The sequence below is a fragment of a genome, unplaced genomic scaffold, assembly GCF_019419815.1.
Source record: "Pyrus x bretschneideri cultivar Hongxiangsu unplaced genomic scaffold, Pyrus_bretschneideri_v1 Contig39, whole genome shotgun sequence".
NCBI lineage: Eukaryota > Viridiplantae > Streptophyta > Magnoliopsida > Rosales > Rosaceae > Pyrus > Pyrus x bretschneideri.
In genome coordinates, this window is record NW_025999712.1 from 2,021,675 (window position 1) to 2,087,860 (window position 66,186).

Below are 66,186 nucleotides of genomic sequence, written 5' to 3' on the forward strand. Positions count from 1 at the left end.
GCAACTCTCAGGAGGAATCGATTGAGCACCTGTTTCTCCTCTACCTGTGGGTGGAAACTATATGGTTTGGTGGAGTTTTAAACTACAAGGTAAACCAGAATGAGATTACAACATGGTTGAATTGGCTTCTTGCAATTATCAGGTCCAACGAAAACTTAAAGGCCGACCTGGAGAGGATACTGACTTTTTTTTGCTTTCTCTTGTTGGCATATTTGGAAGGCTAGATGCTACTTCCTCTTCCAACAGAAACAAATAATCCTGTCCTAGGTGCTGGCTAACAATACGATACTCTACGTTTTTAACCATTAGATATTAATTTTTGTATTTTTAACTAAATATCTAACAATTTAAAAACTCTGCGAATTTGATACTTTGTATCACCTTAATAAACTCTGATCTCATTACCCTTTGCACCTTTAAATTTGGTGGTGGACAGACCTATTTTTACATATCATACACCTTCTTCAAATTTCGACTATCAAAACGAATCTATATAAATCCAACACTAAAGGTGAATAGTATTTTTTTGGTGTTACAAGATTCAACAAAAGTATTTGGACAAAAATGCCCCCAAACAAAATCTTCAAAAGCAACCCAAAATAAGGCATCAAATGTGGCAGGGGTATTTTTGTCATTTAAACAGTGTTTTTTTCTTTTAATAATTACTATTTTTGTACTTTTATTTTAATTAGTATCTCAAAATAGGTTAGTAATAATGTGATTCAATCAGCTGTTCATTCAATATTATTTTCTCTACTTTTAAACATGTTCAAAACATCTTAAGAGACGTGTAATGTCGGTTATAAAAAAGTTATTTCGCACACGGATAATAATGTAATTAATTTAGTTGTCAAATAAATTTTTTTTAAACAAAGGATATTAATAACACTAAAGGGGAGGGGGTCGGCTTAGCCTCACAATGAGCTAGTAATAATGTGATTCAACCAGTTGTTTATTAAATATTATTTTCTCTATTCGTAATGTAAATTTGATACAGATCGATTTTATTATATGAATTCAGCTGCTTTAAATGGTTTATGAGGGTTTTTTTTAGCATGATCTAACATTATTCATTTACTTCAAATATTTAACTTTTCTTTAATTAAATTACGCATATAAATATATTTAAAACGTATAAGTTACGCGTAACATATTATGATTCAAAAAATATTTTCTTTGCGCGTGAGAGCATGACTAGTGAATTTAAAAAGATGAATAAGTAAAACTTAAATTTACCCCTGCAGAATCGGTTTTGTTCAATTACGCGGAAGCACTTTGGTTCCCTGCCCGTAGTTCGGACATTTGTGGGGTTTTCAACGTTCTTCTTCGTTGTTCCAGTCTTCCAGAGAGATGAGAGAAGAGAGTTTGGCTCCGAAATTGGAGGATGCAAAGAAGTATCTCGAGGTGACGCAGGACGAGTCAGAGGCCGTGTCGCGACTCGTTTTTCCAAGCGACAGGAGTATATACGATCATTTCGTTGAGTCAGGCATCCGAGTCGACCGAGTCCAACCCGGATTCGTCGTCTGCACTTTCAAAGTCCCTCCCCGCCTCACCGTGAGTCTTCCCACCGCTCACCCACTTTTCCTCGTATAATTTCTGGAATTAGCTTCCGTTTTTATTTATTAAAATCCTAATATCTAATCTATGCTAGGTTAGGATTTGAATCCATCAGTAATTTGGATTAATTAAGAGCACAAAAAGTAAAATTAGGTTTTGTAGCGAAAAAATATACAAAATTAGGGTCAATAACTTCCAATTGAACTTGTAGCTTTACAACAATGACAGGGCCTTAATCCCACTATGTCAGGTTGGCGGTATTAATCTTAGAACTGCGCTCTGTTTTGCCCCAAGTCTACCTTTAGCTCAAGTACGCCATATATTTTCTTATAGTCTCTTTCTAAGTCTTCGTAGGATAGAGGAAGTTTTGGAATGTGAGGCATTACCAATTGGCAATAGGAGGGAGTGTCCCATTGATTTTAAACTATTAGCCAAGGTTCCCTTGCACGATGTGGGATTCAGACTCTCGAGTGGAGGATCTTGAGTATTTAAGAATCAAGCTTTTATCTTGAATTGTCAAATTCACAGGTGGATTTGATTGATATAGAAACCTTTGATTCTTTTCCTAACAGCTCAAATTTTTTTAGTGGGAGATTTGATGCAATTAGTATTGGTGATATTTATTGAAAACGCGAGTTGCTTGTGAGTAATTTTGGAAATGTGTTTCTATTGTTTGCAGGATAGAGCTGGAAATCTGGCTAATGGTGCAATTGCAACCCTTGTTGATATGGTTGGTGCCTCTACTGTTTTTGTTCCACATATCCCTATGAACGTTTCAGTGGATATGTCCATCTCGTACATGGCAAATGCAAAGCTTAATGTAAGCAAAGCTTTCACTAAGTCTTAAATCCCCTTTTTTTTGTTTCAGATTTATGTTCTCCATGGCAACCTCTGAATTGGCCATACATGTCCACATTCAATCTAGCATCTTGCAAATGTATGAACTTGTGTGCTGGAAAACCCATTATAGGTCTGGTTTCGATGGATTGGAATTATTTCCCTTCGTATTTTGATTTTCGGAATTTGGTTACTGTAATGGATAGTTGTGTCTCTCTATTTTTCTCAAGGTCATAGGTTTAACTCTCATGAATATGAGTTTGATCTACCGTGAGTTTTTTTTGTCAAAAGGAAAGAATGATTATCATTTCTAAACAATCTTTTAGGATCATTTCCATGCACATTTGGCTATGTTCTTATGTTTCTAATATTGGGATTTTTCCTACTCGTCGTGTGCTGGTGTTATATGATTCTCGTTTGGATAATTCTTGCTTGAACATCTTTTCTCTGTATCGTTTGATTTTATCAGATTGTTCGAAGAGAGCTATAGCATCTGATCCCTTTCGATCTCTCAAATTGCAGGATGAGTTAGAGATCACCTCAAAACGGTTAGGACAAAGAGGACGTTATTCTGGAACCTATGTACTTCTAAGAAACAAAGCATCTGGGGAGATTATTGCTGAAGGTCGACATTCGTTGTTTCGTTCATCTTCCAGCAAACTCTGAGTCCTTTCCACATATACAAGTATAAACGGTATGCGTGAAGAGCACTATCCATTTATGGTTGGTTTCTTCTTGTAACTATTTTTTAAAATAATCAGAATGTTAGAAGGACGTAACCAAATTGATTATTGGCCCATATTCTTCCCTCTTGTAATACACACAAGATATGATTTATATGTAAGAAATTAAGGCCGATTAAGATCGATTAGTAGTTAGCGCGGCTGTTATTCTTCTATCTGCTTCGTTCATTTCGAAAAGTTATAGGAATTCTTATGTAGAATTCAATTATGCAGGCGAGGAAGTGTTAAATTTCACTACATGGTGCATGGAAGTAAAAGGCTGCTTCTATGAATGAAATTTTCATATCACACACTACTGTGAGTTTTCTACTTGAAGAATGTTTATGCATGCGTCCAACAGATAAAATTATGACAACGGGGAACTCCGATGAAGATTGTAGTTTGGGAAATGAGCGGTGAAAGATTAACTATAAGTAATTGAACAGTTGACTTAAATCGAAACAAAGAAAGTTTGTTAAAAAGTCGACTCGGGTCACTTAGTACTACAGTTTAATGGTATTCATCTTCATTTGTAAGTGAAAGATTTTAAGTTTGATTCTCGCCAAATTTGAACCATGTTATTGTAACTTATTATGAGGCTAAGCCTACTCACTGCTTTATAGTGTAGATAATATTGTTTGTTCAAAAAATAAAGAAAAGAAATCGGACTCTAGTAGGCTAGACTACTGAAGATAGACTTGTATTCATTTATTAATACTATACAACTCATCCTTTAGAACATCTATAAAGGAGATGTCAAAAGTCCACATCAGTAGTAATAGTAAAAAAAAAAAAATATTAGTGTTTTTCAACTGAAATGTCGGTTCGTATGGGGCATGACGTGAATTAACAACAAAGGTGGTTGCTGTCAAACTTGACAGCAACTTCAAATCCATTTTTAATTGATTAATAGAAGCTTTTTATTTCTTTCTTTTGTTCTAAAAATATTTATTACCATTGTAAAAAGTAAAAAACATGATAAATAATAATTTAATTTGACATATCGAGTGAAAATCAAAACTAAAAAAATAACATCAAAGTGCCACATAGGCTTCAATTTAAATTTTATGTTTAAAATTTGACATCTCATTAAAAATGCTCTTAACTGTCAATCATTTCATTATGCTTTATCTATATTATAATGGAAAAATTAATAACATCACATGTTTGTGTAACCGTCAATCACCAAAGAAGCCCAAAGAGCCAATACAAATAGTTTCGCAACCTTATAAAAAGCCCAATAATACAATAAAGCTAGTTGGTTAGGTATTGCGGTACTTTGAAAGAAAAAAAATTCTTCTGCTGTGATATGAGAAAAAAATATTCCTTTATATTTTTAGCATTTTTTTCACCTAAAATTGTGAAAAAAAAAAAAGTTGAAGCTGAATGTATACCAAATAAAAAAAAGCTTTTATAGTCATATTTTTCAGAATCATCTCAGTATCAAACCAAGACTAAATTAGGTCGTTGCTCTTGACATTTTAACGGTTAAGTCGTGCTGAGTTGTTTATTCTTTATTGATCAATCGGATGAAGGTTATAGGTTCAGGGAAGTTCTGATGGAGAAGGCGAAGAGGTCTCTGGGGCTGAACTCGGACGCGTCAGAGACCGTGTCGTGAGTCGCCATCCCTGCTCTCCAAATCGGAAAGTCCAGCTTCTACAATTTCTTCGCTGTAAGAGGTATCCGAGTCGACCGAGTCGACCCCGGTCTCGTCGTTTGCACTTTCAAGGTCCCTCCCCGCCTTATCGTCATTCAACTAATCTATATGTTTCGCTTTTGTTATTTAAATATTTGTTGAATTTAATTATTAATTAACTTGGATTTTTTTAATTTTATTTATCGATTAAATTAGTAGATTGTTTAAGGTTTTTATAGTACTTCAGGAAATTTCAGATGTAGACTCTAAGCCTAACTAGTTTTACTTTCATGAAAAGCATTATCCTATGGCTACTCATATGACTGAACCACCACGGGGTGTCCAAAGTGATTAAAGCAAATTTCAGGTCTATATTTCATACGGTTGGTCCTGAGTTTGATTCTTGGATATGGTGAATCAGTGATGGTGGCTAGAAGAGGCTAAAATACATATGTAAGTTTTCCCGACCCTCAAAAGAGTAGAATATCATGACATCGTCATCAGCTGGTCCTTTTTTCAAAAAAATAAAAAAATAAAAATAAAGGGCCTACTCGTAAGATTGAAGTCTCTTCGCATAATATTTTAACATTTTGTTTTTTAATTTTTAGCTAGAAATCAAAAGTTCTTTTAATATGATTGAAAGTACTTTTGATGAAAATGTTTTTGAAACCAATTCTTACTAAAATTCTAAGTAGATCATGAGAAAACACTTAGGGGGCGTTTGTTGCGCTGGACTATCTCGGACTGGATTAGCTTCAAGGACTAAGCTGGACTGGTTTAGACTAGACTAAACTGGACTAACTTAGTGAAGCGTTTGGTGCAGTATTGGACTAAGATGCTGGATAATAACAAATTATAATGTTATATTATTTAATATATAAATTATTAATATTTTATTATGATCTTATCTTTTTCTTCATTTTTTCCTACCATTTCCTCGTTAAATTGGATGAAGTTAGCACCGCCAGAAAATTCATCACCATCCCTGGACTGAGATCTTAGCTTTGAATGCTCGAATCTGTCATGGATTTGAAGAAGCCCAAACAGGCCGAGACTTCCAGGCCATTTTCCAGCCACATTCGATCATATTTTGGCCTCGATTCAGGTAAAATCGTAATCTTGTCACTCCCAGCTTCAATTTGGTATATTTTGTATGAAAGTTGGTTGTGAAATGGATCTGAAAGAGAGTCGGAAAGTTAATGATTGATTTAGGTGACCGGAGATGACGAGGAGTCTGTCGAGAGTGGTCGTTGAGCATGACGAGGACAAGAAAGAGAAGATAGTCTTAGCTAGTTCCATGGTTATTGGGGGGTCTCGCTAAGACCTCTTAGTGAAGGGTTTTGTCCAGGCTAGTCCCCTTTAGTCTCATTAATGTTAGTCCCAGCATGGAACAAACATAGTATTGGACTAATAGCTAATCCAGTCCAGTCCAATCCAACTTAGTGAGGGCAAACAAACGCGCCCTTAAAGGGCTACATATGTAGTGATTGTTCCAAAAGCACTTAAATTGCTTTCGGAATTCAAAATCAATTTCATCAAAAGTGCTTTCAATCTTTTTAAAAGCACTTCCAAACGAATCTTAAAAAGATTTAGTTTCATGTGAGAGATTTTGAATGTTCTTCTTAATAATTTGTTTCCAGGATAGAGATGGAAATTTGGCAAATGGTACAAATGCAAACCTCGTTGACATAGTTGGTGGTTCCTTAGCTTATGGTGCAATTCCAAGTCTCCCTATGGGCTATGAATGTTTCTGTCGACATTTCCATCTTTTATGTGTCAACTGCCAAGCTTCATGTAAGCCAAATCTTTCCACTCCGATCCTCTTCTTCTTGATGAATATGTGCTACGATTTCGCTTGGTATTTTCCAATCTCTTTAGTCAACTAGGAGGAAATTTGAACTTTGAACATCTTCTGACGGTAGAAAAAGAGATCGAAGTAGCATGAGATTAAGAGCTGATTGGTTAACACACAGATGATCATTGTATCGTTCCAATCTTAATCATTGGATGTCCCGAAGAGACCTCTAAGGCCATCTCCAACCGAACCGGCCAAAGGGCCATAGGCTAGAAAATAGCCGGTTTTGACACGAAAACCTTCTCCAATCGAGGACTAAGCCAAAAGGCTTGTGGGCTCCACCCGGCCAAAAATTGGAGAACCAGCCAGCCAGCTAGCCCTATAGCCTAGCCCAAACACTTGCTACCTAACATCATGCTGACGACATGTTACTGTTGGATTTGACTTTTTTTTTTTAGACGAAATTTAAAAAAAAAAAATCTAATTTTTTTTCCTATAAATACCTAAGTCATTTCTCACATTATTTTCATTATTCCATACTATATTACCTCATTTTATTTCAATTCTTCACCAATTTTTCACATCATTTTCATTATATAAAAATAAGAAATCCGGAAGCTTATTAATTTAGTGACAAGTGGCACTCAAAATATGTCTGAAAATCTTATTTTAATATGGTAGTTTAATTCAATTAACCGTATTAATTCAATTAAAATAATAAATTACTGAGGGGGCTAAAAAATAGCCCCCTTGGGTTGGATATGGGTTTTTTGTCAAACGCTATGTTTTGGCCTATGATCTTTTGGTCTCCTCGGTTGGAGATGGTATAAACTATGGTATCTCACTGTTCATTAAAAAATAATTTATTGCTAAGCTATAGGGCTAAACATGGCTCCTTGGCTCTCTTTCGGTTGGAGATTACCTAACATTTTGATGTCAAATTACAGCATGAGCCAGAGATAACAAGGATTTTAGGAAGAAAAGAAAGTTACTGTGGAACAATAGTAATTTTCAAAAATAAATCAACGAGAAAGATAATAGTTGAAGGGCGACATTCATTGTTTCGTTTAAATGCTGGTCTCGTTCCCAAACTCTAATCAGTCATTCCCACATTCATTTATATGAAAGGATCCCTAGAGGTCACATCTCTATTAAAAAAATTATATAAATATGGTATGAAAAATATGATAAAAGTATCATTTTTGTATTTAGTTCAAAAAGTTCACTCTTTTGTCCGTTCAAAGATTTCATAGTTATTCTTGTCATAAAAAAAAAAAAAAAGGTCATAAACAAGATGGAAATGATTTCATTTACGCGCGTCATGCACTTACGTACATGTTCTAACATTTGTTTTGCCATGGAATAGAACATATTGTTGATATGCATTTGATATTGAACAAAATGTACAAACATGTAACTTACATTTTCGACAATATTAACGTGCATCTATAATTTTTTAAAGAACAAACATACTGCTTAGAGAATGTTTATCTGGTTAGTATTCAAGCACTGCTGTTGCTGTCGCCAAACATAAGAATTTCTCACGAGACCTCAAAAGCAAAACAATGATGGGCTATGGCACATGGACGAGTTCACAATTATCCCAATCTAATGGTCATTTGCATCATTTCTTTAATAATGGCACTTAATATTTATTTTCAGAATATAATTTAAATTAGTTAAATAAAGAACACAGAATATACCCTGCTGGAACTTGAATCCTCCGCCCATCTCCACCCACTCCTCCTTTTCCCACCCATTCCTGCATCGAGAAAGATTGTCTGTCCTCCTGTTTGGGTGTCATTCTCATCCCCTTCTATTTTGTTTGATCACGATTAAGCCACGTCAACATTTTATATTGATTTTTTTATAAAGATAATAAGACAAAAAATAATAGGAATATAAATTATTGACGTGTTTTAACTATGACCGCACAAATAGGAGGGATGAGAAACACACCCAAACAGGAGGGTAGACAATTTGCCTCCTTCCTGCCTTTCCCATCATCTCTTCAATGTTTATTCTTGGTGTACTTGGCCACCATCCCCATCACCGGAATTGGCATCAACCCAGCTAGGAGTCTTGGGGCTGCCATCATTTCCTATACGCGTCCTCTTCGACATCGTAGAAGTTCTCAAGATCGGTGTAATTGTCGTCATCGTCGTTGTAGTGGTCTGGAACTGAATGGTGTGGCGCGGCGGTGTTGTGATTTGTGGGTTCCTCGAGGAAGTTGAGGCCCTCGTGGTCGTCGTAGATAGGAAGCGAGTCGCCATTCAAGGTGGGGATCGGGGGCCGAGGAGGGGGACATTCCGCATTCCTCAAGTTTTTTGTTTTTGTTTTTATTTAACTAATTTTTGTTAAACAAAAGATTTTTTAGGCAAAAATGGTTATTGATATTTGCATAATTCATCATTTTGATTTTTAAGATTTGAAATCAATATAAGTGGTTATTGAGATTGTCTATCATCAATCATTTTGATCATTCCGTGAATAACTATATTAAATAAAGATTAAAATGACAAAATTACCCTCAATTTAATAAACAATATGTCAAAATGATTTGACAAAAATTGATGGTATTTTTATAATTTTATCCTTATTTAATGGAGATTTTTCAAAGAATGATCGAAATAATTGATGATGAACAAACTCATGACCAATTATATCAATTTTAAATCTCAAAAATCAAAATAAATAATTATGCAAATCTAAAGAATTATTTTGAATAAAAAACTAAACAATGTTTAGCGGGAGATGTGATATCATGTGATTGCAGGGAACACCAGCTCACTGTTCGCGATATGTGATATCATTGGATTGCAGGGGAACACCAGCTCACCAACAGTATAGAAAAAATAAATTCTCGCACTCTTTCAAGCCAGCCTTTGGTCTTTACATTCCAAGTTTTCAACGCCGGAGCGAGTCGTGACTCGTGAGAAAAGGATCCGAATGAACAAGGTAATACTAATATGGGGAGGGCGAAGAGGTTTCTGGGGCTGACTCGGGACAAGCCAGAGGCCGTGTAGGGACTCGCGGTTCCAGAACAGGCAGCCGGCGCGGGAAAGAGCTTCTATGACGCTTTCGCTGTTGCGGGAATCCGAGTCGACCGAGTCGAACCCGGACTCGTCGTCTGTTATTTCAAGGTCCCTCCCCGCCTCACCGTAAGTCATCTAATTAATTCACTTCCCTCCTTGTTTGGTTACAATTGCATGTAAGTTTTGTATTGCATTTCTTGAAATTTGGATTAGTAAAACCATCATCAAACGCCGAATTAGCTTGAATTGTTGGTAATTTAAGCTGTATTTTATTTCTTTTCAGTTGTTATGTGAATCAAATCCCGGAAATGTCAAATTCGCAACCAATTTAATCTCCACTTGCTTAGTGTAAATATATGGTTTATATATATATATATAAAGTCTAAGAATCTATAAGAAACCTATTAGTATTTGACAATTTGTTGTGAGGAATCACAACAATGGGTCCCACACACACAAGTCACTATTGCCGATATTCCCCCCATTTTAGCTATTGAAAGAAACAATTATGAGGTGCTACCAAAAGACCTCGGCAATATGTGTGTGGTACCATTGTTTATAAAGCACATACTCATCTCACGAGTTGATGTGGGACTCTCAATCTCAAATCTAAGCCACCAAAACCAACAATCTCTACCTTGGCTTGATTCGAGCCATCTCTAAATTCACGTCTCATGATCCAAATGCAAATAGAGCTCCACCTTGACTACATGCAACAAATTCCAAATGAGATATCCAACTTCAAATATTGTGACAGTCACCAATTCAAGCATTGCCTGGGGCTTGATACCAATTGTTGTGCGAAAGCACACCAACGGGTCTTAGACACATGAGTTGATATTGCGATATTTCTTCCACTTCAGCCACCCGGAGAAATGGTGTATAGGGTTTTACCAAAAAACCTCGACAATATGTGTGGTACCATTGTTTATGAAGCACTAGATGCTCATCTCACTAGCCGATCTGGGATTCTCAATTTGGCTCAAACCTAAGTCACCAAACCCAACAGTGTTCTCACAATGGAGTTGAATTTTGTGCTTTCAACATCTTAGGACTATCACACTTAATGGTCACAAATTAGAAAGCGCTACGTTTGAGGGGACGTGTTGAGGGTATTTCACAATGAGGATGGAAGTTTCATATACCACTTTTGTATTGCCTATTTGAAACATAATATGTATAAGCGTATCTCCACCCGAAATAGGATTGAGCATGCCATAGAGTCCCATTACTTGAACCAGGTTCCTAGTATAACCATATTGAACTTCTTAGCCCTCTCAACCAAACGGTTTTAAGTTTTATGTTGGACACTTGAGTACAATTGGTGTGTTTTATTATGTCAAAAAATTTTAGTTTTAGTTCTTGTTTGTGTTTGCAGGATAGAAGTGGAAACTTGGCAAATGGTGCAATTGCAAACCTTGTCGATCTTGTTGGAAGTTCTCTGGAATTTGGCGAGGGACTCCTTAGTGTTTCAATCGACATGTCTATCTCGTATTTCTCTACAGCGAAGATTAATGTAAGCATAGCCTTCCCCTCAAATCCCTGTTTCCGTATGAAATTCCATTCAGTCCAGCATCCTTAACGGACTTTCTGGGCGAATTTCCGTCCCCTAGTACGACGTATATGCATCGCCAGTATTAATCAAAGCTGTACTGGTAGAAAGTTTGTTTGTTGCAAATGATCTCTCTTCAATTTTCTGTTTCTAGTGTTGGGATTTACCTTGTCATGCTCGCTTCACCTCTCGTTCGAATTTTCTCGGATGTTCCCGAAATGACTCTTATCAGGCGATACTTTTCCTTTCATGTCAAATTGCAGGACGAGCTAGAGATCACCTCAAAAAGAATAGGAAGAAGAGGAGGTTATAAGGGAACGGTGGTAGTTTTGAGAAACAAAACAACGGGGGAGATTATTGCCGAAGGTCGACATTCGTTGCTCCGTTCACGTCGTTCTGGCAAACTCTGAGTTTCAACCTCCCTCCCCTTGAAAATTCGATGGCGATGGTCTTGAGGTACGACAACAAACAACTAGGCACAAGTTCTGGTGGATTCCACGTACGCTCTTTACATTTATGTAACATTCGCCGTTCTGAACCATAATTTAAAGAACGAATGAAATTAGAATTGTTTTAAAAGCTGTATTTTGGTATCATATTATGTAGCTTATGCATGAACACGTCTTACTTCCAAGATAAGATCTTTGAGATTAGTTTATCTCTGAAGAGCCTCCGCTAGCAATTCCGAGTAATAGCGATCACAAAGAAGTGAAGAACCAACTTCAATTGCTTGAGAGTATTAAAAGACGGTAGAGGACCAGCCTTCATAAGAGATACAAGTATTACAACGACGACAACAACAAAGCTTAATCCCATTAAGTGAAGTATGTTGCATGAATTCTAGAACACTACTGCACCTGGTTTTGCATCAAGTCTTCCATCGACTGGTGATAATTTCACATGTGACACCCCCATTAATTCTCTAGCTTCTACCCTTCACTTTCACTTCTTTCATTCTGACCTTATCAAGGGGCTTGAGTATGATCGATGACAAATCCAACTTTCAAATCTACTGTCGCTGACTTCCGATCAAAGCTCACGTCTACTCGATGGCAATTTATAGTGTCCTTCTCCGACGTAAGGGAGGATTAGAACAAAAACTAGGGAGGGAGAAAGAGGTAGAAAGACATAGGATTGAGGGGAAGGCAGAAGAGATGGGTGGGAGTGGGTGCGGAGGTCGGAGACTCCGGCAGAAAATCGGAGTTCAATTTTTTCAATTAAATTTTTTTGTTTTTATTTAATTTATTTTCTTTACGGGATATGTTCGATTCTTGCAAAAAGCGAATCTGAACCACATTACTGATAACTTATTGTAAAACTAAGCCTGGCATCTTCCGGCTAGCGTAAATAATGGCATAAGATAGTATATAGTGTTGTGTTTGGCTCATATAATTATGAGTTGGCAACAATTTTGTAATTGTAACTTTATGAATGCTTGGCTTTCGGTTGTGGAAGTCTTGTTTCAAGAGAAGACATGGTGACTGACACAAGCAAAGTTGGAAGCAAGCAAATCTTGACTTTGTCTTTGCTTGCATTCAATTGTGCATATTTTATTTTCTATGCATTAAATGGCAATGAAGAAAAGGTTGTACTGTATAGGCTAGGTATAAAAAAGGGTGTTGCTGTGTGAACTTAAGATTTTCTTGGTCTTGGTTGTTGGCATAATTGTCGTGCATGACTATAAGTGAAGGAAATAGTTATGCATTGAGGGGGCATCCGGAGGAGAACACGAAGGAGAGAAAATAGATAGTGAGAGTGAGAAACTCTTTGGGGGTAGAGTGAGGTTCTTGAGAAAATTCTGTGAGTGTACAAGGGATTGGGGTTTGAGTTATGTTGATTTAACTCAAGTGTATCTTATACTAGTTATTCTTATAGTGAAGAGCAATATCTCTCTGAGAACGTATGTAGGATTTTACTGAACCTCGTAATTCTTTCGATGTCTTTATTTCTTGTATTTTAAACTGTTCAACTATGGATTTGTACTTTGGTGAGATAATCTGAATTTGGTTTTGCCCTGACCGGCCAAAGCACAACATACAGGCCATGTCACTGTATCAGTTATCCATTCCCTGAAAAAAATTTCCCCATACGTACGTACATACTTTTTCCAGTGAGCAAGGTCCTTGCTGTTTAAATTCGAACCAGGCCTGAGCGAGTCGTGACTCGTTGTTATGTTCCTTGTAATTGTGATTGTTGTGATCACAAGTGTCAGGATAAAATTGTACGGAATTTTTGGCGTTTTATTACAATAGTACTAAGCATAAGGAGTCAATTGAATAGACTTTGTTCTTTAGTGCTGAGCTAGCATAGAGGTTGTTAAATTCCACACGTTTGTGGTGGCAAAAGGCATAGAGAATATTAATCAGAAATTACTTTCCTGTTTGATTCCTTCTTCCTCTTCCTCCCTTCTCGCCATTCTTCCATTAACGCAGGTCAAGGTCGAACCACATTGTTGGGGTATTAACACTCGTGAGAGATGGATCCGAATCAACAAGGTAATAGTAATATGGAGGGGGCGAAGAGGTTTCTGGGGCTGACTCCGGTCGAGTCAGACGCCGTGTCGCGACTCGTGGTTCCAGAACGGGCAGCCGGCGCGAGAAAGTGCTTCTACGACGCTTTCGCTGTCGCGGGAATCCGAGTCGACCGAGTCGAACCCGGACTCGTCGTCTGTTCTTTCAAGGTCCCTCCTCGCCTCACCGTAAGTCATCTAATTAGTTCACTTCCCTCCTCGTTTTGTTATATTTGCATGTAAGTTTTGTATTGCATTTCTTGAAATTTAAAATCATCATCAAAAAAAGAAAAAAAATTCATCATCAAAAGCCAAATTAACTTGAAATGTTGGTAATTTAAGCTGTATTTTAATTCTTTTTAGTTGTTACGTGAGTCGGATCTCGGGAATGTTAAGTTCGCAACCAAACATTTTTGAGTTTATGTACAATTGGTGTGTTTTGATATGTCAAAGGGAATCCTATCCGGATCCATTTTGTAAGGATCATAAGTATTCTCACGTCTTAGTTATTCATCGTGTATTGTACAGTCAGAAATTATTTAATTTTTTTTGTTTAAAATTAAATATAAATAGTATTTGACGAAAACTGACCGCACGATATATGATAAATGGTCCACAAAATAGATCCGGAGAGGATTCCTTTCCATGTCGAAGTTTTAGTTTTAGTTCCTAATTTGGAACAAGGGTCCTCTCCAGATCCTCTTTGTGGGATCCAAGGATCAATCAATTTTGTCTGTTCATCGTATATTGCGCGGTCAGTTTCGTTAGGCACTATTTATATTCAATTTAAAATTTAAAATGATTTTTAACCTCACGATGTACGATAAACGAACAAAATTAATTGATCATCTAGATCTCTACAAAAAGGATCAAGAGAGGATCCTTGTTCCCTAATTTGAGTGGGGTTGTCCTTTGGCCTTTTCACGTGGATGATGCCTAGTAGAAAAAATGGAAGACTAACAAACGGAAAATTAACAACGGAAGAATTAAAAATGGTCAGGGGTAAAATTGAAAATTCATTAGGTACTTCTGGTTGGTCCATGTTTATTGGACTGATTTAGGTTAGGTTTTGTCCTAATCATTGAATAACATTATTACATAATTTTTTGTTAAAATTTAAAATTTTGAAATCCTTAGACCATCTCTAAAAGAGATGTCAAATTTTAAACATACAATTTAAATTAAAAACAACTTATGTGGTACTTTGATATCTTTTAAAGTTTTGTTCTGCCATTGATATGTTAAATTAAAGGGTAAAGTACAAAAAACTACTTCAACTATTGATGTTACGACACTTTCATACCTCATCTTTTAAAGTTGATAATGTCATACCTCATCTTTAGAATTAGTGTCAATGTTATACATTCCGTTAGCTTGGCCGTTTATTTCTCAGTTAAATATTTATTTCTCAGTTAAATATTGACGTGGCTTGATCCGGACCCATTTTTTATTAAAAAATTATTAAAATATTATTCAAAACTACAAAAAAAATCATTAAATAATTTTTAAATATTAAAATAATAAAGAAAAGTAAAAAATTAAAATTAAAAATTAAAAAAAAAAAAAAAAAAAAACCCTCACGTCCCCTTTCCCCACCCCCCCCCCCCGGTCTCTCTCTTCTCCCCCATCTTCATCTTCTTCCCCTTCCTGCAATCTAGAAAAAAAAAAGGGAAAAAAAAAAAAAAACCAATTTATCTTCCTTCCCCCCTCGCGATTTTCCCCGACCCCCCTTCCTTTCTTCCCCCATCCCATCTTCCCTAAACCCGCACCCACCCACCCTCTTCCCTCCACACCTATTCCCCCCATTTTGTCCGCGGCCAAGTTCTCGACCTTCGAAATCGGCCTGGCGAGGGTTTCCCGATTCCACCTCAACAAGATCTGGGTTTTTTTTTTTTTTTTGGGTTGCAGGTAGTGGGTGCGAGGTTGGGGGCAGAGGGTGGGTGCAGGAAGAAGGGGTGGGGAATGGGGAAGACAAATTGGTTTTTTTTTTTTTTGTTCCTCTTCTTTTTTCTAGGTTGCAGTTGTAGGAAGGGAGAAGAAGAGAGAGAGAAGGGGGGAAGGGGATGAACTAAGTGTTGGTTTTTTTTATTTATTTTATTTAGCTTTTCTTTATTATTTTAATATTTAAAAAATATTAAATGATTTTTTTAGTTTTTAATAATTTTTTAATAGAAAATGGGCCCCGGATCAAGCCACGTCGGTATTTAACTGAGAAATTCACGCCAAGCTAACGGAAGGTATAACATTGGCACAAATTCGTAAGATGAGGTATGACATTGTCAATTTTAAAAGATGAGGTATGAAAGTGTCGTGACACCAATAGTTAGGTAGTTTTTTGTACTTTATCCTAAATTAAATTATTATTTTATTATTTTACAAAATAAATTATTAAACTAATTAAATTTTAATAAATGACATTTAAAGTTTAGTCAGTAATCCGTTCACCTTCCTTAATTGAAGAAAAAAAAAAGTAGGCGATAATTGCATTGGTCAACTCAACATTGATTATAATAAATGATTAAACTAATTAAAAATTAATAAAATACATTTAATAATTAATAAAAAAAATTAAAGTTGATAGCAACCTCTTTTGCTACCAATCCATGTCATTGCCACATAATATTTGACATTTCCTTTGGATAGTTTTCCTTTTAGTAGTTAAATAAAGAACACAGAACTTACCAACTTGAGTCCTCCGCCCATCCCCACCCTTTCCCATCATCTCTTCATGTTTTTTTCTTGGTGCACTTGACCACCATCCCCATAACCGGAATTGGCATCAAACCAGCTAGGAATCTTGGGGCTGCCATCATCTCCTAACCGTAAGTCATCTAATTGTGTTTGCAGGATAGAAGTGGAAAGTTGGCAAATGGTGCAATTGCAAACCTTGTCGATCTTGTTGGAATTTCTCTAGAATTTGGCGAGGGACTCGGTAGTGTTTCAACCGACATATCTATCTCGTATCTCTCTGCGGCGAAGATTGGTGTAAGCATGGCCTCCCCCTCAAATCCCTGTTTTCGTATGAAATTTCATTCAGTTCAGTATCCTTAACGGACTTTGTGACATATGTGTATCGCCAGTATCGGTCAAAGTTGTACTAGTAGAAAGTTTGTTGGAAATGTCATGCGCGCTTTGTATTCGATCTGCATTTGAGCATTTCTAGCCACATATAACACACGTCTCGTTCGAATTTTCTCGGATGTCTCGAAAGGACTCTTATCATGCGATACTTTTTTCTTTCATGTCAAATTGCAGGACGAGCTAGAGATCACCTGAAAAAGATTAGGAAGAAGAGGAGGTTATACGAGAATAGTGATAGTTTTGAGAAACAAAACAACAGGGGAGATTACTGCCGAAGGTCGACATTCGTTGCTCCGTTCAAGTCGTGCTAGCAAACTCTGAGTTTCAACCTCCGCCCCCTTGAATACTCCTATGGCGACGGTCTTGACGTGTGACAACAAACAACTAGGCACAAGTTCTGGTGAATTCCACGGAGGCTCTGTACATTTATGGTCTCATTCGCCGTGCTGAACCATAAGTTAAAGAACGAATGAAATGAGTATTGTCGTAAAAACTTTATATTGGTATCATATTATGTAATTTATGTATGAACAAAACTTACTTCTAAGAAAAGATCTTTGAGATTAGCTGATCTCTGAAGAACCTCCGCTAGCAATTCCGAATAATAGCGATCACAAAGAAGTGAAGAACCAACTTCAATTGCTTGAGCGTATTAAAAGACGGCAGAGGACCAGCCATCATAAGAGATACAAGTATTACGACGATGATGATGACAATAACAAAGCTTAATCCCATTAAGTGGGGTATGCTATATGAATTATAGAACACCACTGGCTTGGTTTTGCACCAAGTCTTCTGTTAACTCCAAGTATTTCATGTTTTTTCTTAAAGTCTTTTTCCACCCCTTATGTCATAATCCTCTGTCTCACAATCGTATTCTAACCGAAACATCTATAGGTCTTCGTTTCTGATGTCAACTTACTTAGGCGAGGGAGGACCTTTAGATTCCAAAACTTCTTGTCAAAGGTTAAGCTTCACATTTACTCCTCATACATTTCCTCTATCAATATATCATTTACGAAAAACATACACCAAGGGATATTATCTTGAATGTGTCATGTTAACTCATCCATTACCAATACAAAAAGATAAGGACTTAAAGCTGAACATTGGTATAACCCTATGATTATGGGCCCTCATGAGTTCTTACTGCAGTCCTTAGTTCATCATGCATATCATTTATTGCTCGAATATATGCGTTTGGTATTCTTTTCTTTAGAATCCTCTAAAAAATTTCTCTTAAAATCCTATTATACGCTTTTTCTAAGTATTTATTTAACATAAATCCATACAGAAATTAAACTTTTCTTTGCGCACGTGAGACTATTTCAACTCAAAAATTGCAGAAATGAACAAGGGTACTTACCTCAAAACAATGGGCCAAAAGAGACAGATATGTCACATTGCGAACTTGTGGCAGGAGCGCCACCGTTCTTCTTCAATGCAGGGGTCTAGAAAGTTCTCTCTTTAACTCGTTCGAAGAGTTCATAGTTATTAATGTACAAACGGAAATGATTTCATTTACGCATTTCGTACGCTTACGTACATGGTTTAGCATTTGTTCAACCATGGAACATAACATATTATTGATGTGCCTTTGATATTAAACAGAACGTACAAACATGTAACGTACATTTTCGACAATATCAAAGCGCGTCTATTCTTTATTAAAAAATATACATAATGCTCAGAAAATATTTATTTGGTTAGTATTCGAGCGCTGCTACTACCGTCTCCGCCGGACTTGAGAATTTCTTAGGATACTTCAAAAGCAAAACAATGATGGGCTGTGGCCCATGTACGAGTTCACAATTATCCAAATCCAATGGAAACCCACAGGCCCGTTGTTGCTCTTACGTAATACGTACCTACTTCTTCGAGCCATAATGGTCTTTTGCTCTTTACATTCCAACCATGCCCGGAGCGAGTCGCGACCTGTGAGAGATGGATCCGAATGAACGAGGTAGTACTAATATGGAGAGGGCGAAGATGTTCCTGGGGCTGACGCCGGACGAGTCAGAGGCCGTGTCGCGACTCGCTGTTCCTGAACGGCAAGCCGGCGAGGGAAAGAGCTTCTTCGACGCTTTCGCCCTTGCGGGAATCCGAGTCGTCCGAGTCGAACCCGGACTCGTCGTCTGTTCTTTCAAGGTCCCTCCCCGCCTCACTGTAAGTCATCTAATTTACTCGCTTCCGTCCTCGTTTGGTTACGATTGCAAGTAAATTTTGGTTTACATTTCTTGAAATTTGGATTAGCAAAATCATCATCAAAAGCCAAATTAGCTTGAAATGTAGGTAATTTAAGCTGTATTTTAACTGTTTTTAGTTGTTAATTTTATATGAATTTTCTTGATTCTTTCAACATTTGCACTGGTACGATCATTTCTCCTTACAATTTAGGGGCAAATTTACAATTTAACCTATGCTTACTTTTATTTATTTAATCAATTTAATTTAAGAATCCATAAGTCACTTATTACTATGCATTATTGGCATTCGTGTTCACTTGTAGGTGAGAATTCTTAGGTTCGAATACCTCTCAGAAATGTCCAGTTCACAACCAATTTATTCCCCTCTCTTCTTAATGTAAATATATCGTTTTTATAAAAAATAAAATAAAAAATCTAAAAATTTATAAGAAGCCTATTAGTGTTCTCACAATGGAGTTGAATTTCAATTAATTTTGGATTGGATGATTTAATTTAATCATATGATATCAGAGCTAGGTTATTCTTGTGTCACACTTAACGGCCATAAATTAGAAGGCGCTACGTGTCAAGGGTATTTCACCATGAGGATGGAAGTTTCATATGCTACTTTTGCGTTGCCTATGTGATATGATTACGTGTTAATCATTCTAGTTGGGAACTAAGATACGTTTAAGAGCCTCTAATTGCTTGTTGAAAGGTAATTTGTGTAAGCGTATCTCCACCCGAAATAGGATTGAGCATGCCATAGAGTCACATTACTTGAACCAAGTTCCTAGTATAACCATATTGAACTTCTTAGACCCTCTCAACCAAACAGTTTTGAGTTTTGATATGTCAAATTTTTAGTTTTTGTTCTCAATTGTGTTTGCAGGATAGAAGTGGAAACTTGGCAAATGGTGCAATTGCAAACCTTGTCGATGTCGTTGGAATTTCTTTAGAATATGGCGAGGGACTCCCTATGATTGTTACAATCGACATGTCTATCTCGTATCTTTCTACAGCGAAGATTGATGTAAGCAAAGCCTTCCCCTCAAATCCTTTTTTCCGTATGAAATTTCAGTCAGTTCAGCACCCTTAATCGACTTTCTTGGCGAATTTCCGCCCCTATTGTGTAGAAGTGTCACCGGTATTGTTGCAAATGATCTCTTTTGGCATAAAACTTTGTTTTGCAATTTCTGTTTCTATAACAATTGATCTCTCTGTCTCGTCCTAATTTTATCGGATGTTCCTGAAATGACTTATAGCATGCGATATTTCTTTCTTTCATGTCAAATTGCAGGACGAGCTCGAGATCACCTCAAAAAGATTAGGAAAAAGAGGAGGTTATACCGGAACGGTTGTAGTTTTGAGAAACAAAACAACAGGGGAGATTATTGCCGAAGGTCGACTTTCGATGTTCCGTGCACTTGGTTCTAGCAAACTCTGAGTTTTAATCTCAATAGGGTTCCTTTCCTTTGAAACATATTGTATTTACCATTCATGTTTGGCCATCTAATGACTTGTATTGATTCCAAATCTTCTAATGCTATCGTTCTTAAGCAAATACTCTGCAAGTTCCATCTCAACCTCCCGCTCCTTGAATTCTTGGACGGCGATAGTCTTGAGGTGCGACAGCAAACAACTTTTCTTTGTGCACGCGATACATTTCGACTCAAAAGGAAATGAATAAGAGTATGCTTGTACTTGCCTCAAAACAATGTGCCAAATGAGAGATGAAACATTTCAAACTTGTGCCAGAAGCGCCATTACGCGGGAAAGGGCAGGTCGTTGCATCAATGCAGCGGGCTATTTGACACAACGTCCAGCTTAATATCAAGGTTTTCAAGCTTAGGGCATCAATAATAGATGGACGAGTTCCTAAACTAAGTAAAGTTTCTTGCTTGTTGGGTTCCAAACCTCCCACGTATATGGGTCAGTCTCCTATCCTTGCCGATATTGTGATTTACTATATCCATGTGAATTATGTCCTCTATCTCTATGAAGGAATTGTTCAATTATTATTCACTAATAAATAATAGGTGAATCACTGGTGCAGAGTCAAAAAGTTATTCTGACCCAACACCATTGATAAAACAATCCAATAAATCCAATTATAACAAGTTCTTATACGATTTCTAGTATAATTAGAAAATATTATTATTTAGTGTTCGTAGACCTACTTAAGCAGTTATGGTAGTTACAGTTCTTCGCTCTACCTTTGAAATGCATTCTCCACAACGTTTTAGATTCGTCGTGTGTGCTAAAATCGCTTGATTCGCTGAAATCGTTGCCATCTCTAAGATCCAGATCGAAGAATGACAATGACGACTGTTCTTCCCGGTTGTTCCTTGTGACGAAAGGAGTACAAGGCTCGAAAGCACTTTTTCACTCTTTCATATACTAGGGGATTTCACTTGGAAAATAAAATGTTCTATGCTAATGGATTCGGGTCCATAACCATGGGCTCTATCAACAGACAAACTTATGCGCAACGATTTCAATTTAGGTGCGGAAATTATGAAGTTTAAACCTTCGTGAGCGCTGATATCTCCGTCAATACTCAAGCCTTCAAGTACAGAGCAGCATGAAAAAAGCGTGGAGTAAGAGAAAAGCACACAATCAACAGATGTCGTAAAAGGATAAGAGCCATAGCGACCTTTCTCTGTAGTTAAAATCTTCAAGTTCGCTCAAGTCTAAACAGGTAACAAAAGTCCATAGGTTCTTCCATCTTTTAGACAAAACGGCGGTCCTCGCAACATATTTTGTTCGAAGGATTGAAAGGATGGGACAAGGGACTACATGCGGTAAGAGCATCTCCATTGAGAGTTTTCAAAGCTGTCCTTATAGATGTATGCCCTTATATATAAGGACTGTGGGACTTCCAATGGGAAGGAGCAGCTGTCCCTATAGTATAGAAACTCGCTCAAAAATCTCCACATATAAGGACTCCATAGGAACTCTTGAGTGGAGCCCAATGTTGATTTTGAGTGGGACAGAAGCCCTCGCCCAATCCAGGCTTTTTCTTTTTTTTTTTCTTATATAATTATGTTCTTATTGTTTGGATCAATGATTTTTTAATCTTTTAATCCCTGCTAAACTATAAGAACCATCCATTGAGGATAATATTTATTTAGAGACCTGAAAGTTCATTTGACGTAGTCTTTAAAAATGTTGGTGGGAGTTTTTATTTAAAGAATATAATCAAAGATGCTCTAAGCCTTAACCTAACCTAACCACTGATTGATGCTTTGACGTGGAACCATGGGCGGATTCATATAGGGACCCGGGAGGTCTCGGACCCTCTCGAAGCCCTGAAGAAACATTTGTGATCGACCTTCGGGATCCTCCAACAATTTGGGCAGGTGCAGCGAAGCCTCCATGGATGTGCATGCAGCAATGCTTACAACAAAGAAGAAGAGGTTTCTAATTTTTGTTTTAATCCTCCAAATCGTCACAACCTCTCAACTTTAAACTCAAGTTACCCCAGTCCCTAGCACCATTTACCGTTCCACCACCTCTAGCTGCCTAAATTTATTTCTTCCAAATTCATTTAAGTTTTTTCAATCCTAGACTCTAGTCTCAACTCCCATTGTAATATATATGTTACATTAACAAATTTCATCTTTGTAAAGTCATTAATTGATGCGTTATGTTGCTGAGGAGAATTTGTTGGTTTTGTTACCTTTGAGATTAATCTTGATTATTATTATTTTATTTTTTTTAAAAGCGGGACAACTAGTGGCAAACCACGGTTATCCACCCTTTCTGGGGGCCTAGAAGACTCACAATGGCATTTCAGCTTTCTCCTAACCACAGTCAAGCGGACTTACCAGCTTGGAGCCTCAAACCCGAAACCTCGTTGTTTTTTCTATTTTGAGAGTCAAAATCCGCGTCCTTACCATTGAGCCACTTGATGTGGTTAATTAATTTTGATTATTCAATGAACCAAATTCAATAAAAAAAATAGTGCTATGGAACTAAACTAGTCTAATATTTTTTTTTTGAACTTTTATTTTGGGACTCCCGATCTTGAAATTCTAGATCCATCACTGCATGGAACCCTTTTGTACCCTCATCCTTTATTAACATAAAAATCTAATCATGTGATCCACAACTAGTTGACGCATCTAGCATCGCCCAAACCCAAAATGTAGACAATGAAATGGAATCCGGATCCATTCATCGTACTGTGCAATAAGAAATCATTTGATTTTTTTATTTAAAATTAAACACAAATAATATCTAATAAAAACTGATTGCACAATGTACGATAAACAGTTAAACATTGAAGATTCTTATAATCCTCCTAAGGTGGATTTAGAGAGGATTCTCTTCCAATAAAAGGTAGTGAAAAATCATTTCAGTACCTAACTCCCGCAATAATTACCGGTTTACAAAAATTAATGATTTGATAATATAGATTTCCACTTCAGCCCTCAAACTTTCTCCGAATTTACAGACCCGCTCTAAACATTTTTTGCAGAACAGGAGGGCAGTCCACGTAATTTTGGCACTATCAAAATACGCGATTTCCGTCGTCACTCTCACTGGCGACTGGGACTTTCTCCGCCACTGCGCACTTGACCATGGCCTCCGCAATCCGAACTTCTTATCTTGATCTCTCCCCAGACCGAAACGTTACGAAACCCGAATCGAAGTTCACGATCCCTCCGCGTTTCGTCGACTCGCGGAACCGAAACAACCGATTCCAAGACGTTTCGTCGGTGAGCTCGCTCCAGAGAATTCGACTGCGGCATGACTCGGCCGTGCTCCGCTCCGTTGTCCCTCACCGAGTTAGGGTTCCTTCTAACGACGCTCAGTTCGGTTCGTTTTCGGAGGAGAACGAAGTTCAGGCGCCGAGTTTCGCCGAGTTTATCACTTCGGAGCGGGTCAAAGTTGTGGCGATGCTCGCTTTGGCGCTGGCTCTCTGTAATGCGGACCGTGTCGTGATGTCGGTGGCAATTGTGCCGTTATCGCTCTCTAATGGCTGGAGCCGCTCGTTTGCTGGTATTGTTCAGGTAGTTATCTCCTCATTTCTCCTTTTTAAATTTAATTTAATTTAATTTTTTATTGAAATGATTTTATTTGAATTTATGAAGTATATGAGCATAAAAAGTTTTGAATTTAATGCCTTCAGCTGAGGGACTGGTCCAAATCACCGAAGAATTGAACTTGAATCAAATAATTGGTGATTTGAATATTGAGAAGCTGTTTAAATATGTAGATGTTGAATCAATGGACTCGATTTATTCTCATGATCTTATTATGACTACGGAAAGTAATTTCCACACTTATTTTCTCCCCTTGCACACCCATGTTTATTTATGCATGCGGACTGAATAAATCAAAACGAGAATCAAGAGACATAATAAACAGGGTGTGCAAAAGGAGAAAATGGGCATGCTGAAAATGATTTCTTTATTATTTTTAAACTAAAACTGTTGAAATCATGGGTTTTCAACAAAATCGATCTAGAAATTGTTTTTGGTGATAGTAGGGAAGCTGAAATACTCATTTGAAAAAATGCTTGGCAGTCATCTTTCCTTTGGGGATACATGGTATCTCCCATAGCTGGAGGGACACTTGTGGACTATTATGGTGGTAAGGTAGTCATGGCATGGGGGGTTGCTTTGTGGTCTTTAGCTACCTTTCTTACACCGTGGGCTGCAGAAACTTCTCTATGGGCTCTCCTTGCTATGCGAGCTCTCCTTGGAATTGCAGAAGGAGTGGCTCTTCCGTGCATGAACAACATGGTAGCAAGGTGACGGTGCTCTCTAAACTTCGTTTTTTGATTTATCAATCGCATTAAAGTCAATTTAATGATGTGCTTCTAGACGCACGGGTTCTTTTTCAGTTAAATTGTTGGTTGAGCTTTGATCAAGGTGTGAACTTTGTGTTTCAGGTGGTTTCCTCCAACAGAACGAGCCAGAGCTGTTGGACTTGCAATGGCTGGGTTTCAGCTTGGAAGTGCAGTAGGACTCATGCTTTCTCCAATCCTTATGTCACAAGGTGGTGTTTTTGGACCATTTGTGATTTTTGGTTTATCTGGATTTCTTTGGGTTTTGGTGTGGTTATCTGCAACATCAAGTACTCCTAACCGAAATCCTCAAATATCAAAATATGAATTGGATTACATATCGAACAAGGGGCAGAAGTCCTTTTTGGTGGAGAATAAACCTAAGACAGCCAAAGTGATCCCTCCTTTCAGGCGCTTGCTCTCTAAAATGCCAACCTGGTCCATAATAGTTGCGAATGCCATGCACAGCTGGGTAATGCATATACATCTCATGTCAGGTTATTTTACTCTGAGAATCATGTTGTTAGTGACCTTAAAATGTGTTGAATATAACATCATCTAATTGGGGACAAAATTCCAATAGATAGTTCTTGTGAATTCATATTTGCTTTGTATCCTTGTATGGAAATTATATAAGCTTGCACGGACTCATTATTTTTGTTTCCTTTTTCAAATTTTGCAGGGTTTTTTCATTATTCTTTCCTGGATGCCCATTTACTTCAACTCTGTAAGGCCTAATATTTAACTGTATTTTCTTTTTTCGCTTTCTATTGTGAGGGTTGTGTAGCTTATGCTTGACTCTCTACTCCAGGTGTACCACGTTGACCTCAGACAAGCAGCTTGGTTTAGTGCTGTTCCATGGAGTGTCATGGCGGTCATGGGATATGTTGGTGGTTTGTGGTCAGACATATTGATACGAAATGGTACAAGTGTCACTTTGACTCGAAAGATCATGCAGGTATGTCAAGGAAATGCGGTCTATGTACTAGTTTTTGACTGTAACGAGTCATTAAACTTAAAGATGGATAATCCGTTCTCACTTCAAATATGGATAGAATGATCAATAAAATAGATGGGAAGGAAACTTCTATATTTTGAGCTTATTTGCAGAAGGTTATACTTGTAATCTTGAAGTTTAGTATTATCACATGTTTCTCATCACCGGGGACTGTTAAATTTCTAGTCAAAGTAGATCTTTGTTCAAGAAAAATTTTATATCCTATAATTTCATATATGAATTGAATTTCTAGTCATCTTATTGAATGTGAATATTGTTCCTTCTCTGCAGTCAATCGGTTTCGTTGGCCCTGGGATAGCTCTTGTGGGTTTAGTTACAGCAAAAAGTCCAGCAGTCGCATCTGCTTGGCTTACTTTAGCAGTTGGGCTGAAATCTTTTAGTCACTCTGGTTTTCTTGTAAATCTCCAGGTTGGCACAGTGAATGTTGTTAAAGTCAACTCTTTGTTAGTAGTTAGTACCCAGAATTGATACTTTATTTGTTTGGTGTGACTTAATTATTATGTTTCTTTAACCAGGAGATCGCTCCACAGTACTCTGGTGTTTTACATGGTATGTAAAAGTAGAATTCAGTTTATTAATTTTCCAAAGCTTAGTGAAATATACAAACTTGTTTATTTGGTAAAATTTGATATTATCCCGTTATTTGTTGTGTTAGGAATTTCAAATACCGCGGGAACATTTGCTGCTATTTTGGGAACAGTTGGAGCTGGTTTCTTTGTTGAACTCGTGGGTTCTTTCCAAGGATTTCTATTGCTCACATCAATCTTATATATTCTTTCTGCCCTTTTCTACAACGTCTTTTCTACTGGAGAGAGAGTAAATTTTGATGAACCTAGTAAGTATCACTTGTTATTGCTTCTTCAAACTTGATTTTCCGTCCAAGCCCCCTCTCCGCTTTTAAACTTCCATTAGGAATTACGGAGATTTGACTTAATGACCAATTCGTTGCTTTGTTATACCGTTTAAACATTACATGGTTTTATACTCCTAATGGGTTGACAGTTTTATATCCCTAATGGCATGTGGATTGACTTTTGCTTGACAGTTCATGAATGATATTTTAAGGCTGCTGGTGAAGCATCAATTGATGATGATGAGACGATGCGTTTTCAACTGTAACTAATGGAGCTGTCTTATGGAATTGGACAGTTTGTTGGAAAGCGACTTGACGAATGGTACAGATCGTTTGAAGTCATCCGTTGTATCGATAAATAACCTTTTTGTTCATTGTATGAATCCAAAGTGTGTACAGTGGATTTTCTAGTAGTGTTCCTCCTCCTCATGCATCAGTAGTTTGTTTCAGGTGCATATGGGGATTCTGGTTACCAAATTTTGTAAAAGATATGTATAAATATGTTCCGGAGGTATGATGCCGGATTCTTTCCTCTTACTTCCTCATTGATTGGTTTCGGTTAATATCTACACATGCATGAACGACTGATGATAGCATTTTTTTTCGAGTGATAGCCAAATGCAAATCAATATCGTTATTTTAGATATATCAAGTAAAAAGTTGAAGTCACAAGCGCATGTTGAAAATGAACACTAAAAATGAAGATTTGAGCAAAAGAAAATGATTTACACAATCCCACCTTTTGCATTCATCCATCTGTGTATGTTTCTTAATTATTTCTTATTTTATTCAATCAAATGGTTAGAAAAAGAAATGGGCGTACAGAAGAAAAAGGGAGTGCGGAAATGATGATGCAACCTATTAATGTATTGTTCCATTGGAGAGATTTTTTAGTGTGATCGGTATACGGGATGGTACATCATGTGTCATTAAACAAATGGTGGGATATGTGTGCTAAAAAATTAATAACTTAAAAAAAAAAAATTCCACCATGCCTTAGTGTACCATTTGTATTCTCATTCTAACTAAAAATTTCTCGCCAACCAAATAACATTAAAAATTAAAACCATTCTTCCCTTTTTTTTTTTTTTTTTCTGTTTTGGCAACCACTATTAACATATTATTGAATTCTTCTATTGACCAAATCATAACGTTGATAATTCAAATTACTGTAGCTAAGTTGTCCTTAATCAAAACACGGAATCACGATTAAATTACTAATCACTTGAATCAGTCTTACAAAGCAAAATTTTGGACTTAAAATTATATAGGTAAGAATCATAAATACATGTAAGCAACAAATGCCATGTTTGTTTCGTTTCATCAAAAGAGATGATCAAAATCCGCATCGGACGGCCAAAAACTCCATAACTTGTGGCCATGAAGAGAACGCCAGGTCCTCACAACCTGCAAACAAATCAGAGGAAGCAAATCTCCAGTTTCCAGCATGAAGATGCCAACAAGAACAAAATTAAGCAGCAGCATCGAACAAGTCTTATAAGGGCAGCGGTGAAGAAGGTTGCCGGGATTTTCAAAGTTCTCTTCGGGCAGCGAAAGGCTGCTGCTGTGATTGAAACAAGAAGAAACAGTTCTCGAATCCAAGGGATTTCGTGTAAGTTTTCAACTTTCGTGTTGCTTCTGCACAAATCTAAAATTAGACATGTTTGGAAGTGCTTTTAGAATAGCTAAAAGCACTTTCTTCCAGACATGCTTTGGATTTTTATTGATAAATTTGGATGTAGTTTGAATGAAAGTGCTTTTGAGTAGATGTTCTTTCTGTAGAAGCATTTCCAAATGGACTAAGATCATGTGTTTTGCAGCTTGGTAGATACTGTACGTAGATGTAGGCCTAGTTTGGTACCGAAGTGATTCTGAAAAAAAATGGCTATGAAAAAAGGCTTGGAGCTTTTTTATGTTTGGTAAACATTTAGCTTCAGCTTTTTTTCACATTTTTGGATGAAAAAAACCCAAAAACACAAAGCTGCAAAACCCAGCTTTGAAAAATCAATTTTCTTCACGTCTGTTTTACATAAAAGTTTATCAAACATTGTAATACTGCTTTTTTGGTTTTTCAAAAGCACTTTTACAAAAAAAAAGTTTACCAAACACTCTGTTGCTTTATTTTATAGCTGCTTATTCTTAGAGCACAGCAAAACCAGTTCTTTTTCAAAGCACAACAATACCAAACCAGCCTTTCAAAAGTCGAACATTGAGTAGTTTTGTTGATGTTTTCTTCTGCCCTGCAGCTTCAACTGATCGTTCGGCAGGGAGTGAGACTAGGAGTAGGAGCTCGTCAAAGTTTAAGCTCTCACAGTCCACTAGTTCTGCCAGTGGATTAATTGAGATGACGAATTTCTCCTACGAAGAGATTCTCAAAGCAACCGAAAAATTCTCTCCCGCGAATAAGATTGGCCACGGTGCATTTGGAACCGTCTACAAGGGAAGGCTCGGAGATGGATCTCTTGTTGCTGTAAAGCGTGCCCGGAAGGTATGGATATTGGTGAAGCATTGTTCGGACAATAGTTAATGTCATTTTCTGTTAGCTTGCATAACGACTTGAAATTTGCGCAGGCTGTGTCCGACAAGCACTTAGCAATGGAGTTCAAGAATGAAATACTTACCTTGTCAACGATCGAGCATCTGAATTTGGTAAGGTTATATGGATACCTGGAGCATGGAGATGAGCGGATTATTGTGGTTGAATACGTTGCAAATGGAACGCTTCGCGAACATTTGGATGGTAAGTCTTGTGAAAACTTATGTAACTTTATTGGGTTAGTAAGTATAAGCCGGAGAGCAGAATTCGTACCCGAGTATCTGTTAGACATAAGTTCATCAGGTGGAATATGTCAGTTCCGCTGAGAAACTGGAAATGTTACTTCAAAATTTCAAATAACAAAAAGAGTTAGATAAATCAAACTAGAAATAACATAGTACTTCGATACAGAAATGTTCTTTATAAAAATAGTCATCTTTTCATGAAGGTATCATTGGAAATGAATTTGAAACTGGGGAACGTTTGGACATTGCTATTGATGTGGCTCATGCAATCACCTATCTTCACATGTATACAGGTATGCATATCATTTTCAATCCAGAGTACTCGACCGATAAAGATTTTTTCATTTTTCTTCCCAATTAGTTTGATTAGACTTGGGAATTTGACAACCTAAAACATCTCATGTATTTGACAGATCCTCCGATAATCCACAGAGACATAAAATCTTCAAACATCCTCATCACTGAGAAACTTCGGGCTAAAGTGGCGGACTTTGGGTTTGCACGAGCATCTGCAGACCCAAACGCAACTCATATTTCAACTCAAATAAAAGGAACTGCAGGATACTTGGACCCCGAGTACCTCAAGACTTATCAACTCACCCAAAAGAGTGATGTTTATTCCTTTGGTGTCCTGCTTGTAGAACTTATGACAGGAAGACGACCCATCGAACCACAGAAGCCAAGCAATGAAAGAATAACAGCAAGATGGGTAAGAGTATAACTTATTAAGCATTCTTTACATTACTAAACCAACATGAAGCTGGAAATTTGTTGGGATTGATGTCTGTTTCTGTATGTTGCTTTGCGGTAAAATCTTCCCATATTTCCACCTTACATGATTTAGCCATCGCTAAAGTCTTGTTTTACTGTTAATCTCCCCGATTTCTTTGACTTCCGACATTCATCACATGTTTCTGTTGAACTTTAGACATTTTGTCATTCATGCTCTAGTAACATCCACCATGTTCCTGTGTTGCATTTGCACATGAAACACTCATCAAATGAAACCGCTACAGGTGCGGTGGCTCAGTTCATCCTCCTCTTCAGACGTCCTGTTCCCATGTGTTATAGACAAAGATAAGGCATTAGAAGTGGTACGAACCAAACATCAGCCTAACCATGTTAACACATAGATACCCGACAAAGCAAATTCCAAAATTAGAAACAGAAGAATTTTATCATTCGAATTACAACTAGTAGTTGTATAATTCTAGTAAAGATTGAAAATGCATGTGCTTTTAGCTTCAAATTCATGAGACCGGTGAAGAAAGTTTCCGATCCCTATAGATTATCGAAGCACAAATGAACTGTTGTTTACATCTGCAGGCAATCCAAATGTTGAAACGAGGAGATGCGATACTTGTCATGGATCCAAGGCTACGGAGAAATCCGGCGTCAACCATGGTATTGGAGAAAATCCTGTTGCTAGCTCAACAATGCCTTGCACCTCTAAGACCGTCAAGACCCTCCATGAAAGAATGTGGTGAAGTATTATGGGGAATTCGAAAAGATTTTCGAGAAAAATCCCTCTCTTCTTCCTCTTCTGCTGTTCATTGTTCTGCCAATTATCCTGTGAGAGATCCAAAGATGACTCGGCAGATATCGTTTGGGATTCAAGATGATGATAGGCATAAATTTATCTCTGCCTAGCTTTTAAGAATTTTGAGCGAATTATTTACTTAAATTTGTTTTCTTGTTTAATTCAAGTGTTAATTTAAACAAAAAAAAAAAAAAAAAAAAAAGGATCTTTGTGTATAAAACTCAATCTTCAAATATTGAAATTCAATGTCAATCAGATTTTGTGATGTATGTAGTTCTTTCTCTTAAAAGTATTAACAACAGAGATGAACTCCATAGAAATCAAGAAAGATACTGGAAGAGGAAGCTTGAAGAAGAAGCCAAAAAGGAAAAACTCTCTTTATATTTCACTTAATATTTCTGATATTACAACATACTAAAATATTAATGAAGGAAAAGCTATTTATACTATCTTATCTAGTAAGCCATACATGCACATGTTTCTCACGTGTAGTAATAGTCCTATATACTCCAATAAAAAGGACATGTAAAACCCAAACCCACACTGCATAAACTGTTGTATTCCATTCTTCGTGTAAAACCCCTTTTCATGCTTCCAAAGCTTTTGGACTACCTTTGGAAAAAGCACTTCTCTCATACAACAACAGAGTTGTATCATGACATTATTAGTTTTTTTTTTTTTTAGATGAGTGATGTTAATCTTACCACATATTTGTATCATCATTTATACTATCTTTCTAATAAAAGTAGGACCCACTAACACAAATATGTGATAAAAGTAGCATTTGGGATACGTATCATTATTCCATCATTGGGAAACTTGCCTATTCTCCTTCTATCTTCTCGGCTCTTTTTGACATAGTACAATATTGCACGATAATCCAATCGTATATTTTTTGAGTAATCAATTAAAGATTAACCTTGCCAAAAACCAACCAAATTCGAAATCCTTTAATTATCTAACGATTATTCAATAAATAGACGAGCTATGTTATTCAGTTAACTAATACTTTGATAACGTTAATCATATGGTTCAACGATTTTTAAATGGTGAATTAGAAAATAGACAATTTTGATCATGGTAAACATTGTCGATGTTATACATAAATCACAACCCCATACCTAAGTCAAGAGATGCTAACAAAATTGTTTCGCTTAGCTATAGATGTTTATCAGTCATTAACATGGAAAAAAACCTTGTTATATTACATCGAAGACAACTTTCAATGAATCGTGAACGATTGTCGCTAACGTAACTTTACTTAAGTTTCACCCCTTATGAAGAATTCTTACATGCACACGTGATCCAAGGCACCTTGGATCAAATGCAATGACGTGGGATCCCTACCTAAAATTAAAAAAAGGCAAAAGAAAATGTCAAAATCTGATCCCCAATTGAAGCAAAAGCTTGTCATTTGCACCTTTCACTCACTCTTTTGGTTCCATTTTCATGTGACCGTTCACGTTCACTTCACTCCAACAAAACAAGAGAAAAAAATAAACAAAAATATGAAAATTTAGAACCTCCCTCCTCCAATCTTCTTCTTCCTCCTCTCTCTCTCTCTCTCTCTCTCTCTCTCTCTAGTTCACTTCCAAAACTCTCTTTCTGTTTGCTTCCTTGTCTCTTCTCCCACTAAAATATCTCTCTTTGGCCTTTATTTTATAAAAATATCTCCTCCCTCCTCCATTCAGATTCTATGTTAAATTCCTTTATGCTCATAATTTCCAGCTGATTATATCACTCCAAGAACCTCACAATTCCAAAAGCCAAAAACCCACTTCAAAGATGTAATATTTTTTCTCTTCCTCTTCTGGGTTTTGTTTGTATGATCAATTCTCTTCTGGGTTTTTTGTTTACAGTGTAAATCAACACTAATTTGCTAACTTTGCATTGATTTTTTCAGATACTATTGAGGAGTGAGAAGCTGTTGCGAGTTCAGCCATGGTGCTTACTGAGAAATCGGACGGAAAAACAATCACAGACTCCGCCATTTCATTCAAGATTCCGGCGACCGCAAATCCTTTAGCCGAAGAGCCATCGCAGATTGCTTCGAACATCAATTACCACGCGAAATTCAGCCCCCACTTCTCGCCGTTCAAGTTCGAGCCGGAGCAAGCCTACTACGCGACAGCTGACAGCGTCCGCGATCGCCTGATCCAGGTACTGTACCGCAGTCTCTCAGCCTCCGGGATTTCATTGGCATCCGGTTTTGATTTTTATATTTGCCTTTGTTGGCTTTTTTTAGCAATGGAACGAGACGTACCTGCATTTCCACAAGGAGAATCCCAAGCAGACATACTACTTGTCCATGGAGTATCTTCAAGGACGAGCCTTGACCAATGCGATCGGGAATTTGAATGTTCAGAGTGCTTATGCTGATGCTTTGAACAAGTTGGGGCATCAGCTGGAGGAAATAACAGAGCAGGTAATCTACGATACGATTTTCGTTTGTTTAGTAATGTAAAGATTGAGTTTTTGTTCTTCTACTCAATTAACTTTTGAGTGTTCACTTCTAGTGTTGTTGAAATGAGTTGTATTGTTTACCTCAGAGGTTGTTAAACATTTAAAATGGATTCTTAACTGGTTCTTGTTATATGAAATCGACATGCAATCTGTTGATGGATGATTGGTAGAAATGAATCTTTGTAGGAAAAAGATGCAGCACTCGGAAATGGTGGGCTGGGAAGGCTTGCTTCGTGCTTTCTAGACTCCATGGCAACGCTAAACTTACCTGCGTGGGGGTATGGTTTGAGGTACAGATATGGTCTATTCAAGCAGCGGATCGCCAAGGATGGGCAGGAAGAAACTGCTGAGGATTGGCTAGAGGTTCTGTATCACCTTAAGTTCTGTAAAATTTCGTGTAGTTCATGCATTCTTACTGATACTTTTTTCGATTGAATTTTATGCAGAAGTTTAGTCCTTGGGAAGTTGTCAGGCATGATGTTGTGTACCCTGTCAGATTCTTTGGCCGTGTCCATGTCAATCCTGATGGATCGTAAGTATCTAATACTGATAACAGACTAGATTCGTAACTCCAAGAATGTTTTTTAATCAATTATCGTAAATTCACATGCGACGTGACACATAAACAAGCGCAATGGCGTTCTAGGATTCATATAGCCGACCCCACTTAGAGGGAAAAGGCTTTGTTGTTGTCGTTGTATCGTAAATTCACATGCAACTTGGTTGGTTGCTTGAAATATATGTACACTAACTCAGCAATAATTTCTTATGACTATATCACAGCCGAAAATGGGTTGAGGGAGAGGTTTTGCGAGCTCTGGCTTATGATGTGCCAATTCCAGGATACAAAACCAAGAACACTATTAGTCTTCGTCTATGGGAAGCTAAAGCATCTGCTGAGGATTTTAACCTATTTCAATTTAATGATGGACAGTATGAATCTGCTGCGCAGCTTCATTCTCGAGCGCAACAGGTTGGTCATTAATATCCTAATGGCAAGGTAGTCTTGGAACCACTTCCCATTGTTCAAGTCTTCAATAGACATACAATCAAAAGCCTTTTGAATTTGTTATATGTACATATATATGTTTATATTACTGTGTATAATAATGTGTCTCCACCTCATCGTCATGTTTTAAATGTTTTCTTGAACCACGTTATGAAATTGTGCTTTTACAGATTTGTGCTGTTTTGTATCCTGGAGATGCCACAGAGGAGGGGAAACTTTTGAGGCTGAAGCAACAATTCTTCCTGTGCAGTGCATCACTTCAGGTCGGTTTATTATCATTTTAGCCTTCATTATTTTGTTGGTGTAAGCGTCACCATTTTTTTCTTTCTATTTTCTGTTCCAGATGACCATTTAATACTTCAAATTTAATTAAAGTTGAGAAGGTGAAAAGAATCTCACACATTTAGAGAAAATTTTCAGATTGACGTTTTCCCTCACAGTGGTGCTTGATTTCAGATTTCTTGTTTTTTTGTTTTTAAGATGAAAATTACATATCCAGTCTTCTCGTTAAGAGGCATTTTCAGTTTCTAGTTTGACATCCCGTCAAGATGTTGTGATCATCACTCTTAAAATCTTGAAATTACAGGATATTATTTGTAGATTCAAGGAGAGGAAGCAGGGGACAGACTCATTGCAATGGTCAGAATTTCCGAAAAAGGTTGCTGTCCAAATGAACGATACTCATCCTACGCTAGCAATCCCTGAGCTAATGCGATTGCTATTGGATGAGGAAGGGCTTGCGTGGGATGAGGCATGGGAAGTGACAACAAGGTGCATTCTATTTCATGTTCTTTTAGACTTTCTTGGTTGAAGTTGTTGCCGCACATTCTTGTTTCTTCCATGACTGCTCTCCACTTATTTGTAGTGCTTTTTGCACAAGGAGTTATAAAGTGCTAACTCGTAATAATTGAACCAGGACTGTTGCTTATACTAATCACACAGTCCTTCCTGAAGCACTTGAGAAATGGTCACAAACTGTAATGTGGAAGCTTCTCCCTCGCCATATGGATATAATAGAAGAAATTGACAAAAGAGTAATATTTCTCATCTTTTCTGCTTTGTGCTGTTTATGCTAAAATTGTCATCTCCTAATGTAAATTCTTGCATCCTGGCAGTTCATTGCTATGGTACGTGCTACACGAACTGATCTTGAGAGCAAAATTCCCAGCTTGTGCGTTTTGGATAACAATCCCAAAAAGCCTGTTGTGCGTATGGCAAATTTATGTGTGGTGTCTGCACATACGGTAAGACATCTATTTTGCGAAATTTACAAGTATCTCCTGTAGTTTATTCTGAGCTGTCTTCAACATAAACATATGGTAACCTGGTTATTAGAAATCTTCTTTCAATAAACTTCTATGAAAGGCAACTTATTCCCTTTTTCCCTAAGAAAAAGGGTTGGGAGGGCAAGCAAGAGATTGTGTGCAATAGTGAATACAGAGTCTATGACTCTAAGGTACGGTCCACCATGTACATTGGTGAGACTTGAACTCAAGCTTTTAACGAGGAGAAGCAAGTTCTTCCCAGGAAGACACCCATTGGCAGTCTGCGACTCTGCATAAGTGCATATTTTGACTATTCTATTTTATCTCAGAGTCCCATTTGTAGTAAAATCTAATGAGGCTTGAAAATAAATATTTTCTGCTTTCCTTTTGTTTTTTTCCTCCCACAATATAAGAACCCCTTATTTCCACATTTGAGCTGTTGAGTGTTGACGTCGAGAAACTCATTGCTTCTTGTGTCATTGTAGGTTAATGGTGTTGCCCAATTGCACAGTGATATTTTGAAGAATGAGTTATTTGTAGACTATGTCTCTATATGGCCAACAAAGTTCCAAAACAAAACAAATGGGATTACTCCTCGTCGGTGGCTTCGCTTTTGCAGTCCTGAGCTCAGTAACATTATAACCAAATGGTTAAAAACTGATGAATGGGTTACCAACCTGGACCTACTTGTAGGTCTTCGAAAGGTATGCATTTATGTTTTCAAACATATATATATATATATATATATATATATATATATATATATAGAATTGTTTGTCCTTGCCAGAGCGTTCCTGCAGTTGAATTATTAAAACTCAATGTGTTTTCTCCAACAGTTTGCCGATGATTCAAAATTACAAGAAGAATGGGCGTCTGCCAAGATGGCTAATAAGAAGCGTTTGGCACATTACATAGAGCACGTGGCAGGTGTCAAGATTGACCCAAACAGTTTATTTGACATACAAGTGAAGCGTATCCATGAATATAAGAGACAGTTGCTGAATATTCTGGGTGCAGTTTATCGGTATAAGAAGTTAAAGGTATAAAAAGCATATGAACCTGCATGCTCTTCCAACTTGATTTCTGTATGCATCTTTGTCAATTTCTTCGTAATGGTTTTGCACCCACTAATTACACTTCATAGAGTTTTATCCAATTCTTTGGAGGCAGGTTTTAAGGCTATAACACTAGTAAATTTCTGCATGGTTTTTGAGAACTTGCCTGTAACTGAACTGTCGCAGGAGATGAGCCCTGAAGAGCGGAAGAAGACAACTCCACGTACTATCATGATTGGAGGAAAAGCATTTGCAACATATACAAATGCAAAAAGAATAGTCAAGCTGGTAAACGATGTAGGTGCTGTGGTCAACAAGGATCCCGATGTCAATAGCTACTTGAAGGTTGGTTAATATTTTTAAGAGGTGCTTCATATCTCATATTTGCTTGCATTGGTTCCGGACGTCCTGTAAAGTTTCAGTCAGGAGTTGGGACCCTGGTTTGATTCTGACCTAATAACCATTAATTCTTCAGGTTGTATTTGTTCCAAATTACAATGTATCTGTTGCCGAGATACTTATCCCAGGAAGCGAGCTGTCACAACATATCAGCACTGCAGGCATGGAGGCAAGTGGCACAAGCAATATGAAATTTGCTCTGAACGGTTGCCTCATAATTGGAACATTGGATGGGGCAAATGTGGAAATCCGTGAGGAAATTGGGGAGGATAACTTTTTCCTCTTTGGTGCAACAGCAGATGAAGTCCCTAATCTGCGCAAGGACAGAGAGAACGGCCTGGTATGAGGCGTCATTTTCTCTTTATTATATTAGTGTCACTCAGATCAGTGTAAGTAGTATGGAAGCTCTGCACTCATTGTTCTTAGAGGTAGATGTCTTCTTATCTTCGTTAGAAAATGGTACTGACATCATGAAGCTTTAATTTCGGGAGAACTTGCCAAAGCCTGAGCAATATTAATATGAATTTCTTACATCTAGCTGAAAATTTAATTCATTTTTGTGCGTACTGGTAAACAAGCACAACTCTTCCTTATCTGACTTTTCCCCTTCTTGTAAATCATGCAGTTCAAACCAGATCCTCGGTTTGAAGAAGCCAAGCAGTTTGTTAGGAGTGGAGCATTTGGGAGCTACGATTATAATCCACTTCTTGACTCTCTGGAGGGGAACACCGGTTATGGTCGCGGTGATTATTTTCTTGTTGGCCATGACTTCGCACAGTATATGGATGCTCAGGCAAAAGTAGATGAAGCTTACAAGTAAGATGTCTAACCTCCTAACCTTTACAATATGGATTTCTTGAATTGCCAGTATCTACTCCGACTAGAAAAGAAGATCCGGAAGCATTTACCCACATGTTGGCTGTTGTCATGAATCACACTGCTTGAAATATGAGTCCCGTCGCCACAAGATAAGGATTTAGGAAAAGGTTTAGGGTTTAGGGAGAGTTGCTAATATAACCTATTTCCACTACCTTTGACACCTTTGTTCACCTGCAGGGATAGGAAAAGGTGGCTGAAGATGTCCATACTAAGCACTGCAGGGTCTGGCAAGTTCAGCAGTGACCGGACAATTGCTCAGTACGCCAAGGAAATCTGGAACATCGAGGAGTGCCGCGTGCCATAGATCCCTCCACGGTGCTGGTTCTAATGCTTATGTTAATGTTGTAATTATGAGACGAGAAGCTTAAGGTAGAGAATAAAAGAAGCCAACAGAAGTAGCAACCACCATACGTACCCTGTTTGTATTATTGTCCCTGAGATCTAACTGAAATACGCACAACGATCCAAAGACAAAAATAAACAAGTGTATGTAAGAAGAGAAATAATGCGTTTGGAAATCGTTTGGCCTATGATTGCATCACTGTTAGTTTCAAAGTTTCCTCGATTACCATGAAAGGGAAAAATATCATTGCTCCATTTGGTTATGTGGTGGTTGGGGACCAAACCAAATTACAGTAGTACTACAAGAACCGAGGAGTTTTCGTCCCAATTCCATCACGTAAACCTGTCCAAGACCGCGTCACATGAGAAAGTTGAGACGAGTTTGAGCAGCTCTTGAAACTCGTAAATGGGTTGGATTTTATAACTCGCTAGATTCTTTGTACGAGAAAATGGTTGCAACTAGCAATTTTCTACCTTGAACAAAACTATGAAAGAAACATCCATTTCTTCATTCACAATTCATAATAGCACGATAGCTCATGGATGTGAATGTTGTTAGTTTCGGATCTTTGCGGCCGAGTCTTCGCCACAAGATCACTCGCGAGGGCTCAACGTTTATGAAAGGTAGCGCCTTCAATTTATACATAAGGTCAAACCAAACATCAGACACTGAATAGTACTAGATAGTCATGAAACGTTTCACTAAAATGACAGACTGATCAACTCCTCAATATACAATAGTTGATCATCAGCTTATAGTACCCATCCCAAAATGCATGATAGACATTCCCCAAACCCCCCACCCATTGGTACCGACATCACGAAATCACCATCCCTACACAAAGCTAGACACATGCAAGTTAACATCCTTCACGATGAAGGTGAAGTAGACCTAGGGGTTGCGGATCTTGACATAAATCTGGAACTTGCATTCACACTCGGACTCCGGCTGCTTGAGTAGCTCCCCCTGGAAGAACCCCTGTGAGACTTTGAGCTCCTGCGTCTGGGAGATACGCTTCGAGAGTAACTCCTTGTTGACCGCTTCTTCACCGGTTCAGGTGATACACTAGGGGAATAACTCCTCCTGGAGGTCCTCCTAGGCCTGGGCAAAGGACTGGGGGAGTAACTCCTCCCCCTAGGTCCGGGTGAAACACTAGGTGAGTAGCTCCTGTAACTCCTCCTCCTATGCCTGGGAGAGACACTGGGGGTGTAGCTCCTCCTCCTCCTCCTAGGTGACACACTAGGAGAGACAGAACGATAGCGACGCCTCCTACCATAGTAAGAGTCATCTGGTGAATAGTCCCTGTAGCGGCGTCTCCTCCCATAGTAGGAGTCATCTGGTGAATAGGCCCTGTAGCGGTGTCTCCTTCCATAGTAAGAGTCATCTGGTGAATACTCCCTGGAGTCATACGGAGAGTAGTCCCGATCATGCCTTCTCACTGGTGACCTGCTGTAGGGGGAGCGAGACCGAGAGTAAGATCTACGCCGACTGTATTCAGGAGAGTATGACCTCCTCCTACGGTAGGGTGGAGAGGATGACCTGCTCCTGCTTTGGTCAGATGAATGAGGTGACCGGCTATAGCTCCTCCGATAAGGAGAGTAGGTAGGAGACCTACGAGGAGGTGAGTAGCTAGGGGTTCGTTGACGAACTACAACAAAATAAGAAACATTAGAGCCAGAAACAAGATATGTACATCTATGCAGATATGGTCTTTAAAATGAACTTACCATGAACTGTTCGCAGCCCAAGATACCTTCCTGGTGTGGGAGTTCTCCCTCTCCGCCTTCTAGCCTAAAATAGATGAAGACAGAATGAGAGCAGGGAAATGCCAATCAACGGGGATGCAACTATTGTAAATTGTTATCACTAACGTTGACTTCAGAAGACAAAATTATCAACGGGGCAATAGAAAATAATTGAAATAGCACAACATTCTAATATGTAAAGAAAGAGAGAAATGCAGGGCATACGACCCCAAAGATCTGATACTTGTTGAATTTGATTTGTTTGTTAAGTTGTGGTTTGGAATTCGTTGTAGAGCTGCTTCACACAGCTAAACCTGCTGCCACAAACACTTCAAGTGGAAAGAAGCAAACAACTTTCAAACTCAAATAACTCATAGCAAATCATCTTGAATCCATAAACATTGCCAAATGAAGTGTGGTATCAAATAACATAGACTAAAAGATGTCACAGTTGATCAATCATCGAAATGAAAAATTAAGGAACATTACCTTCTCCACTGTAATGACACGGCCTTCAAGTACAGATCCATCTAAGTACTTGATACAGCGCTCAGCCTCATCAACATTTTCCATTGTAACAAACCCAAATCCCCGAGATTCTCTTGTCCATGGATCAACCACGAGATGGACATCAGTGACCTGTAAACCAAAGGTACGGAAACTAAGAACACCACAGAAATAATAAATAACTTCCGAGTTACATAACAAATAATTAGGAAAGGGAAATCATACCTTTCCCTCAGCTGCAAAGTGCTTCTCTAGCTCTCTCTTTGTAACCCGAGGCGACAATCCAGTCACATACAAATTGTTCCCCGGGTTCTCCACAGACGGACTTCTGCAAAGCCAGCATCAAAATGCATACAATCAGAAACGTCCACAACATAAAAAATACCAATTAAAATTGTCCAAATGAGAAGCAACTTTGTTAAAGGCACAACCTTGACCTGTATCTCGACCTTGAAACAGACCTCGAAAGGGAACCACTGTATCGCTTCGGGGATGGAGAGTAGGAATACCTGATGAAGTAAAATGAAAATTAACAAATTGAAAATGAATTATTACAACCAACATGGCTATTCGTAAAGGCTACTCATTGGGTTGTTAATGAGTACCCATTAAGACTCATTTAGTTTGATTTCACCTTGCACCATCATCACCACTTCCAATCTCACCTCTATGCTATGGTGATATAAAATTAAACGGGTCTTAATGGGTACCCATAAAAAACGCAATGGGTTGATATGCCACCTCTAGCTATTGACTAATCATAAAAATTTTAAGAACAGTGCAAGGGACTAGTTCTGAACAAAACGCACCCTGACCTTCTGGAGTACGACATCTGAGATAGAATACAAACAAGAACCCAGATTAGTATCAGGAATAACACGAATACATAATTAACAAAAATCAAAAGATCACCAAAAAAAAAAACCAAAATCTCAACTTTTTGTAATTTTTATTACATCATTAAATTCAAACAACCAGATTCTCACATACCATCATAACGCAACAATTAATAACCAGTTTCAGCAACGAAAATGTATTAAAAAAAAAATCAAAGATTCCTAAATTTCTCATAAATTAATATCAAATCGCATCGGAATTAGCGTCTACAATACCACAAACGTTAGTTTTCTAGATAAATAGACGTCGCTTATTTAAAAACAAAAATTAATACTTAAAAACGATCGCCAACAAAATATAACAGAAGAATAGGTGTAAATTTATACCAACAACAATAAATTGAATAATTGAATGAGAAAATCTAATTGCCTACAAGTACAACTATCATCAGATCAGTGAAGACGAAACACCGCGAGGGAACGAAGGCTTACCGTAGCAATCACAGGCAGAGATTAATCACTCTTCACCTTCCTAAATCAACGATCAATCTCTCGCCTTCTCCTCTCGCTCTGTGGGGAATCGCTTTGTCTGAGAACAGGAATGATTGGTGAAACCCGAGCGGCGAAAACCGAAGGCATTATATAAGGAAGGAACACGTAGGAGAAGTTTCTGGAGCACCGGACGCCAAACCACATTAAAATACAATTTAATTTACGTACGGTGCCAACTTATGCCACGTGCTGACCAGTGATGGTTTTGGTAAAATTGGTAATTACCACCAACTTCTTCAGCTCGTAATCGCTTTCGCAAGTAGCAATTTATTAGAAACATTTTGAAATCCGAGTATTTCCAAATAAGATATTAAAATTGTTACATAGGTATATACCAGTGAAAAAATAACAGCAAAATTTATTCAAATGAGCCTTTAGTTTTTTTAGGTGGTGCTAAGTCATTTAAAAGCAAAGTCTTTTGCTGTCAAATTTGACAGCAGATGTTAAATTTATTAAATGATATTTTAATAAATTAATAGAATATATAATAAATATTGTTTTATTTTTGAAATATTTAATTGGTTGCTTTAATCATTAGACTCCACAAAAAGATAAAAAATTTATTAAATGATATTATTATTTGACATATTTGGTGAAATAAAATATTGTACAAAATGTCAAATTGCCACATAAGCTATCAACTATCATTTTGATTTTTAAAATTTAACATCTCCTTTAAAGATACTCTAAGAAATTTGATTACATTTTGCGTCAAAGATTTTTATGGTCACTGTGAGTATTTTCAAACAAAAATATTATTTTTATTAATATTTGCATATGTACTATTTTTTTAATAGTGAAAGGACTGCTTTGGTCGGTCCTATTTTTATTAAAAAAATGTTACAAATGATGAATAAATAATTAAATATGTGATAAGTGTAACTCATTTTAAAAAATATGTTAAAATGTCAACATTAAACATAATAGTAAAAAAAACTAATATTAGTATTTTCCAACAAAAATATCAAATTTATGTGGTATGGCATGGATTCCTCGCAAATGTAGTTGGTCAATAAATTAAGGTGCTATATAAATTTTTAAATTTTAATTTTGTGTTTAAAATTTGATATTTCAAGAAACTTTTTAGTGTGCTTAAAACATGCATGGTACAATAATTTTTTTTTTTTAAATAAACGATATTATTTACATTAAGGTGGAGAAGTGAGCTAAGCTTTACAATGTGCTAGTAATAACGTAGTTCAAATTCGTCTTTAGCGAGTGGTATGATAAATTTTTGGAGAAATGTGGAATGATAAATTTTGTAATCAAATACCCACAACAAAAGTTAATTAAAAACAAAAAAAACAAAAAAAAGGTTTATCACAAATGGTCAATGTGGTCTTTGACATTCACCATCCATCAATTTGGTCATTCCGTTAAGATTCTGTCAACTACTCTGTTAGTTTGTACGTGGGACCCACAAATCCAATGAAATGGTGACACATGGATTACACAAAATAAGGGTTTTTATCGCAAATAGTCCCTGACATTGATCAAACTCCTCATTTTGGTCATTGAGTTTCAAAAATCAATAAATTTCATAACTTTTACTACCGCACATCAATTTAGTCATTTCGTTAAAATTTCATCAATATTTTTCATTGTATGCTAATGTGATCCCACTAATTCATTAACTAAAAGAAACTATTTTTTTTAAGAGTGAACCAACAGAAAAGTATTCTACATTGACATTTTTCTCGCATCCCACATCCCCAGTTGGAAAACAATTCAATCTAGATTTGATAAAATCGAATCCAAATTCAATTCAAATTTGATGGGACTATAACCAACTACAAAGAATGAGGAGTGAGTTCAAGAGGCCAAGTATTCTAGTGGTTTTATGGTACCTTCTTTTTCTTTTTTAGCATACCTTATGAAGATGACAATGACTTTATTTTTCTTTTAGTTTTGATTTTTAGTTTCTTATTTTACTTTTAGTTTTCAATTAAAAAAAATAATCCACGTCGCGCCATATGATTGGATTAGTGGGACAAAAAATATTAACGAACTTTTAATGGAATAATTAAATTGACGTGTGGTATTGAAAGTCAAGGACTAGATTGATCGATTTCTGAAACTCAATGACCAAAATGAGGAGTTAAATCAATGTAAAGGACCATTTACGATAAAAACCTTATTTTATGTAATCCACATGTCACCATTGCATTGAATTTGTGGGTCATACATACAATCTAACAAAATAGTTGACAGAATCTTGACGCAAAGACCAAATTAACGTAGGGTAGTGAATGTCAGGAATGATATTGATTGATTTTGAAAGTGTGGGACCAAAACGATGAGTTTGATCAATCTCAATGACCATTTGCGATAAAAAAAAATAAAAAATAAAACGGTTGATAGTTGATACCAAAGGCAATGAAAAAGTGACAACGATGACATTTCTTTGAGTTCTTTCGACAACCCATCAAACAAAACCTGCCAAAAACTAAACCCTTCGGAATCGGAATAAAAAAAATCAAGAGTGTTCAAAAGGTTTTTTTAACCCCCAAAACACTCCAACCCTAAAGCCTAAAACATGGATCTAATAGAAGCCGTGAATGGGCTCTCATTCTGGATTGGATTCTCTGGCCACAGTGGCCATCTCTGGCTTGAGCCCCTCTCCACTGTTGAAAGCTCCAACCCTGCCAAGTCTTTCCCTAATTTCATTATGGTCAGTTCTCTCCTTCCACTTTGCAATTCCGCTGCCAATTTTGTTTTCTTCTAGGGTTTGCCTTTGCAAAGTCACTCCCTTTTACTTCTTAATTTGCATAAATTGGATGCCATTATGTTTCATTGTTGAATTGTTGTGTTGGATTTTGGTATAAGTGCATTTGGAAACTGAATTGTAATGTGAAGAGTGTAAGTTTGAAAGCTTGAATGCTTCAATGGCAAGCAACCAAAGGTTGGTTGCAAAATTTGTTTCCGGAAACTGAAGACTAGGAAAGTGTTTTCAATTTGGTGTGAGTGAGATCAAATCTTGATGATTTGGATAAATTCGACTCTATCTAAAGATCATTTTCCTTGGACTATTGGAATGGATGAATGCAGATTTACGTGGCTTTCTTTCGTAAAACATTTTGCTAGAGCTTATCGCACATACATTCATAGTCTTCGTGCTAAGATTCAAACGATCAAAAAAGGTGATTCTTTGATGACTAATTACCTCAATTCACTTAAAGAAATTTCTGACAAATTGGCTGTTGTGGGTGAACCGATTTCTAAGTCTGATTTGGTAGCCTATATTCTATCTGGTCTCCCTGATGATTATAAATCATTTGTTGATTCCATTGAAACCAGAGATGAACCTTTTACTTCTAATGAACTCCATGGTTTACTTTTGAGCAAGGAAATTTCCTTTCAAAAGCGTAAAACTCGATTAACTGCATCCAATGTATCTACTCTATTTCATGCTTATGTTGCCCAATCCTCTAATAATTATGGTCATAACTCTGGATTCTGAGAGAATTATCGAGGTCGCAGCTAGAATCGTACCAAATTCAATCAAAATCACAATTTTGGGGGAAATCGCTCTACTAACCAAATTGGTGGAATTCTTGGTGTTGGTCCATCTTGATCTGATGGTTTTTAGTTTGGTCAATCATCTTTCTTATCTGGGAAATCAATTCCATGCCAGCTTTGTAACTAGCATGGTCATCAAGTTCTTCATTGTGGGCATCCTCTTCATCTTAAACAAGCCCCTAGAGCTTAGCATGAAGCCTTTTCTAGAGCTATTCTTTCCTTGGGTTCCTCTCCATCTTCTTCAGTTACTAGCTTATTCATCAAGAAAGACACAACTATCATCTTCATGTAACATCCCACATCGCCCAGGGGAGTGGATCCTGTAAGCCTTATACGTATATTCTCATATTTACCTAACACGAGACATTTTGGGAGCTCACTGGCTTCGAATTCTATCGGAACTTCGAAGTTAAGCGAGTTTGCACGAGAGCAATCCCAGAATGGGTGACCCACTGGGAAGTTTTTGTGTGAATTCCCAAAAACAAAACCATAAGGGCGTGGTTGAGGCCTAAAGCGGACAATATCGTGCGATGGTAGAGTCGAGTCCGGGATATGGTGGGGGCCCTAGAGGGGATGTGACAATTTGGTATCAGAGCCAATCCCTGGCCGGAAGTATGCTAACGAGGACGTCGGGCCCCTAAGGGGGTAGATTGTAACATCCCACATCGCCTATGTATATTCTCATCTCTACCTAGCACGAGACCTTTTAGGAGCTCACTGGTTTCGGGTTCCATCGGAACTTTGAAGTTAAGTGAGTTCGCGCGAGAGCAGTCCTAGGATGTGTGACTTATTGGGAAGTTCTTGTGTGAGTTCCTAGAAACAAAACCGTGAGGGCGTGGTTGGGGCCCAAAGCGGACAATATTATGCTATGATGGAGTCGAACCCGGAATATGATGGGGGCCCAGGCTGGGATGTGACATTCATCTTGGTTTATGTTGATGATATAATCATCACAAGTAGCTCATCTTTAGTATACCAAACCATTATTTCTCAACCACAACCTATGTTTCCTATTAAAGATCTTGGTGATATTCAATATTTTTTGGGAATTGAAGTGCAAAGGTCTTCCAAAGGCTTATTTCTTCATCAGTCTAAGTATGCTTTGGATTTGCTCAAGAAAACTAATATGTTAGGTGTTAAACCATGCAACACTCTAGTTAATTATTCTAAACTGGATCACTCTAGTACTTTACTTCCAGATCCTACTTCCTACATGTCCACTATTGGTGCATTGCAGTACCTTACCAGGATTTGACCTGATCTAGCTTTTGTAGTGAATCAAGTCTGTCAACATATGCAGGCTCCAAAAACCATACATTTGCAAGCTGTAAAGCATATCTTACGATATCTCAAAGGTACCATTGACCAGGACTATGGTTTACAAAAGGTGCTCAACATCTCACAGCTTAGTCCGATGATGATTGGGTTGGCTACCTTGTTGACAAACGCTCTACAAGTAGATATTGTGTGTTTTTGGGATCGAATTTGGTGTCTTGGAGTGCTAAGAAACAAAACGCAATGGCTAAGTCATCCATTGAGGCAGAATACAGGTCTCTTGCAAGCATTGCTGCAGAAATTACTTGGATTTGCAAGATTCTTTTTGATATTTCATTCCCTTTTCTCAGAAAACCTGTCATCTTATGTGATAACAAGAGTGCAACATCACTAGCTTTCAATCCAGTTTTCCATGCTCGGACAAACCATGTTGAGAATGATCATCATTTCATTTGAGAGAAGGTTTTTTGGGACAAATTGGTGTTCAACATGTTAGCACAATGTCATAGATTGCTAATATTTTCACCAAGTTTCTTCGGCTGATCGTTTTGCTCCCTTGGTTGACAAACTTTCAGTTCGCTCCTCTACCTTTAGCTTGAGGGGCTGTGTTAGGAGTAATGAAGGTTCACAATCTGAATAAGGGTGTGAAGCACCACATTAGTACCTTAGTCTACATGTTAGTTAGGGGAGTGCTGAGTCAGCATAATTAGTTAACTTTGGTATTTATGTATAAATACTGATTGTACACAGAATTTTAATGCAACTGAAAATACAGTTTAACAATTCTCTCTCTCTAAAACTCTGATTTCTTACTCACTAAGATACTATTTTCTACATATAGTTGAACCAAAGACATGAAGAAGTGACAACGACGACACTTCTTTGAATTCTTTCGACAGCCCATCAAACAAAACCCGCCAAAAATCAGACCCTTCGGAATCGGAATAAAAAATCAAGAGTGTTCGAAAGGTTTTTTAACCCCCGAAACACTCCAACCCTGGATCCCAAAAAATGGATCCCATAGAAGCCGCGAACGGGCTCTCGTTCCGGGTCGGATTCTCCGGCCACAGTGGCCACCTCCGGCTTGAGCCCCTCTCCACCGTTGAAAGCTCCGACCCCGTCAAGTCTCTTCCTGATTTCATTCTGGTTGGTTCTCTCCTTCCACTATGCAATTCCGCTGCCAATTTTGTTTTCTTCTAGGGTTTGCCTTCTCAAAGTCACTCCCTTTTACTTCTTAATTTGCATAAATTGGATGCCATTATGTTCAAGTGTCGAATTGTCGTGTTGGGTTTTGGTATAAGTGCATTTGGAAGCTGAATTGTAATGTGGAGAGTGTAAGTTTGAAAGCTTGAATGCTTCAATGGCAAGCAACCAAAGATTGGTTTCAAAATTTGTTTCCGGAAACTGGAGACTAGGAGAGTATTTTCAATTTGCTAAACATGGCTGCAACTCGAAATTCGGATATTAATGTATGCGTTGTTTTGCGTGTATCAGCCGCCTGCTTTTCCTAGGGAGACGCCCGGATCGATAAAAGAGTATATAGAGGAGAAGTATCTGTCGCTGAGATTGGATGACGAAGTATTTGCACCCGAAAAGGTTGGGAGGCAGTGGGATTTTGACTGGTTTGATAAGGCAGATGTTCCCTTGGAGCCATCACTGCCGCGCTGCGTTGTGGTTCCCACATGGGAATTGCCATTTCGGCGCCAGAAGAATGGGTCGGCTGAAGGTCAATGGGAACCTAAATCTGTGCAGGTATGTGGTTCACCCAGTGTTTGTGTTTACCCACACATGTCGATTAGCTTAGCGTGGGAAATCAAAAGCACAATGGGGGTTTATATAATTCATTGATTGTTCTAGATGCTATTAGAATACAATCTAAATCACCAGGAATTTTTCTTCTTTAGGGTTTTTGTGCTGTTTTAGTGCTACATTTGTTACCCTTGTGTTTCTAAGTGTGTCCCAGAGTTTGCTTTTATATTGGTTTAGGTGGATGTGTCAGAACTTATAGTAGGAGCTCGAGAGTCTGGTTCATTGCCACGTTTGGCTGGACCAGCTAAGGATTTTGTACGGGGAAGCATCAACAACCGCCCTTTTCGTCCAGGAGGCTTGGATGATTCCCAATCTCTAGAAAGAGTTGTTCCTGATGGTGCTTGTAATGGCGAATGGGTACGCGAACTTCTGGTTGGTGGCTCTCCTCAGGCTGTACCTCCAAGCTTTAAGCAAGGATTGGACCTTGGTGATCTAAAGGTTAATTTAGTTGTCATCTAGATTGAAAGTTGTAAAAATATAAATTATACATAACATAATATTGATGGAATAGCTTTTTTGGAAGGCCTATCCATGCTCGTGGAATGTATATAAGGATCAAAGTTCCATGGAGAGCACGTCAGATGAAAAACTGGTCAGTTTTGCCTCTCTCTCTCTCTCTCTCTCTCTCTCTCTACTGAGTCATAGTTTAAAAACTCAGTGGTTCCTTCTATATTCTTTTTATACTTCTATCCTTTCTATATTATAATTGTCTCTTATCTTAAGTTGACAAATGTTTTATTTTTATGTCTTGCTAGTATTCGCAGAGTGGGTTGTCTGTACAGTTTGATGACCTGTTCAAGAAGGCTTGGGAAGAGGAAGTTGTTGAATTTGAAGGAGATGGTATGTATAAACTGCTAACTGGATACAATTTGTTTATAATGTTTAGAATTTTATGGGTTAAGAGTAAGAGCTGTAACTTAATTCACTGGGCCTTGATGCTTAGGCTTATAAAATCAGGGCAGTCGTAGGCTAGATTTAGAATATTTCTGCTTTCAAATCAGCTCCGGTTAACTTGGCTCTGTTAGGTTGAGATTGCTTTGATGTTTGTTCTCAACTAAGTGTAGAAAGTAGATTATGCAGAACTGTGATACATTTCAAGATCATGTATCCACATTGGATTTCAGCTTCTACTAGTTGCAGGGTTAATAAACTATGCATCTATAATAATTCATAAAGTGAAAATTTAACTCTATTCCCCCTGCCTGTCAAACATCAACTAGGGTTGTGGATTATGTTTCAAATACTTCACAGGGTAACTTTGAACAAAGGACAATTCTGTGAGCAGTCTCTTAAGTGTTTTGCTTTCATTATTTTTGGGCTAATGTGGATGCCGTCCACAAAGGTCAATTGTCAGGATCGGAATCTGTTAAGTCAGAGGATGAAGCAAAGGAGGTTGATGTTGCCATCGATTCTTGTGAGCCTGAATTGTCTTTGTTGGATGAGCTTTTGTCAGTTGAGGCAGGAGAAACAAAGTCAAGATCTAATGGAACTGGTGAAGATGATGAACAAAATCCGAAGGTGGTATTTAGTTGTGAAGTAACAGTTTACAGAAAATTTCTAATATTTCCACATGTCATGTTTCATGCTTTTAACTGAAACTTGCTCACTGCTATATTTTTATTTTTTAACTAGTTCACCATTGGCAGGCTTGGGCTATTAGTGGAGGTACTGAATATATTGCAGAGAACTTTCATGATCTTGTTCCCAACAAAGCAATGGATTTTCCTTTTGAATTGGACAAATTCCAGAAGGAGGTATCGGTCAATCTAAACTCTCTTCTGCTATTTTTCCATTAGAAGACTGATTTATTTTTTTTCTTGTAAAATTCTTTTAGACCAAAATTTATAGATTGATTAGTTTCACGTAAAAATGGTAGCGGTAGATCCTTGCTCAATGATTAGTTTTGAGAGATAAAATTCTGATATTTAATTACTAAGCTTGGTTTTCCTTGGCTTGTAGTTGAGCTCATATCCCTTTAGCTAATACAATTTAATTATAATGATGAAAAAAAAATGATCAACTGTGGATTTGTACATATACATCACTCTCAGTCTGTTTCAAAAGTGGGATGTTGCGGATGACCCACAGACATTGATTTTACTGACTACATAATGAAGTCAACATGGTTAAGTGCGTTGTACATTGTTGTCATGTAGAGAACAGGGCTAGATATAGGTATGTTGTTGGGTGAGTTATACTTGTAGTGCTATTGGGAAGGATCAAATTTAAACAGTTGTGTAGCTACTTAATTATATTATCCATATTTTCACCATATGCATTAGAGAGGGCAGTCCAAACAACTTTATATCTTCTTCTTTACAGAATCTAGATGTCATGATAATGCAGCTTCTCATGTTGAAACTGTCATCAGACTTTTCATGTGACAGTAAATTGTAGGATTTTGTGGACGAAAAAAACTTGCACATAGAAATCGTTCATATTTCTAAATCTACTTTCCTCCTTTTCTCTCACGTTATAGATTACAAATTATTTAACATTATTATCTTTAAGATTGCTGTGAAATTCTGTTTTATACCCTAAATAAACTTTCCTCCGCATTGGGATGTTTACAGGCTATTTATTATCTTGAAAAGGGGGACTCGGTATTTGTGGCTGCTCACACATCAGCTGGAAAGACAGTTGTTGCAGAATATGCATTTGCTTTAGCATCAAAAGTATACCTTGAATCTTTGAGCTTGCTGTTTCTTTAATCATATATATTTGGTTTCTTTGTTGATTCTGACCCTTATGTTAATTTTGTGCAGCATTGCACCAGAGCTGTGTATACAGCTCCTATCAAAACCATCAGCAACCAAAAATATAGAGATTTGTGTGGAAAATTTGATGTTGGACTTCTCACTGGTGATGTTAGCTTGAGGCCAGAGGCTTCTTGTCTCATTATGACAACTGAAATATTGAGGTCAATGCTTTATCGCGGTGCTGACATAATACGTGATATTGAATGGGTAAGAGGCTCATTTTCTGTGATATTCTTTTGAACAGTAATTTCCCATCATTTTGTTGGTTAAGTTTTGTATTTTGTTTTCCCCAGTTTTTTTTTAATAAGCAAAAATATTTTTTTGCTACTCTTTCTGCATTTCTGTGAGAGATAGGTTATCTTTGATGAAGTGCACTACGTCAATGATGTCGAAAGAGGTGTTGTTTGGGAAGAAGTTATTATAATGCTTCCAAGACACATCAATATTGTCCTCCTTTCAGCTACGGTATTTACTTTTTCCTGATACTGTTGCCAATCTCAACATGAATGAAATATGCAAATATCATGAATGAAATATGCAAATATGAAGTATGATTATCTATAAAAGAAAAGTATAAGGGTTTAAGTTTGTTGATCACTATAGTCTTTTATTTGACAAAATAAATTATTGATTAGGCATTTAGGTGATACAGCAAAGAATTTCTTAAAAGTTATTGTTTCTGACTTTGTAGTACTAGAATATATTAGGATCAGATGATTTAGATCAAATAATTTGATTGATAATAAATGCTATGGTTGGAAGAATGTACCTATTATCGTAACCTGGGTAGCAAGTGGATTTGCTTGTTTACCTTACCGTGGTGCCTACTCCTTTGTATACATCTTAGGAGTGCCTATTCTCAAAACTTTGGAATAACTGTTGTTGCTCTTAAGCTAAATTCTCAGCTTCAGTAAATATACTTGGAATTTGATATGTGGACAGTTGGTCTTTATTTTCCCCTGCCCCTGTTTTATTATTTTTGTTTGCAGCACAAGATGCATTGCATTAGGTATTAATTATGAACTCGTAGGTACCAAACAAAGTCGAGTTTGCTGACTGGATTGGACGGACAAAGCAAAAGCAAATCCGTGTTACCGGGTAAGCATGAATCTTTGTGGCATATGGATTTATTTATGTTATTTTGGTTATTTTGTGACAGTTCAAATTATTTGAAACTCTCTTGATCTGTTTTTGTCTTGTTGTTCAAACTATTTATATAAGGATGTGGCTCAAAGGTAATTTGAATTGCATTGTTGTCAACTTATTTACACGATTTTCACATTTGAGAGTATAATTCTGATATCAGGACTACAAAAAGACCAGTCCCATTGGAGCACTGTCTATTTTACTCCGGAGAACTTTACAAAATATGTGAAAGTGAAAGCTTTATTCGCAAGGGGTTCGAAGCTGCAAAAGATGCATTTAAGAAAAAGAATATGAGTTCTGCCACTGGTGGTAGTGGATCACAGGCACCAGCTTCAGCTTCTCATGATGGGACTCGATCTCAAAAACAAAGTTCAAACTGGGGCGGAAAACAGAAGAAGCAATCTGGTCCCCAATATTCAGGGAATTTCTCCCGAATGAGAGGAGAAAATCAAAACAAAAATGGCATGAACAGTTGGGGTTTAAGAAGATCAGATGCTTCTTTGTGGTTGTCACTTATTAACAAGCTCTCAAAGATGTCACTATTACCTGTATGTTCGAATATAATCCCTATGGCGCATGCCTGTTGCTTTCAATTCATTTGATTCTAGTCATTCATGGAAAGAATACAACTACCACCTGCAAGGATTGTGTAGTTTTTTTTTTCCTCCTATTAAATAAAATATAAGTGGAAAACTCAAAAAATAAAAATTAGTTTTTTTCTACTGAAGTAGAGTAGTTTTAGAAAAACAAGAGGAAAGCACCACGAAATGTGTTTTCTGCATTAGTTTCATATTTAACAGGGGAAAAAAACATTGATTCCTTCCATTTTTTTCAGCTGTAGCTTCTACGAAAGTATTGTCAATAGTCCATGGCGAGATTGGAATTTCCACCCAATATGTAGGAACCAGAGAGTTGTTGCGTTATTCTTGTTAAGCCTGTGTTAGTAACTTAGAGTTACCTTCTCTTGTAGTAGTTATAATTATGTAATCTTGGTTTCAATGTCTGCCTAGGTGGTGGTATTTTGTTTCTCAAAGAATCGCTGTGATAAGTCAGTTGATAGTATGTATGGGACTGACCTTACAAGTAGTTCTGAGAAAAGTGAGATTCGTGTTTTCTGTGACAAAGCATTTTCGCGGCTAAAGGGATCTGATAGGACTTTACCACAGGTTCGGTTGCACGCTAAATATTTCTTTATACTTAACCAGAAAAACCTTGAGGCTTGACATGATATGATTTGATATTCAGGTTGTCAGAGTTCAAAGCCTTCTTCATAGAGGGATTGGTGTCCATCATGCTGGACTGCTTCCAATTGTTAAGGAAGTTGTGGAAATGCTTTTTTGTCGTGGAGTGATCAAGGTATTTCACTTCTGTATTATTTCTGTGTTGTGACATTCGTACTTCGATTTTCAAAATGATACACCAGGTACCTTTGATGATCTTTAGTGGTTAACAAAAATATTGCAAATAGTTTGTATATGTGTGTTAATAATGACCATTAGAGTTCAGGTTTCACCATTGTTGTTATCGCATTTGATTGAGTTACGCTCATTTTTTATCTATAATGTTTTACTGCTTATCTCTGTTGTTGTAGGTTTTGTTCTCAACAGAGACATTTGCAATGGGGGTTAACGCACCGGCTAGAACGGTGAGTTGTGTTATGCAGTTTTCTCAAAATGGGAAGGATAATTCTGCTACAAATATTAAAAAAAAAAAATGTTATTTTGTCCTTTGGCGCATATTCTATGTATCCGAATTCTTTTGTTGACTTGGTTTTCTATTTTTTAATTTTGAATTGATTAACATCAATCAATCTTAAAAAACTTCAAAGAAATAGTCGTACAAGTTTAGAAATAGTCCTGTTGGCACAAGTGTTTGCAAATCTGTTGACTGAACTAATTATTTCCATCATTTGAGGCTGCTCCTGTAAGATCTTCTACTTTGACATCTTATAACGTGGTCATGTAGAAGTCTCGTTAATTCAATTCCAACATTAAACTGATTCGCTTGATGGTTTTGACTTCATACTTGAGTTCTATACTTTTATGTTCCATTAATCAGTATTTCATTAAAACAAGAAAGAACATAGTCTCTGACACCTAACTAGAGTATAATTTTCTGCAGAGCCACTTCATGTCCTGTACTAGTTGTGGTTTGTTTGTATTGATGAAACTTCAATTTTGACAAACATTTCTGATTTGCCAATAGAATATCTTGTAAATTTACAAGTGGGTTAGTGACAACCGACTGGGCATCTTTATACACGTTTGCTCTGTGTTGGTTGCATTCTAACATTCTTTAAGGGTTTTGCAGGTTGTTTTTGATACATTAAGGAAATTTGATGGCAAGGAATTTAGACAATTACTTCCAGGAGAATACACTCAAATGGCAGGCCGTGCTGGCAGAAGAGGACTTGATAAAATTGGTACAGTTATTGTAATGTGCCGTGATGAAATCCTAGGAGAGAGTGATTTGAAGCATGTCATAGTTGGAAGTGCAACCAGACTTGAATCTCAGTTTCGGCTTACCTATATTATGATCCTGCATCTCCTTCGTGTTGAGGAACTGAAGGTACCTAGTTACTTCTTTCATACAAATCAGGAAGGGAAAAGGATTGCAGATCAGCATTTTACCAAAATTGAATTAACATCCCAAATTCTAGGAGCTAAATATAATGTCTGCATCTTATGGTATAACCAATATATGCCTCTTGTAAATAGAGTGGCCCAGAATCAGTAATATTTCAACGAGGCTCACTAGGAGGGGAAAGAAAACCCGTTAGGTGCTGCTCAGGCTGCATTTAAAGTAATTCCCATCATGGCCCCACTGGGTGAAGGAATAGCTTATGGATTTTAATCTCATTCTCACAGTATTCTATCAGCAAAAGCTGATTTTTCATAAAGTTATAATGATTGTTCCTTTTAGTTAATTCTTTATTTATGGAGAATACAAGTCTTCTTTTCATATCATAAGTCCGTAAGGTTTTAGCTTGGTCTGCACTTAAAATATAACAATCTTGGGTATATTGGATAAAGGAATGGCTTCTGCATGTTAAACTGAGTCTCACAGTATTCTATCAACTCACATCGATTTTTCCTTTTAAGTTATTCTGTGTTTATGAAGAATACAAGTCTGCTTTTCATATCGTAAGTAAAGGTTTTAGCTCTGCAGTGTAAGTAACTCCATTTTAATAATATTGGTTGGGACTGTCACTGCAGGTGGAGGACATGCTGAAAAGAAGTTTTGCTGAGTTCCATGCTCAGAAGAAACTACCAGAACAGCAGCAACTTCTGATGCGAAAGCTTGCTCAGGCTACAAAAACTATCGAGTAAGTTTATGGACTTGTATAATAATTTAATTTGTATACTTGTAGCAGCATATTAGCATTTATGAATGATATAAAAAAAAAATTGATTTTTTTTAAACAATGGCCGGTGGGTTGTCCTTGTTGATCAGTTTAGTAGATGTGTAATGTGGGAATCTCTATGATACTAATATCAATGAAATGTGAGCAAATTAGATGCTGTACTGCAATTTATTTTTTGATGTTATTTTTAGCCTTTCATCACATACAAACCTTTGTGTTGCATGGTTACTTTGCATGTAGATGTATAAAAGGTGAACCAGCTATTGAGGAGTATTATGACATCCACTTGGAAGCTGAGAATCATAACACGGAAATATTGGAGGCAGTTATGCAGTCTCCTGTTGCCCAACAATTTCTTACAACTGGGAGAGTGGTAGTCATGAAATCACAGTCAGTGAGTTCCTTACATAGTTACACATTTATTCCAGTCATATCCTAAACCATTTGTTTTTTTATATTAAGTTCCCCGTCCTTGCCCTCCCTCAGGATCAAATTGTAGTATTGCTCTTCTGATTAGTGTTATTATGCAGTGAACATGCTGTAGCAATATGTGTTACTAACTGCTAGATATGATTCTTTTCCTGCATGACTTTTGGTGATTCTTTACGTGATTTGTGGTTACTGATATTATGCTGGCATCTGATTTATATCTATAAAAAAATAACTCAAATTCCAAATATTATGGGTATGCTAATACTGTATATCATGCTTTACCAACAGGAGCGGGACCACTTGCTTGGAGTCGTCGTGAAAGCACCTAGTGCTACTAATAAACAATATATTGTTTTGGTGCTGAAACCTGAACCACCGCCGCAGACTCCACTGGGTAGTGGTAACTTGCAAGACAGCAAAAGCACGGACTTTCGACAAGGGTTTTTTGTGGCACCAAAATCTAAACGTGGTCTTGATGAAGATTATTGTTCTGGTGTCAAAACTCGGAAAGGAAAGGGTGTCATCAACATAAAATTACCACGCCAGGGTTCTGCTGCTGGGGTGAGCTTTGAGGTTAAAGAAGTCGACATCAAAGATTTTCTATGCATATGCAATTGCAAGATAAAAATTGATCAAGTTGGGCTTCTTGAAGACAATAGCAGTGCTGCTTACTCCAAGACAGTTCAACAGCTGTTGGACACAAAATCCGACGAAAATAAGTACCCTCCAGCCTTGGATCCACGTACAGGTAGATCTATCTGTCAATTCAAATTCCAAATAAGAAACAAGATTCTGGGCAAGTACAGTTGTATCATTACAGAATTCCCTTCAATCCCAGATAAATATACACCTTAATGCAACAGTGCAACTATAGAGTTGCGATGCATGCCTTCTTTGGTTGATTTTTGTGCTGTTGGAAATTTGAATTCACTCCTTGATTTGATATTCGTTTGTCCCCTTTTCTTTCTCCTTTCTGTTCAGTTGTTTCTGTTAGGTTCAAAATTTAATTGTTGAGAAAGCCTTCTAGCCTACTTACATAATAGCTTGCATGTTCTCATTAATTGTTAAAATGTGCCCAACACTTGGGATAAATTGAGAATTGTTAAAGCTGAACTCGCTCTTAAAGCTGACTTTCATGGTGGTGACTCTGATTCAGATCTGAAGTTGACAGATGTGAATCTCGTGGCAACATACTACAAGTGGACTAACTTATTGCAAAAGATGGCAAAGAATAAGTGCCATGGATGTATAAAGTTGGACGAGCACAGTAAGTTAGCAAGAGAGAAAAAGAGACACAGTGAGGAAGTCGATGCTCTTAAGTTTGAAATGTCAGATGAAGCACTTCAACAAATGCCAGACTTTCAAGGCCGGGTACATTTCTACAATGCACATGATATTTATTAGTTGCTTGTGGCTTGTGATAATTGTCTTAACACTTGTGATTCATCTTAGTAGTTTAGCTTTGTATTTTCAGATAGATGTTCTGCAGGAAATTGGATGTATCGATGCTGATCTTGTGGTTCAAATAAAAGGCCGTGTTGCTTGCGAAATGAACTCTGGGGAGGAGTTGATAGCCACAGAGTGTTTGTTTGAAAACCAACTGGATGACCTGGAACCAGAAGAAGCGGTGGCGTTGATGTCTGCTTTTGTGTTTCAGCAGAAGAATACTTCTGAACCTTCTCTTACTCCAAAACTGTCTCAGGCCAAACAGAGGTCATTCACTCCCATCATCTGCATACAAAACTTTCTTCTCTGTGCCAAATTGCATGCTTAAATATCGTGTTTAATACAAGGATTTGGGTAGTCTACTTTATGCTTACATTTAGAGGCTGCAATCGACCAGTAGGTCTGGCCGGATTTGGTACATAGAATTTTTACTTCTCGGTGTCTCTGAGCACATACTTGTTATCAGATATGAGATGCTTATGGAGTGCTGGCTTGGGTGCTGATAATCAAAACTTTTGTTACATCATGCTGCACATACCATAATTTCCATCAAAATTGTTCTCTGTATTATCCTCCTAGTTTAAGTGCACTCGGACAAAGAAAAAGAACAAATCTTGTTCCCGTTCCAGAGTAAACTCAATTTATATAATTATTCATTTCAGGTTGTACGATACAGCAATAAGACTTGGCCAGCTTCAATCCCACTTCAAACTTCAAATAAATCCAGAGGAGTACGCTCGAGAGAATCTCAAGTTTGGTCTTGTTGAAGTCGTTTATGAGTGGGCGAAGGTATTTATCTGAGAATTTCATCAACTCTTCCTATGATTTTGAGTGATTGGTCTTACATCCCCTTGTTATTGCAGGGCACTCCGTTTGCAGACATTTGTGAACTTACAGATGTTGCTGAAGGAATGATAGTGCGAACCATTGTCAGACTTGATGAGACGTGTCGTGAGTTCAAAAATGCTGCATCGATTATGGGTAATTCTGCTCTGTACAAGAAAATGGTAACAGCTTCAAATGCAATAAAGCGCGACATTGTATTTGCAGCTAGCTTATACGTCACCGGAGTTTAACTGCTTCTCAACTTGAAGGTACACCTCTCCACTTCATCCCTGTTAAGTACTGAATAGGAGGATCTGGAGAAGCAGACATAACCGTTTGTTTAATTGTAAATTAATTCCCCCCTGTTCCACATCTCAATTTCCGCAAAGTTCTCAATGTCCGGTCATCGAATTTGTTTTATACCTTAACTGATTCGTTCTGATAACAGTTCCAGATGCTGTAGACCTAAAGCAGGACATCAATGTGCAATTTTAGTTCAGACAGGGAATTAACAAGTGAGATTTTCTTTGTTTTGCTTGTGCTAAATGTTTCTGTGCCGTTTTGGAACGAACTTTATTTATTCAGACACGCCTGTAAGTAGGTGGGCACATACCCTGATCACTTGGCCTAACCCACATTCGCGAACATTTGTTTTGCTCATAAGTTGAAAACAAATATTGAACTTCCTCTATAGAAGGAGCATACTACCAATGAATGAGAAATAGTGATGTACTTATTGGCAACACTGAAAAGTGAAAACCCCAAATTGCAAATTCACAATAATATTATCATACAGACTTAAAATCTGCTACATTAACGCACTCCCAGTCCCATCCATCTTAATTGTCACCTCTCCTTGGCTTGCCTGAATCAAAAGCCACCTGGAACAAAAAGCAAACACACGATTGAGTTAGACCACCAACAAATGCAAATTGGTTAGTTGACTAACTGTCATCCGCGCTTCATAGAAAGTCATTTTGCACTCTTTCATATACAAGTACACATTTTCGTTATCATAAAACAAATAACGAGTGACGGACTAGTTCTGAGTGCTAATAACAGTTAATTGGTAAAAACGTGCGGGGGGTTAAACTGAATATACTGTATTGGCAGCAGAAGCATCTGGGATCCAGTCATTAGTTGCTGGGTTGCACTGGCCAGAGGCATGGACGTCGGTGTCGGAATCCGGCGCCAAACTGTAGCGGTTGTCGCTTTTGTTGGGCATTTTGATGAACCCAGTTCCCGTGGTGTGGTGCTGCTTGTCAGTATCGTTCAGGTCCTTGTAGTAGTCTGTCTCCACAAACTCCTCACCAACCTCACTTCCGTGCACCAGTATCTTCTGCTCAAACAAAAAATAATTTATTAAAGAAAATGAATTCAACAAGCAAGCTTTTGTAGTCCAACGGTTAGGATAATTGCCTTCCAAGCAATAGACCCGGGTTCGACTCCCGGCAAACGCATTTTACTCTCTTTCTTTTTTTAATTTTTTTGCCCTAATCTTGTATTATTAGGTAATGTATTAGTTTTTTTGTCCAAACAAAATTATTGCAAAAATATAGCTTCGTTTTGACACAAGTAGCTCTTAAGTGACTTTACGCATGCATCTTACGAACTAATTGTGAGAAAAAAGGTATGGTGCTAAATGACTATCGTTAAATTGTAACAATTAGTGAACTTAAAAGTTCATTGCAAAACCAACCTGAGAATCGCTTTCGAGACGGTGGAACTCAACAAGTTCGGGAATTTCATCATTATTTTTCAAATCGTCCACATACTTTGATGAATACTCACTGCGTTGAGGTTTGGAGTGATGCTTGGGAGTCACTCCATCGAAGTACTCTCTCGTCTTCGACTCGATCTCTGCCTCTTCCTCTCTCGACAAATGAGCGTCACTCCTGTTTGGCCTCCCACAGCACTCCATTTTTCTTCTTCTTCTTCTCTAATCTCTTCTGTATTTTCCTACAAACTTTTCTTTCTGTTTGATTGGGTTTTATATTAAAGAGGGAGATATTTTTGCTTACCTAATTATCTTGGTGACTTGAAGAAATTGTGGTGGGAAATTTTTGGACCCAAAAGTATCCAACTTCTAGGATGGGAAATATCTCAGTGATCTTATCTATTTGTCCCTTGCTTACTTGGCATCGTTAGGTGACAATTCAAGTTGGATTTTCTATTTTTTCTTCTAGATTTTGAGCATTTGAGGTCCCGTTGTCTTTAACTTAGATCATTAGATCTTTTATGTCACTTCTGGGGGAGGTTTAAGGGAGATTTTTCGGTATGTCCAGAATATGATACGATATACCACATGTTATCACATAACTAGTGGAAAGTTTTTGTTTTTATTTTTATTTTTTAGTGTACCTCCAATGGTATAATTACATATGGTGTATCACCTGTTTTTCGGACACACTGAAAAATCTCTCAAAAGCTCAAGAGATATCCACTCCCAATTTTTATGCATACTTTGAACAAGTTTTATGGTGCAAGGATAATGTGAGTCAATCTAAGTCTTTAAATTGCCAAGATGAATGCAAGAATTCTTGCAACTCAACGACATTTGTCGCGCACACACTCTTAAATTTACTGAGAAATGAGAGGTTTAAACTTCTATCGTGAATCTGAAAGTGCTTTATAACTGAAGTTATGAGTCCTACAAAAATTAGTTGGGAAGGAGAAAAAAGAAGAAATGCATTTGGTTTTAGCTTAAAAATTAGAGTGTTGTGATGCCCACCGACCCCATACGAAAAAGATAAATGACAAATCAATATAAGATGAGTAAAAAAGTACGACAGGTAAATAGGCACACCGGTCATAATTTTGGGCAAAAAAACTTTATTGGATTATTTCATGGAACTTATGGTGAGTATCTGCCACGTTATGTTGCATTTTGTCTATTTTTATTTAGGACTATTGAGTGAGGTTTTTTTATTGAACACTTGTTGTGCACCATAATGTCGCACAGAAGAAATAGAAGAAGAACGACAAAGGAAATGAGAAGAAAATTAACAAGTAACTGTACAGAAGGGGTTGCACAAAAGAAGCAGCAGTTTGAAATTTAGTATTTTGACTCAATTTTTCAATTTGTTGTAGTTGTGTATAGGAGTCGTATACAAATACACAAATAATACACATTAAGGTTATGAAGTTATTGGAGTCATGAGCAGCTAATACCCTAATATTGGCTCCGCCACTAAATGGGCATACTAGCACTCACTATTAATCACATAATAAATTTAGCTAGAGGGGGGAAACTTTAGCATCTCCAATGGGAGTCCTACCACCATTTTTTAGGACTCATTTAGGAGTTTTAGAGGAATATTCAAGTCCCTAAAAGAATATTGTCTACAATGAAAATTCCTTATAGTATAATTCCTAAATATAGGGACTAAAATATTAAAAAGTTATTATTCATTTCATTGAAATATTGTAACCATTGATTTTTCAAGAATTAAAAAAAAAAAAGAAAAAAAAAGTCAAATGAGAAGTTGCCCCACCTGGGCGGGTTCGAATAGAACTGGCATTTTGGACCTAACCCGTTAATATTAGTATTTTGGTGGATGCTTAACATGTCGGGTCGCTAAAGGGTGAACCCGTTAAATAATAGGTCATTTTGGGTCAATTCTTTAGCACTCATTATAAATTATAACCACACCTTATCTTTTTTCTATTTTCCTATCTTTTTTTTTCATCATCGATAAATAATCTACTGCTTCATTGATTCATTCATTTGATTAGTTCATGGCAATATCTCCATAAGCATTTCCGCCACAAGAATGCAGGCCCTCAGCAGGGGCCTTCATATTGCCCAAGCTCTCCAACCAGACCATCCTCCGCTCCTTCCACCATCTCTCCCGAGAAATCTCATCCCTCAGTCTGTATCCATCCCCTTTGAAGACATCATTCGCAGCTCCACCGCCGTGTTCTCCCATTCTGCCATCCTCTGCTCCAGAGGATCCAAACCCGTCTTGAAGACTCCTCCAACAGCAGCCGGATGTGGCTCCTCCTCCAGACCGAGTATCTAGCAAACAGCTTCCACGAACTCACCCTCGACCTCTCCACCTTAAGGAAGAGTTCCAGAACCAAACGGAGGAGAAATCCAAGTCGTAGCTCCTTGTTTGTTTACTATATATCCAAGTCCATTTTTCATTATTAGCACCCTTTTATACATCCTTGCAGTTAACATGTGTAACTGTATTGGAATGCCAAATAAAAAAAAAATATGTTAACCGGTGAAACAGGTGATCCGTTAGCTTAATGGGTTGGGTTCGAGTGACCTGTTTGCTTAACGGGTTAGATTTAACCTGACCCAAACCCGATAAACCCAACTAGTTTACAGGTATAGGTTCAAAAAACAAGGAAAAAAAACATAAAGAGCAGCACCATTCCCACTTAAAATTAATATGGAGTCCACTATTTGAGTCCATTTATGTAGTCCTTATATTTGAGAATTCTTATGAGGTATCCAGCGAGTTTCTATGTATTCATATACTTTGAAAATTTCAATTCCGGCACATTGAAAATCATTTGTCCCTATATTTAAGGACTATACGGTTATAGGGACTCCATTTAAGGTCTCCATTGGAGATGCTTTAATCTTCTTTCAAATTGTCTTCCAATCAAATATGTCACATTATTTTTCTAGATTTTGTATTGGCAAATGTGCCACGAACGACTGAAAATTTGACCATAAGTGAGAAATTAGCCATTTTATAAGTTTAGGAGGGCTCCAAACTAAATTGAAATTTATCGAGCAACATAGCTAAAATTTTCTCTTAGTGATGCAAGGAGAGACTTGAGAACTTTTGGGCTGCATTTCAAAGTGTCATTTGATTCCTTTTTGGTTTATTTAAACCAAAAGCTAGAAGAAAAAAAAAAGGAGTTTTAACGAAAAACCTACGGTACTGTTCACTTTAACGAAAAATCACATTTTTACACTAAAAAGTCAATATTGGTACTATTCACTTTACCATTTATTTTGTTCTTATCATTAAAACTCAAAGTTTTAAATTCCTTTTCATTAGTTTTCCTAAAAAAAATGCAGTTGTGCAAGAGGAGAAAATGGCATGCATTAATCATTTTCGTTATGTATTATTAGGCGAGTTTCATTTAATCTACCAGCTAAAATTGTCTTAAAAATCAAACTAATTTAACAACTAATACAATTTTGAACTTAGCAGTGAGCAAATCTTGCTCAAGTACGGGCTACTGTAGAAGTGTTTTTTTTTTTTTTTAACAAATCATAACGTTAATAAGAGATGGTGGAGTTCGTTTTAAAGTGATTTTAAAATGACTTAAAAAGTTTTTGATGAAAAGATTTTTGGATTTTTGGTAAAAATGAAACAAAATCTTCAAAAACGCTTCAAGTACTTTTAAAACTAAAAAACAATAATAAAAAAAACAGTTTTCAAACATTTTATAAGCGCCTAATGAAAAATGATTTTTCCACAAAAATTAACGCATTATATATAGAGTTTAAACCCCCTTCTCTTTTCCATAATGTAATTTAAAATGATAATTTAGAATTTAACTTTCATGCTACGCAAGTAACGCAACATTAAATGATGCGAACATTGGATAACCTGGATTCACACGACCATAATAAAAGTAACAATTCAAACAAATTCAGACCACCTATGGCTTGTATTATTCAATACTACGAAACATGAAAAAAACCTTCGATAATTTGGCTTGTGATAAAACATAAAAAAACTAATCTCTCGGTTTTTTTTAATTTTTTTATTTTATCCCTTTTCAAACTTAATTTTTGTTTTTCCTGTTTTGGACACTATGATTCAGTTCCAGTCATCTCTATCAAATTGAAAAGCACAACTTTTTCATGGTCAACCGTCCCTCCAAATCCTCACCGTACAAATAGAAATATCGCACACGTGTATGGTAAGGGGACAACTTTCTTCACATGCACGTGCCCCTTCCCGTACTCCACAGTCGTATCCTTACTCTGAATCTGTGATAACCTTCCACCTTTGAAGCCCTAACACTAAATAACGCCGTTAATTTTCCCGTAACTCAGAAAGAAGAAGATCGTCGCCGTCGACGGCAGCCGGGACAGCCTGTTCGCCGTTCCGCTCCACGGTGATCCGTTGCCGGTTGGGGAGCTTCAGCAAACACGACTGTCACTGAGTCCGATAGGTCAGTCTCATACAGCTTCGTTTTTAATTAAGTAGTTAATTAATTAAATAAGCTATCTTAAACGGTGGTAACAATTTCTTATCCTGCGCACCCACCCCTCACTCAAAGCACTGGTCTGCGAATCTGATCTTGTTTTTCTCAGAGGCTGAGAAGTGCTGAAGGCAAAGAAGAAAGGGGAGAAAATGGCGGGAAGGGCTTCGAATTTCTCGGATCTGATTCAGCGAGTGGCGGCTTCTTGCTTGCTCCATCCACTCGCCGCCGGCCGGTACGATTCCTGTGATTCACCTGTGAATCGACGCGCCGGCGATGAGGAGGACGAAATGTACGAGCACGAAGCCGGCGACAAGCACGACGGAAAGGAGGAAGACGAAGACGATGAAGTGATTGACGGGGGAGGTTTAGGGGTAACGGTTGGGGAGGATCGGGGGTTGACGAAGGCGAAGGAGGTGGTGGAGATGGAGATGGCAATGAGGGAGGTGTTCGACGCCGTTGCAGCGATGAAGAAGGCGTACGTCAGCCTCCAAGAGGCCCACATCCCGTGGGACCCGGAGAAGCTCAGGGCAGCTGACGCGGCGGTGGTCGGTGAGCTGAGAAAAATTGGGGTACTGAGAGAGAGGTTCCGAAGAAGGCGTTGTAGCGGCGGCGGAGAGCGAGTAATGGCGGGGAGTATGTTGAGGGAGGTGGTGGCTCCGTACGAAGCGGCAGTGGACGAGCTGAAGAGAGAGGTGAAGTCCAGAGAGGTCGAGATCCAGAACCTCAAGGAGAAGCTAAACGGCGCCGTTAACGGGTCCCACTCGAAGAAGGGCAGGTCCGTGTCCAGAAGAAAAGTCGGCTGCATCACTCTAGCCGAAGGTACACAGTAAAATCTCTCTCCTAACTGTCTTACCCTACGAAGTGACAATTCTGCCCCCCTAACCGATTGCTAATTACAGTTGCAGTATCTCCGGCGCCGGAGCTGTTCGAGGCGACGATGAGCCAAGTGAGAGAGAAATCCAAGTCGTTCACGTCGCTGCTCCTCTCCCTCATGCGCGCGGCCCACTGGGACATCGCCGCCGCTGTGCGATCAATCGAAGCCGCCACCGCCACCACCGGCGGGATCAACACGACATCGTCGGTCATCGCAACGCAGAACGGCAACGCCAAGTACGCGCTGCAGTCCTACATTTCGAGGAAGCTCTTCCAGGGCTTCGATCACGAGACGTTCTACATGGACGGCAGCCTCTCGTCGCTGCTCAACCCAGACCAGCACCGCCGCGACTGCTTCGCCCGGTACCGCGACTTCAAGGCCATGGACCCCACCGAGCTGCTCGGGATCCTGCCCACGTGTCAGTTCGGGAAGTTCTGCTCCATCAAGTACCTGGCCGTCGTCCATCCCAAGATGGAGGAGTCGTTGTTCGGGGACTTGGAGCAGAGACGACATGTCGTAGAAGGGGGGCACCCGAGGAGCGAGTTTTACGGGGAGTTTCTGGGGCTGGCGAAGGCGGTGTGGCTGCTGCACTTGCTGGCGTT

General features: G+C 37.8%; 9 protein-coding genes, 1 non-coding gene and 2 pseudogenes across 20 annotated transcripts in view; 10 read left to right on the forward strand and 2 right to left on the reverse strand.

The window, feature by feature from the left end:
• The first annotated feature begins 1,230 nt into the window (after positions 1-1,230).
• On the forward strand, positions 1,231-5,066 carry LOC103938595 (acyl-coenzyme A thioesterase 13). 4 transcript variants are annotated; one of them, XR_007250954.1, is made up of 5 exons: positions 1,231-1,587; positions 2,237-2,377; positions 2,917-3,088; positions 3,351-3,434; positions 4,652-5,066. XR_007250954.1 is itself a non-coding variant. In XM_048564516.1 (4 exons), the coding sequence occupies exons 1-3, from the start codon at positions 1,351-1,353 to the stop codon at positions 3,058-3,060; spliced, it is 522 nt and encodes a 173-aa protein (XP_048420473.1). In that variant the 5' UTR covers positions 1,231-1,350; the 3' UTR covers positions 3,061-3,088; positions 3,351-3,719. The 4 variants fall into 4 exon arrangements, 2 of the variants coding, with proteins under 2 accessions (XP_048420473.1, XP_009346893.2); XR_007250955.1 differs by having other exon boundaries at positions 4,659-5,066; XM_048564516.1 differs by lacking the exon at positions 4,652-5,066 and having other exon boundaries at positions 3,351-3,719.
• A 3,665-nt stretch (positions 5,067-8,731) lies between these two features.
• On the forward strand, positions 8,732-11,921 carry LOC103929844 (annotated as a pseudogene).
• Positions 11,922-13,136: 1,215 nt separating this feature from the next.
• Positions 13,137-17,290, forward strand: LOC103929806 (annotated as a pseudogene).
• A 1,326-nt stretch (positions 17,291-18,616) lies between these two features.
• Positions 18,617-20,474, forward strand: LOC103938597 (acyl-coenzyme A thioesterase 13). The gene is made up of 3 exons (XM_009348620.3): positions 18,617-18,890; positions 19,803-19,943; positions 20,211-20,474. Exons 1-3 carry the CDS (start codon positions 18,669-18,671, stop codon positions 20,355-20,357), a joined length of 510 nt encoding a protein of 169 aa, XP_009346895.2. The 5' UTR covers positions 18,617-18,668; the 3' UTR covers positions 20,358-20,474.
• A 2,942-nt stretch (positions 20,475-23,416) lies between these two features.
• Positions 23,417-27,115, forward strand: LOC103938599 (probable anion transporter 4, chloroplastic). The gene is made up of 9 exons (XM_009348622.3): positions 23,417-23,928; positions 24,445-24,671; positions 24,813-25,179; positions 25,390-25,434; positions 25,519-25,665; positions 25,996-26,133; positions 26,241-26,274; positions 26,381-26,560; positions 26,771-27,115. Exons 1-9 carry the CDS (start codon positions 23,497-23,499, stop codon positions 26,779-26,781), a joined length of 1,581 nt encoding a protein of 526 aa, XP_009346897.2. The 5' UTR covers positions 23,417-23,496; the 3' UTR covers positions 26,782-27,115.
• A 688-nt stretch (positions 27,116-27,803) lies between these two features.
• Positions 27,804-31,168, forward strand: LOC103938600 (calmodulin-binding receptor-like cytoplasmic kinase 2). The gene is made up of 6 exons (XM_009348623.3): positions 27,804-28,190; positions 28,825-29,066; positions 29,150-29,318; positions 29,563-29,652; positions 29,773-30,068; positions 30,686-31,168. The coding sequence occupies exons 1-6, from the start codon at positions 27,959-27,961 to the stop codon at positions 31,007-31,009; spliced, it is 1,353 nt and encodes a 450-aa protein (XP_009346898.2). The 5' UTR covers positions 27,804-27,958; the 3' UTR covers positions 31,010-31,168.
• Positions 31,169-32,476: 1,308 nt separating this feature from the next.
• LOC103929809 (alpha-glucan phosphorylase, H isozyme) lies at positions 32,477-38,499 on the forward strand. Its single transcript, XM_009339047.3, has 16 exons — positions 32,477-32,686; positions 32,803-33,059; positions 33,145-33,324; positions 33,549-33,725; positions 33,809-33,894; positions 34,146-34,335; positions 34,542-34,634; positions 34,958-35,142; positions 35,288-35,405; positions 35,487-35,615; positions 36,122-36,340; positions 36,473-36,676; positions 36,878-37,036; positions 37,167-37,430; positions 37,716-37,906; positions 38,147-38,499. The coding sequence occupies exons 2-16, from the start codon at positions 32,841-32,843 to the stop codon at positions 38,271-38,273; spliced, it is 2,541 nt and encodes an 846-aa protein (XP_009337322.2). The 5' UTR covers positions 32,477-32,686; positions 32,803-32,840; the 3' UTR covers positions 38,274-38,499.
• Positions 38,500-38,961: 462 nt separating this feature from the next.
• On the reverse strand, positions 38,962-42,030 carry LOC103929812 (serine/arginine-rich splicing factor SR45a). 3 transcript variants are annotated; one of them, XM_009339057.3, is made up of 7 exons: positions 41,893-42,030; positions 41,374-41,396; positions 41,002-41,073; positions 40,790-40,892; positions 40,547-40,696; positions 40,040-40,103; positions 38,962-39,960 (listed from the first exon to the last, which is right to left on the reverse strand). In XM_009339057.3, exons 2-7 carry the CDS (start codon positions 41,394-41,396, stop codon positions 39,182-39,184), a joined length of 1,191 nt encoding a protein of 396 aa, XP_009337332.2. In that variant the 5' UTR covers positions 41,893-42,030; the 3' UTR covers positions 38,962-39,181. The 3 variants fall into 3 exon arrangements, with proteins under 3 accessions (XP_009337332.2, XP_009337328.2, XP_048420767.1); XM_009339053.3 differs by having other exon boundaries at positions 40,996-41,073; XM_048564810.1 differs by lacking the exons at positions 38,962-39,960; positions 40,040-40,103 and adding an exon at positions 40,184-40,386 and having other exon boundaries at positions 40,996-41,073.
• Positions 42,031-47,685: 5,655 nt separating this feature from the next.
• Positions 47,686-59,055, forward strand: LOC103929810 (DExH-box ATP-dependent RNA helicase DExH11). Of its 6 annotated transcripts, XM_048564490.1 has the most exons (24): positions 47,686-47,892; positions 48,241-48,498; positions 48,733-48,993; positions 49,079-49,147; positions 49,311-49,395; positions 49,898-50,076; positions 50,202-50,309; positions 51,129-51,230; positions 51,321-51,521; positions 51,669-51,779; positions 52,345-52,412; positions 52,621-53,008; positions 53,471-53,626; positions 53,706-53,816; positions 54,052-54,105; positions 54,771-55,028; positions 55,676-55,785; positions 56,065-56,218; positions 56,545-57,004; positions 57,413-57,627; positions 57,731-57,969; positions 58,365-58,491; positions 58,566-58,796; positions 58,976-59,055. In XM_048564490.1, exons 1-23 carry the CDS (start codon positions 47,758-47,760, stop codon positions 58,776-58,778), a joined length of 4,062 nt encoding a protein of 1,353 aa, XP_048420447.1. In that variant the 5' UTR covers positions 47,686-47,757; the 3' UTR covers positions 58,779-58,796; positions 58,976-59,055. The 6 variants fall into 6 exon arrangements, with proteins under 6 accessions (XP_048420447.1, XP_009337323.2, XP_009337324.2 ...); XM_009339048.3 differs by having other exon boundaries at positions 58,566-59,055; XM_009339049.3 differs by having other exon boundaries at positions 49,898-50,073; positions 58,566-59,055.
• Positions 59,056-59,242: 187 nt separating this feature from the next.
• On the reverse strand, positions 59,243-60,505 carry LOC103929813. The gene is made up of 3 exons (XM_009339059.3): positions 60,227-60,505; positions 59,630-59,866; positions 59,243-59,408 (listed from the first exon to the last, which is right to left on the reverse strand). Exons 1-3 carry the CDS (start codon positions 60,446-60,448, stop codon positions 59,367-59,369), a joined length of 501 nt encoding a protein of 166 aa, XP_009337334.2. The 5' UTR covers positions 60,449-60,505; the 3' UTR covers positions 59,243-59,366.
• TRNAG-UCC lies at positions 59,916-59,987 on the forward strand. Its single transcript has one exon. It is a non-coding gene; the product is annotated as a tRNA-Gly (tRNA).
• A 3,958-nt stretch (positions 60,506-64,463) lies between the features above and the next one.
• Positions 64,464-66,186, forward strand: part of LOC103929846 (protein GRAVITROPIC IN THE LIGHT 1) — a 2,112-nt gene continuing 389 nt past the window's right edge. Inside the window, exons 1-3 of the mRNA XM_048564313.1 lie at positions 64,464-64,677; positions 64,820-65,529; positions 65,610-66,186. The exon at positions 65,610-66,186 is cut by the window's right edge and continues 389 nt beyond it. Coding sequence (XP_048420270.1) covers positions 64,860-65,529; positions 65,610-66,186 — 1,247 coding nt within the window. The 5' untranslated portion in view covers positions 64,464-64,677; positions 64,820-64,859. The remainder of the gene's footprint in view (positions 64,678-64,819; positions 65,530-65,609) is intronic.

What these genes read in the sequence shown, in the direction of transcription:
- LOC103929809 (XM_009339047.3), top strand. Translation starts at nt 32,841, where the DNA reads ATGGTGCTTACTGAGAAATCGGACGGAAAAACAATCACAGACTCCGCC. An exon ending in CATGTCAATCCTGATGGATC is followed by an intron (nt 33,895 to 34,145) that starts GTAAGTATCTAA and finishes ACTATATCACAG; the next exon opens with CCGAAAATGGGTTGAGGGAG. An exon ending in GTGTGGTGTCTGCACATACG is followed by an intron (nt 35,616 to 36,121) that starts GTAAGACATCTA and finishes GTGTCATTGTAG; the next exon opens with GTTAATGGTGTTGCCCAATT.
- LOC103938600 (XM_009348623.3), top strand. Translation starts at nt 27,959, where the DNA reads ATGAAGAGAACGCCAGGTCCTCACAACCTGCAAACAAATCAGAGGAAG. An exon ending in CTATCTTCACATGTATACAG is followed by an intron (nt 29,653 to 29,772) that starts GTATGCATATCA and finishes TGTATTTGACAG; the next exon opens with ATCCTCCGATAATCCACAGA. An exon ending in AAAGAATAACAGCAAGATGG is followed by an intron (nt 30,069 to 30,685) that starts GTAAGAGTATAA and finishes TTACATCTGCAG; the next exon opens with GCAATCCAAATGTTGAAACG.
- LOC103938599 (XM_009348622.3), top strand. Translation starts at nt 23,497, where the DNA reads ATGGCCTCCGCAATCCGAACTTCTTATCTTGATCTCTCCCCAGACCGA. An exon ending in ATGAACAACATGGTAGCAAG is followed by an intron (nt 24,672 to 24,812) that starts GTGACGGTGCTC and finishes TTTGTGTTTCAG; the next exon opens with GTGGTTTCCTCCAACAGAAC. An exon ending in TGACTCGAAAGATCATGCAG is followed by an intron (nt 25,666 to 25,995) that starts GTATGTCAAGGA and finishes CCTTCTCTGCAG; the next exon opens with TCAATCGGTTTCGTTGGCCC.
- LOC103938597 (XM_009348620.3), top strand. Translation starts at nt 18,669, where the DNA reads ATGGATCCGAATGAACGAGGTAGTACTAATATGGAGAGGGCGAAGATG. An exon ending in AGGTCCCTCCCCGCCTCACT is followed by an intron (nt 18,891 to 19,802) that starts GTAAGTCATCTA and finishes TTGTGTTTGCAG; the next exon opens with GATAGAAGTGGAAACTTGGC. An exon ending in TTTCTACAGCGAAGATTGAT is followed by an intron (nt 19,944 to 20,210) that starts GTAAGCAAAGCC and finishes GTCAAATTGCAG; the next exon opens with GACGAGCTCGAGATCACCTC.
- LOC103929812 (XM_009339053.3), bottom strand. Translation starts at nt 41,396, where the DNA reads ATGTCGTACTCCAGAAGGTCAGG. An exon ending in AGGTCGAGATACAGGTCAAG is followed by an intron (nt 40,893 to 40,995) that starts GTTGTGCCTTTA and finishes CTGGCTTTGCAG; the next exon opens with AAGTCCGTCTGTGGAGAACC. An exon ending in GTGTCATTACAGTGGAGAAG is followed by an intron (nt 40,104 to 40,546) that starts GTAATGTTCCTT and finishes CATCTATTTTAG; the next exon opens with GCTAGAAGGCGGAGAGGGAG.
- LOC103929810 (XM_009339048.3), top strand. Translation starts at nt 47,758, where the DNA reads ATGGATCCCATAGAAGCCGCGAACGGGCTCTCGTTCCGGGTCGGATTC. An exon ending in TGTTGAATTTGAAGGAGATG is followed by an intron (nt 49,396 to 49,897) that starts GTATGTATAAAC and finishes CCGTCCACAAAG; the next exon opens with GTCAATTGTCAGGATCGGAA. An exon ending in CAGGCTACAAAAACTATCGA is followed by an intron (nt 55,786 to 56,064) that starts GTAAGTTTATGG and finishes CTTTGCATGTAG; the next exon opens with ATGTATAAAAGGTGAACCAG.
- LOC103929813 (XM_009339059.3), bottom strand. Translation starts at nt 60,448, where the DNA reads ATGGAGTGCTGTGGGAGGCCAAACAGGAGTGACGCTCATTTGTCGAGA. An exon ending in GTCTCGAAAGCGATTCTCAG is followed by an intron (nt 59,867 to 60,226) that starts GTTGGTTTTGCA and finishes TTGTTTGAGCAG; the next exon opens with AAGATACTGGTGCACGGAAG. An exon ending in ATGCTTCTGCTGCCAATACA is followed by an intron (nt 59,409 to 59,629) that starts GTATATTCAGTT and finishes TTTTTGTTCCAG; the next exon opens with GTGGCTTTTGATTCAGGCAA.
- LOC103938595 (XM_048564516.1), top strand. Translation starts at nt 1,351, where the DNA reads ATGAGAGAAGAGAGTTTGGCTCCGAAATTGGAGGATGCAAAGAAGTAT. An exon ending in CCGCTCACCCACTTTTCCTC is followed by an intron (nt 1,588 to 2,236) that starts GTATAATTTCTG and finishes TATTGTTTGCAG; the next exon opens with GATAGAGCTGGAAATCTGGC. An exon ending in TGGCAAATGCAAAGCTTAAT is followed by an intron (nt 2,378 to 2,916) that starts GTAAGCAAAGCT and finishes CTCAAATTGCAG; the next exon opens with GATGAGTTAGAGATCACCTC.